The 72,089-nt window shown below is 47.9% G+C and overlaps 1 long non-coding RNA gene across 1 annotated transcript; it reads left to right on the forward strand.

Annotated features, from left to right (window-relative positions):
• The first annotated feature begins 17,401 nt into the window (after positions 1-17,401).
• LOC142777070 (uncharacterized) lies at positions 17,402-57,512 on the forward strand. Its single transcript, XR_012887912.1, has 4 exons — positions 17,402-17,563; positions 19,210-19,245; positions 55,335-55,429; positions 57,451-57,512. It is a non-coding gene; the product is annotated as an uncharacterized LOC142777070 (long non-coding RNA).
• Positions 57,513-72,089: the final 14,577 nt, after the last annotated feature.

Raw genomic sequence — 72,089 nt, forward strand, 5'->3', positions numbered from 1 at the left:
TAACCCTATTGAGATCCCTGCTGAACCATTCTACCGCGTAGAACTCGACCTTCTCGGGCCATTTCCCACTTCTGCATCCGGGAACAAATGGGTTGCCGTGGCGACCGACTACGCGACACGTTATGCGATCACCCGCGCTCTTCCAACCAGCTGCGCTACCGATGTCGCCGACTTTCTGCTACATGACATCATATTGCATCACGGCGCTCCTCGACAGCTCGTTACTGACCAAGGCCGATACTTTTTATCTCGCGTCGTCCAGGATATCGTACGTTCCTGTTCCACGAACCACAAGTTCACAACGGCATACCATCCACAAACTAATGGACTTACAGAGCGCCTGAATCGCACTATCACGGACATGTTGTCAATGTATGTTTCTCCAGACCACCGTGACTGAGACGCAACGTTACCCTACGTCACCTTCGCTTACAACTCCTCCAGACATGACACCGCAGGCTATTCCCCGTTCTACCTTCTTTATGGACGGGAACCCTCTCTGCCTCTTGATACACTCCTTCCCGCTGGTTCAAGCTCCCCTGTCACATACGTCCGCGATGCCATAGAGCGAGCCGACGCAGCACGACAGATTGCCCGAGAACGACTCATGCTTTCTCAAGCCTCTCAGAAAGATCGATACGATCGTCACCACCGTGAAGTTTCGTATGCACCAGGTTCTCTCGTACTCTTGTGGACCCCTTGTCGTCACATCGGTCTCTCCGAAAAACTTTTATTTCGCTATGACGAACCATACAAAGTACTTCGCAAGATCACCAACCTCCCCTACGAGATACAGCGAGTCGTCGACGAAGCGCACTCAATGCCACCACCATCCACTGTTGTGCACGTCGTAAGACTGAAGCATTATGTGTCACCCAACACTCCCCTTTCGTGACAAGCGCCGGGTCGGCGCTTTAACGCCGCGGGGTAGTGCCACAAGGCAGTAGTGGGATTGGGGCATAAAGTGGTAGAGGGTCCCTGGCTAAAAGAAAAGACTACGAAGTGGATAGAGACTGGTTCCAGCCCGCCAGAGCGCCAGGCATTGTCATCGCGTGTAATCGTTGTAAATATCTGTAAATATACGTTTTCTTGTAAGAATATATATATATATATATATATATATATATATATATATATATATATATATATATATATATATATATATATATATATATATATATATATAAGGGAAAGAAGTGTGTACATAAGGGCTCGTTTTTCCGTGTTTTGACACAATATATATATTGCTACGGTGCATCATCGACAGGAGCAAGCGTGGCACTTAGCGAAGATGAAGAAGATGCCTGTGCGTTAGGCGCTTGCACGAGAGGCAACTCAGACATCTTGTTCGGCTGCCGACTCTCGGTAGACACTGTCTTGTAAGCCAAGACCTCGCTCCGTCACATTTGGTGGAAGTGCTGGGCAACCGCCTCGCAACGGAACTTCGCAGCGGCCGACGTTTGAAGGGTCATTCCACAACGATGACGTAGAGTACGGTGACTGCATCTGCTCCTGGTGTTCCTGCGGCCGGAGATGATGCGGTAACTACATCTCCTTCTGCGACCACAAGCTTTGTGCTCGAACCCCCGCGGGATCCTGGCACGTTCAGCGGTTCCGGCGATCCAGATGAAGTTGACGTTGAAGATTGGCTGGCAGAGTACGAACGTGTGAGTACTCGATACCGATGGGGCCCGACTCTTATGCTGGCAAACCTGTTATTCTATCTTAGGGGAACCACCAAATCGTGGTATGAGAACCATGAAACAGAACTTGTGAGTTGGGCAGTGTGCAGGGAGAAAATACTAGACCTGTTCGGAAAGCCGATTGGAAGAAAAATGGCCGCGAACAAAATGCTCGCGTCTCGGGCGCAGACCTCGACCGAGTCTTACGTCTCCTATATAGAAGATGTGTTGTCGTTGTGTCGCAAAGCCAATGCCGATATGCCGGAGGCTGACAAGGTCGGGCATATTCTTAAGGGGATTGCGGATGACGCATTCAACCTCCTCATCTGCAAAAATTTTTCTACAGTGGACGCCATTATAAAAGAATGTCAGCGCTTTGAGCAAGCGAAGAGCCGGCGGATTAACAGCGTGTTCACCCGCCTTCCGAATACGGCTGCAACATCATCTTGCGAAGACCGTGCAAGAACACAGCCACCACCTCTAGATTCATCGGATCAGGTGACCCGAATTGTACGGCGCGAACTTGAAGCCATTGCCTCTGCTCCGGCTCACACCGCTGCAAGTGATACCACCCCACTCACTGCTAACATGGTTCAAGCCATCGTCCGCCAAGAACTCGCCAGCATAGGTATTCCCTCGGTGTGCGCTTTGCCCAGCCCGCAGCGAGCTTCATGGCGTCCACCCTCGTCCTATCGCGAGCAGCAGTTCACGGCCCGATCTCGCGACCCTGCGGCGGGGAGAACCGTCGACAATCGACCAATTTGTTTTCATTGCCACCGTATTGGTCATGTCGTCCGTTACTGCAATTACCGCTGGTCCTCGCCACTTCGGACTTCATCTCAACCTCACTACCGACAGGACAGCACCCGCTTCGCGTCTGCCGTGCAGCCTTCTCCGCAAAACAACTACAGAAGGTTCAACAGCCGATCTCCGTCACCGCATGGTCATCAGTCGCGTTCGCCTCCAGGACGTCGCCAGTCGTCTCGCTCACCGCAGACTCGCAGGCCGTCATCTCCATTGAACCCCGCTCCTGCCTACCCGGAAAACTAAACGGTGCAGCGCCCGGAGGTGACGCTGCATCTTCGACTCCCTCCACAAATCCTCTCTTGACGCTTCCGACGAGACAAAATTTGTTAGACGTTGCCGTTGACGGTGTGCCTATTTCTGCCTTTATAGATACTGGAGCGCACAATTCTGTAATGAGTGCGAACCTTCGCCGACGCCTACATAAAGTGCTCACGCCTGCCGCTTCCCACAAACTTCGTGTCGCTGATGGGAGGACCCCTGATGTTCAAGGGATGTGCACGGCCCATGTGTCCATTGCTGGTCATCCTACATTAGTTCAGTTTGCCGTCATTGAAATGTGTCCTCATGACCTACTACTTGGTTTGGACTTCCTGTCACGTCATTCTGCGCTCATTGATTGTGCCACTGGTGCTCTTCAGCTTGAACTGCCGCAGTTTGCCGATTTTCCAGCAGACTATTCTCCCCGTTTACGCTCTCGTCACCACGTTCGCTTGCCTCCGCAAGCTGCTACATATGTCACTTTGTCGTGCTCACGTCATGTGCCCGACGGTGACTACCTCGTCACTCCTATAGTCGACGTACTGATGGCCCGAGACGTCGCCCTTGCTCACACTGTTGTCGCCGTCGCTAATAATACAGTGGTTATACCACTACTCAACGTGAGTCTCTTGACTCAAGTTATTCCGCAAGACATGTATTTGGCCACCCTATCTCCACTTGGCAGCTGCAACGTTACTGGTTGGGACACCGATACTACATCCCCCTGTCTTGGCCGCAATTACACTCTGCCTGCAGATGACATTAACAAGATGATTGCTCCCAACCTGACTGCAGTGCAAGCTGCCAGCCTCCGTAGTCTGCTAACATCATATTGTCACGGGGTCGTGACGTGGCCGAAGACAGGAGACTTCGTGTTAGGATTTAACTGTTTATTTGGGCGAACCTGTGCCCGGTAAACTGAAAGTCCAATTACAGCAGCAGTCTCGCACAGATAGCAGTCTCAGACTGATAGCGGCGAACGGAGCGTCGGCCTTCGATCAACAACTGACAAGCGGCGAAGCGCGTCGGCATTTATACTCTTGCCGTCGAATGTTCTAGCGTTATCGCTGGCGGTGGCGTAGCTTCCAGAACAATCCGTACCGTTCGCACAGTGGGCGTGATCTTATCGAAATGATCTAATACAGTCCGCAACCTTCTAGAAAACTGCAGGCGCGGTTTCCGCTGAGAATCGTGCGGTGTTTTCGGACGATAACAAAAACATGGGAAATGGAACGTGGCATTGCCCCCCTCTGAAAAAAGGCATCGTCCCGATGCTTTGACTAAAGATGAAAGTACAATAATAATGCAAGAAAGTACAATGAATAAATTACGATACAACAATAATACAAAAAAACACTAGTTCAGTTTGTTAACGCGCATGAAACGGCTTGAGGCGCGCGACATGGACGACTTCAGGTCGCGATCGGCGTCGTTGAGAGTTCGTGATGCCGTCGGGGACAACCTCGTAATCAAGTGGGCCGAGCCGTCGAACCACCCTGTACGGTCCGAAGTACCGTCGCAGAAGCTTTTCACTTAGTCCACGTCGGCGTATCGGCGTCCACACCCAAACACGTTCACCAGGCTGGTATTCCACGAAGCGTCGTCGAAGGTTGTAATGGTGGCTGTCGGTCGTCTGTTGATTCTTGATACGGAGACGCGCAAGTTGTCGGGCTTCTTCGGCGCGTTGAAGGTACTCGCTCACATCGAGGTTTTTTTCGTCGGTGACGTTGGGTAACATGGCATCGAGCGTCGTTGCCGGGCTCCTTCCGTAGACCAATTTGTATGGCGATATCTGCGTCGTCTCCTGCACCGCCGTGTTGTATGCGAAGGTCACATACGGAAGAATGGCGTCCCACGTCTTGTGTTCGACATCGACGTACATTGACAGCATGTCGGCGATCGTCTTGTTAAGCCGCTCGGTGAGGCCGTTGGTCTGTGGGTGGTACGCTGTCGTCCGGCGGTGGTTTGTTTGGCTGTATGCCAAGATTGCTTGAGTTAAGTCGGCAGTGAATGCCGTTCCTCTGTCGGTGATAAGGACCTCTGGGGCGCCATGACGTAGGACGATATTTTCGACGAAGAATTTAGCTACTTCGGATGCACTGCCTTTTGGCAGGGCTTTTGTCTCGGCGTAGCGGGTGAGGTAGTCGGTAGCTACCACGATCCACTTGTTTCCGAAAGCCGACGTCGGGAACGGCCCCAGTAGGTCCATACCAATCTGCTGGAAAGGTCGGCTAGGTGGATCAATTGGCTGCAGAAGTCCCGCTGGCCTTGTCGGCGGTGTCTTGCGTCGCTGACAGTCCCGGCATGTTCTCACATAACGAGTGACGTCGGTGGTAAGACGTGGCCAGTAGTACCTTTCTTGTATCCTCGCGAGCGTGCGAGAAACACCGAGGTGCCCTGCCGTCGGATCGTCGTGAAGGGCCTGCAGGAGTTCTGGTCGCAGAGCTGAAGGCACCACAAGAAGGTACTTAGCTCGAAGCGGTGAAAAGTTTTTCTTTTGTAGGAGACCGTTTCGTAGAAAGAACGACGCAAGTGCGCGCTTGAATATCTTCGGGACTTCGGTGGTCCTGCCTTCGAGGTATTCTATTAGGGCCTTAAGTTCCGGGTCGGCCCGCTGTCGTTCAGCGAAGTCGTCGGTAGTTATCGTTCCTAAGAAGTAGTCGTCATCCGGGTCGTCGGGTAGCGGTTGGTCGACAGGCGCACGAGAGAGACAGTCGGCGTCGGAGTGTTTTTTGCCGGACTTGTAAATGACAGTAATGTCATATTCTTGAAGTCTCAGGCTCCATCGTGCGAGGCGACCTGAGGGGTCCTTCAAGGTGGCTAGCCAACACAATGCGTGGTGGTCGCTCACAACTTTGAAGGGCCTGCCGTAGAGGTAGGGGCGAAATTTCGACGTAGCCCAGATGATGGCGAGGCACTCCTTTTGTGTTGTGGAATAATTTGCTTCTGCTTTGGATAGCGATCGGCTGGCGTAACTAATAACCCTTTCAAGTCCGTCAGCCCTCTGCACAAGAACGGCGCCAAGACCTACGCTGCTTGCGTCAGTATGTATTTCTGTCTCGGCGAATTCGTCGAAATGGGCAAGTAACGGAGGCGTCTGGAGGCGATGTTTAAGCTCCTGGAAAGCGTGTTCCTGCGGCGTTTCCCACTTAAACTCCACGTCGGCCTTGGTAAGGTTAGTGAGAGGATCGGCGATGCGGGCGAAGTTTTTCACGAACCGCCTATAATAGGCACACAGGCCCAGAAATCGGCGCACGGCTTTCTTGTCAGTGGGCGGCGGGAAGTCGGCGATGGCGGCTGTTTTCCGTGGATCGGGACGAACTCCAGACTTGCTGATAACGTGCCCCAGAAACAAGAGCTCCTCATACGCAAATCTGCACTTTTCTGGCTTCAGTGTGAGTCCGGAAGTCTTGATGGCTTGAAGTACAGCTTCAAGGTGCCGAAGATGCTCGTCGAAACTCGAGGAAAACACGACGACGTCGTCCAAGTACACAAGGCAAGTCTGCCACTTCAATCCTGCCAGTACTGTATCCATAACGCGTTGAAACGTTGCAGGCGCTGAGCAAAGGCCGAAGGGCATCACCTTAAACTCGAAGAGGCCGTCCGGTGTTATGAACGCCGTCTTCTCTCGGTCTCTTTCGTCGACTTCGATTTGCCAATAGCCAGTCTTAAGGTCCATTGACTAAAAGTACTTGGCGTTATGGAGCCGATCAAGTGCGTCGTCTATTCGTGGGAGGGGATACACGTCCTTTCTTGTGATTTTGTTCAGGCGGCGATAATCGACGCAGAAACGTAGAGTCCCATCCTTTTTCTTCACTAACACCACGGGGGATGCCCATGGACTCTTGGACGGCTGGATAATGTCATCCCGCAGCATTTCATCAACTTGTGTCTTCATGGCCTCACGTTCTCGCGTCGAAACCCTGTACGGACTCTGACGGAGTGGTCTGGCATTTTCTTCGGTAATGATGCGATGTTTCGTGATTGGGGTCTGCCGAATTTTCGATGACGACGAAAAGCAATCTTCGTATTGCAGGAGCAGGGCCTTGATCTGTTCTTGCTTGTCGTTCGGAAGTCTGGGATTGACGTCGAAAGCTATGGGAGGGGCTTGGTTCCTCTGAGCAGGTTCCGCAGAATCGGCGAGGGCGAAAGCACTGGTGGCTTCGACAATTTCTTCGATGTATGCGACCGTTGTTCCTTTGTTCACATGTTTGTACTCATTGCTGAAATTCGTGAGCAAAACCGTTGCTTTGCCTCCCCGCAGCTCTGCGATTCCTCTCGCGACGCAAATATTTCGGGTGACCAACAGATGCTGACTGCCTTCAACGACGCCTTCCAAGTCAGGTGATTTAGGAGCGCCGACTGAAATAATGACGCTTGAGCGAGGCGGAATGGTGACTTGTTCTTCCAGCACATTCAAGGCATGGTGTCCTGACGGCGTGCGCGGCGGTAGTGCTTCTTCTGTGGATAACGTTATCGACTTTGTTTTTAGGTTGATGACAGCACCATGGAGGCATAAGAAGTCCATGCCAAGGATGACATCTCTCGAGCAACGCTGTAGGACTACGAAGTCTGCAGGATAAATACGGCCGTTAATGGTGACTCTCGCTGTGCAGATTCCTGCAGGCGTTACGAGATGACCTCCGGCTGTGCGGATTTCAGGGCCTTTCCAAGCTGTCCTAACTTTCTTTAACTTCGCGGCGAACGACCCACTGATGACAGAATAGTCGGCTTCAGTATCGACGAGAGCAGTGACACTGTGGCCGTCGATAAGAACGTCGAGGTCGCTAGTTCGTCGTCTCGCATTACAGTTAGGGCGTGGCGTCGGGTCACGGCTGCGTCGGCTTGTTCCGCTGCTTCCATGCTGCGTCGTCAGGCCACCTTCGGTAAATGAGCTTTCGCCGTCAGGGCTTTGCCTGGCTGGCGTTGTGTTCGGAAAGCTCCGTCGCGGCGTCGTCGTCGTCGGAGGATCTTCGGTAGTTCGTCGCACAGCAACCGCACCTCCACCGGTTGCTGCCCTTAGTTTCCCGGATACGGGCTAGGAGACCGGCCCCGCGTTGGGCCAGAGTACTGCCGGTGGTGCGGTGACGTGCGGCGGCTGGGCGACGGCGAACGCGAAGGGCTTCGTGGGGTCCACCGAGTTCCTGTCAGGTAGTCGGCGATGTCACGTGGTCGTTCTCCTGGCTGTGGACGCGGTGCATTGACGGCGAAGCCACGCAGTCCCATCTGTCGGTACTGGCAACGGCGGTATGTGTGTCCGGCCTCGCCGCAGTGGTAGCAGAGCGGGCGATGGTCAGGGGTGCGCCAGACGTCAGTCTTCCTCGGTGTACTGCGCTGGGCCGCTGGCGAACGGTATGAAGTCGGTGGGGGTGGTGGCGGCGGTGGCGTCTGTCGACCGAAGTGCGATGGGGCGGCGTTTTGGCGTGGACGGGAAGGAGCGTTGTGGCGCAGTGCAGCGGCGTAGCTCATAGCTTCCGGCTCGGGCAGCGGTGCGTGGGGAATTTGAAGCGATTGCCGAACTTCTTCTCGCACAATGTCGGCAATTGAATCCACTTGAGGCTGGGTCGAAGGCAACAGCTTGCGCAGCTCTTCCCGCACGATCGCTCGGATCGTTTCACGCAGGTCTCCGGAGTTACTGGCTTGAGCAGCAGCGCAGTCTGCAGTCAGGCGACGATTATACTGTCTGGTGCGCATGTCCAGGGTCTTTTCGATAGTGGTCGCTTCTGCTACAAATTCTTAAACGGTTATCGGTGGGTTTCTCATCAGTCCCGCGAAGAGCTCCTGTTTGACCCCTCGCATGAGGAAACGAACTTTTTTCTCCTCAGGCATGTCTGGATCAGCGTGACGGAATAGTCGGATCATTTCTTCTGTGAAAATGGCGACATTTTCATTTGGTAGCTGAACCCGAGTCTCTAATAAAGCAGCGGCCCTCTCTTTGCGAGCGACGCTCGCGAACGTTTGAAGGAATGCGCCGCAGAAAACATCCCACGTTCGGAGCGTGGACTCCCGATTTTCAAGCCAAGTCCTTGCGGTGTCTTCCAAATAGAAGAACACACGACGCAGCTTTTCGTCATGGTCCCAGTGGTTGAGGGCGGCCACACGGTCGTATGTCTCCAGCCAGGACTCCGGGTCTTCGAACGATGACCCATGGAAAATTGGTGGTTCCCTGGGTTGATGCATGACCATCGTGGGCTGGGACGCTGCGGTTGTCGCTGCAGTCGCGGTCATGGCCTTCGTCTTCCGCGCCTTGTCTGGTAGAAGCCCGTACTCCGGTGGTAGCCCTTGCTGTCGGCGGTTTGTTCACTGCTCCTGGTTGGTGTCGGTGTCTTCTCCGCGACGTGGGCTGGGTTCACGGCTTGACGGGGGCGTCCGGTACATGAACGAAGCAGCACCTCCACCAGATGTCACGGGGTCGTGACGTGGCCGAAGACAGGAGACTTCGTGTTAGGATTTAACTGTTTATTTGGGCGAACCTGTGCCCGGTAAACTGAAAGTCCAATTACAGCAGCAGTCTCGCACAGATAGCAGTCTCGGACTGATAGCGGCGAACGGAGCGTCGGCCTTCGATCAACAACTGACAAGCGGCGAAGCGCGTCGGCATTTATACTCTTGCCGTCGAATGTTCTAGCGTTATCGCTGGCGGTGGCGTAGCTTCCAGAACAATCTGTACCGTTCGCACAGTGGGCGTGATCTTATCGAAATGATCTAATACAGTCCGCAACCTTCTAGAAAACTGCAGGCGCGGTTTGCGCTGAGAATCGTGCGGTGTTTTCGGACGATAACAAAAACATGGGAAATGAAACGTGGCAATATAGAGACGTTTTCGACTTTGACCACCGCCCTCTCAGCCAAACAACTGCAGTGACTCACCGGATCAACACTGGTAATGCCAGTCCTATACGGCGGCGTCCATATCGCGTATCTCACAAGGAACGCCAAGTAATTCAAAATGAAGTGGATAAAATGATTACTAAAGACGTAATAGAACCCTCATCCAGCCCCTGGGCCTCCCCAGTCGTGCTCGTTCAGAAGAAAGATGGCAGCTGGAGCTTTTGCGTGGACTATCGCCATTTAAACAAAGTGACCCACAAAGATGTCTACCCTTTGCCTCGGATTGATGACGCCCTCGATTGCCTCCATGGTGCCCAATACTTTTCGTCTATCGATCTTCGATCCGGCTATTGGCAAATTTCCGTCGACCCCATGGATCGTGAAAAAACCGCTTTCGTTACGCCCGACGGCCTCTACCAGTTCAAAGTCATGCCGTTTGGACTGTGTAATGCGCCGGCAACTTTCGAGCGCATGATGGACTCCCTTCTCCGAGGATATAAGTGGTCCATCTGCTTATGTTATTTAGACGATGTCATCGTCTTTTCGCCCACCTTTGACAGCCATATAACACGTCTGTCAGCTGTTCTGGATGTTTTTCGAAGAGCTGCTCTCCAGCTCAATTCTGCAAAATGCCATTTCGGACGTCGCCAAATCACCATACTCGGCCACCTTGTCAGTGCCGATGGTGTTCAACCAGATCCCAAAAAGGTGCGAGCAGTACAACAATTTACTGAACCACGCTCAACCAAGGACGTCCGAAGTTTTGTAGGGCTATGTTCCTATTTTCGTGGATTTGTCCGCAACTTCGCCGACATCGCTCGACCGCTTACTGATCTCTTAAAGAAGGACGTTCCCTTCGCATGGGGTATAGAGCAAGTGGACGCCTTTTCGGCTCTTATCCATCTGCTGACTACGCCACCAGTACTGGCCCATTTCGACCAAGCATCACCTACAGAGCTTCGGACCGATGCCAGTGGCCATGGAATTGGAGCGGTCCTTGGCCAACGACAGCACGGGAAGGACCGCGTGATTGCTTACGCCAGTCGTCTTCTTTCACCTGCCGAACGGAAGTTCTCCATCACTGAGCGTGAATGCCTAGCTTTAGTGTGGGCCGTGGCGAAATTCAGGCTTTACCTGTATGGCCGAACTTTTTCCGTTGTTACGGACCATCACGCTCTTTGCTGGCTGTCATCGCTAAAGGACCCATCTAGACGTCTTGGTCGCTGGGCGCTCCGTCTGCAAGAATACTCATTCGTGGTCCACTACAAGTCGGGACGCCTCCACACAGACGCAGACTGTTTGTCACGTTATCCGGTTGAAACGCCCGACTTGACAGACCTTGATTCAGACCCCTGCGTTCTCTCCATCCACGCTTTGGGTGATATCTCCACCGAACAACGACGTGACCCGTCGTTACTCTCCATTATCGAGCGTCTGACCTCTGCTCCGACAGACCCTTCCGTTCCTCTGTTCGAACTGCACGACAACATTCTGTACCGTCGCAGCTTCAACGCTGATGGCCCGGAATTACTACTCGTGCTTCCCCATCACCTGCGTACCAGCGTTCTCGAACAACTACATGACGTACCACCAGCCGGTCACCTAGGCGTCTCTCGTACCTACGATCGTGTGCGACGTCGCTTTTTCTGGCCCGGACTGTATCGTTCTGTAGTTCGCTACGTCACTGCTTGCGACCGCTGCCAACGCCGCAAGCGCCCCTCTGTGCTACCGTCTGGCCTCCTACAGCCCATTGACATACCAACGGAACCATTCTTCCGTGTTGGCCTTGACCTGTTGGGCCCGTTTCCTACGTCCACCTCCGGAAATAAATGGGTTGCAGTCGCCACAGACTACGCCACACGCTTTGCCATCACTAAAGCACTGCCGACAAGCTGTCCCACTGACATCGCTGACTTTCTCTTGTATGAAGTCATTCTTCATCACGGCGCTCCGCGGCAGCTGCTTACTGATCGAGGAAGGTACTTTCTTTCACGTGTTGTGGATGATATTCTCCGCGCCTGCTCCACTGAGCACAAGCTTACCACCGCTTATCATCCACAGACAAATGGATTGACCGAGCGTCTGAACCGAATGCTGACGCAGATGCTGTCAATGTACGTTTCGCCAGATCACCGTGACTGGGACAAAGCACTCCCCTTTGTCACGTTCGCGTACAATTCTTCACGGCACGACACAGCTAGTTATTCGCCGTTTTATTTGCTATTTGGCCGACATCCAGCATTACCATTTGACACGCTCCTTCCTTCGGCTGCCCCCTTGTCTACTGAGTACGCCAGCGATGTCGTTTCTCGAGCCCATGCAGCCCGTCAGCTTGCCCGTGATTGGCTGCACTTGTCGCAAGCGCAGCAAAAAGACCGCTATGACAGTCGACACCAAAGCGTGCACTTCTCGCCGGGGTCTCTGGTACTTCTCTGGACACCAAACCGCCAAGTCGGCTTATCAGAGAAGCTAGTATCACACTACCATGGCCCCTACAAAGTGTTACAACAGCTTAGTGACGTGAGCTACGAGATCGCACCCCTAAACAATGCCTTTTCGACCACCTCACTCCAGACAGACGTTGTACACGTTTCCAGACTGAAACCGTATCACCCTCCTCGTTCGTCGCCGCCGTACTAAGCGCCGTGACGGCGCTTCCGCCGCAGGGGAGTGATGTTACGGTGCATCATCGACAGAAGCAAGCGTGGCACTTAGCGAAGATGAAGAAGACGCCTGTGCGTTAGGCGCTTGCACGAGAGGCAACTCAGACATCTTGTTCGGCTGCTGACTCTCGGTGGACGCTGTCCTGTAAGCCAAGACCTCGCTCCGTCACAATATATATATATATATATATATATATATATATATATATATATATATATATATATATATATATATATATATATATATATATATATATATATATATATATATACACTAGCCCAGCACCAGTGGTCTAGTGGCTAAGGTAATTTGGGTGCACGTTAAAGAACCCAGGTGGTCTAAATTTGCGGAGCCTTCCACAATGGCGTTTCTTATTATCATATGGTGCTTTTGGGACGTTAAACCCCACATATCAATCAATATATATACTATAACACATGTTACCGACCCTTTAAGTCACATTTCCATGTCAATTAAAACCTACCCAACCACTCCTGAATTTCACTGCTAAATTTGGAAATTGACTCAATGAACTCGTGTGCGAAACCAGTTTAACCTACTCCCTATATTGACTTGACACGTATATCTTCAAAAAATAATTCCCTTCAATTCGAGCATATGTCAAGTGATCGAGTCATGTGGCATAGTCACGTGACAAAGTAATAATCTTATGTTGTAAGGTCACATGACCAAATGATGAAGTCGTATGACGTTGTCACGTGACATTGAGCATCAATATCCACCAGGCTTGACACTTCGTGGTCTCACCGGTCGCGTAAGTCTGCTCCATGCATCTGTCTGAATTTTCTGGGTCACTTTGTATTTGATGCCCTTGAGACTTCACGGAGACTGGCAATTGATTAGTCACCAAGTTTTGCATTATGGCGCGTTCTTTGTATCTCCAAAAAGGTGAACGCAGTAAGAATCTTGAAAACTGACATGTGTAAACAAGAGTCACTCAACTTCAACTGGCAATTTTATAGTAAAAGCAGACGACACAAACAGGTGTACATCGTTTTGCATTTCACTCACTAATCGAGTTTACATGCCTGATAAAAACGCGATACACACCTTGTCACAGTAACCTTCCGCACATTGTGGCTTTGCCATTGCAAGCCACCGCTGTACGTTCTTCCCGCGCCGTTATCGATTCCACGCGCCGAAGTATTTTTTGGGGTTGGTTTTATTTTTTGCATTTTCATGTATATATTAGAGGTATACAATTACAGTGAGTTACCCCAACGCCGGCGGCAAAGTCCAGCCGAGAGTGTCCATATAATTGCTATTGCAATAAAATGATCATAAAACGTGGACTAACAGGAAAAGAAACATCACATGGCGCTAAGACCTACACCAAATCCCACCAATCAGAGATTGATTATTTTGATCTGCACACACGCACCCACCCAAAAATTTAGCATATTGTCAGACGAATTTTTACATTATTAAAATACATAGCGTCATAAATACCTTAGGGTTCTCTCTCTTTCTCATTGCCAACAAGAGAAACTTCCCTTAATTGTACTTCTAATGCGCCAAGAAGTGCTCGATTGAAACTAAGGCAAATGAAATCGAAAAATACGTTAAGTGCGATACAAACAACAAATAAGGTTTATTCCCGAAATACGTAACCAAACCTTAATTTATTTTAAATTATCCCATACTTGGCCTATACCCGAGTTGTGGGTGAAAGCCAAGAGTTCACAATATTTACGTCAACATTTGGATGAAGAAGAAGATTATTGCACTCTGGCTTCACGAATTATGGAAGGTAAGACTCTTGACTGGTTGTTCTGTGCTAGTGTCAGAAAGTTTTTAAGTGTACGATTCTTGTGACTTCGTACTAACTCTCAAAGCATCTCTGCGTGATTATGTTTATCTAACAGCTGGCTAATCACAGCTGCGTATGCACCTGATAGCCGGCTTAATTCTAATAGTTTTTGCGCCTACTCATACACAACTCTCAAACGGAGGGCAGTGGGTCCAGGCTGAAATAGGTGTAGCAGCAGTATACGGAATAACTCGCTAGTACAACGAAAATATACAAGAAATACTCATGATAGAAACGGAAATTTAAGACGTTGGAACCAGTTAAAGCGGAGTGCAGGTTGGGCGATTGTTGACGGCACTAACTTAGACTGGCAGTGTGGACGCATATGTCGTACACATGAAAATAACCGGTGAGAAACACGGCGCTCTGGCAAAACTGTAAAATATCATGTACTATATTGATGTAATGCGCGTATGCGTGTTTGTTTTTATCCTTATCAACACAAAGTTATGCATTGCTTGTACTTATGCATTATGGTTTTCACTGTAATAATGTCACTAAAAGGGCACTCCGACTCTTTGTCAGCATGGTCTGAAAATACTGCCAATCGGTAGTTAAAGCTCCCGGGAACAGGCTAGCAAAATATTATAGTGCAGCATGCTGCCTGGAATTTACAACAAATTATCAACGTCAGCTAATATCTCATTCTCTTCTTTCGACAAATTGTGCTATATACTGAAAAGTCACTGCGTTTGAGGTCGAGGTATCACGCCATTGAATGATTTCAGCGTGGCGTCCTTGAGAATTACTAGGGCCGCCATAAGAGCCCGAATGTGCACGCACAATCACACTGAAAAGCGGCGCATTTTAAGAAAGTACTCAAGGTCACAAAGCGCACATGACGTACCTCCTTCTGCCTTGCCATCCCTACTTGCATAGCTTTCTGGCTAACAACGTCTTCATCAAGACAGAGTAAAGAATGCGCGAAATCTCATTAAATCCGCTCGTACAGGACGGATTCCAAAATATTTTGCGGTGGTCATTACTTGAGGCAATGAGCTCCTGTAGGGAATTCATTTATTGGCTAGTTGAGTAAGTATTGCAGGGCCTCTTTAATAACATTCAATACTTACGCATAGCTCATGGTGTCCAAGATACGTTGATTTACATTTTGCGACGTCACTACAATATGAGGCCCGGTGCGTGTCATGGGGACAATAGTCATTGATAGCGGGGTACAGAAAGTAGTAGGCCAGATCTCTGAATATATTTAGGGCCTGTGTATTAATAGTGTGACTATGTCTTAAGAACGCGGTGTAACCGTTCTGGACAAAAAGTTGCAAAGTCATAGAATCTTCAGAATATGATACAGTGCTTCAGTAACCGAGCTATGCGTTTCAAAATACAGGGTGTTTCAAGAAGTGTACTCGAGAATTTTTAAAAATGGCTAATGCTCATTGTTTTCATAATTACTTTCACTCTAGCGGCAGTTATTTTGAGATCGCTAGCTATGCCATTTACGGAAATTCATAAAGAAATACATTTTCTTAACTTTTTAGTTACAAGAGAAGCTGTAAGGACGTATGGTAGAATTGAGGTCGTTTATGCGAACAGTTAAGTGCCGTTCTTAGACTTTGAAGAAACAGCCCTCAATATTTATTGTGGAGTTTTGAAATGTAAAAACAGTATCCAGCAAGACCAAAACCGATACGCTCATTCCAAGTGTTTGGGGCATCTGGACGTGGCGTCATCTCTCAGAAGCAGCAACGACGTCTGACCATAAGTGAACAGTGGGCGAAAAGATCGTATCTGGCGAAAAAAGGTAGCTATAAAAAAATCACAGTTTCCCCCAAAGGGCGAAGCAATAAATGCGATAGCAATCTATTCGATTATTTGACGAAGCAAGGCTAGCATTTTTAGAAGCAATAATAATTGTAGTAAATATGCGCTTCCTAAGTAACCAAGTTTCCTGCGGTGCGGCCACAGTAGGTGACCACAGCAACGTTTGTAGTGACGGCGTTGATATGCGATGTGAAGCTGGAAGTCAACTCACTTAGATCAGTTTTCACGTAAGTCTACGAAACACTGGTGTAAGAGAACACGGCTGCTCCAGGTAGACTTCTCGCACCGTTTTCTTTTTTGTGTGTGTTGAGAGCGCAGCCTGCAGATGTTCCCACCTTCTGTGGGGGCATAAGGCCCACGCTCATTGTTGCGTGATCGTGCCGCAATCACAAGCATCCCCCCTATCTTTTTTGCTCATGAGATGCGCGCGCGCGTGGACGACCCTGGCGGGAAAGGCGATGTTCGCTCCGCAGAAAGACGACGCTAGTGCATCCTTCGCCATATACATATATATATATATATATATATATATATATATATATATATATATATATATATATATATATATATATATATATATATATAAAAGTAGGTTTGTGTGTGTGACGGTGGCTCTGGCGGTAGGACGGCGTTGGCAAAAACCAGCCGAGACTGTTTATATAATTGTTACCGCAATAATTTCCGGTTATATGCGGCCGTGTCCCACTGGAGCACTCTGGTATAAAAGCAGTATCGCACTACAAAGTGTATGGCTTGCCACGACAATTGAACGCCGTTATTTAGTAGCATATGGGGCCCCAATGGAAAGTATTGAGTACTCTGGAAAGCCTCGTGGTTTGTAGTGTGACACTGTAATTATATCAGAATGTTGCAGCGGGTGTGCTGTATTTAACTGGGAGTCATATTTAGAAACTAGCTTTTTTTCTATCAATCAATCAAATAATCAATCAATCAATCAATCAGCTTTTCTTTCTCCTTGAGAAATATGAAGGTAGCGGAAAAAAGGCGCAGTACTGCGGCTTGACAAAGCTCCGACTTTCTACAACGTCGAGCAGCAAATAGTCAAGTAAAAAAAACTAAGCTGGAAATATAACGTTTGAATTGAGTGCTTTAATAAAGGTAGGGGCAACATATAGCAAAAACTAGATTAAACAACAAAATATTTTATTCTTTAAGAAACATCATACGTAATGAGACATAGTCATGCGATTAAGAAGAATAAAGGAGTGTAAAAGGAAAGAAAATGCAGAATCGTAATTGAAAATATTGTATTCTATACAACATAAGTTCATAATTTATGCCAACAGAATACTATGAAGGCAATGAAAGCACAACAGGAAGAAAATAAAAAAAGAAAACAATGAAGGCAATGGAAAGGCCACGTGCCGAACAGATACGCATACGCGGCTGATTATCACAACGAAATGCTAGTAGAAAAACAGCCTTTTACCATCAGCCGATAAAAATGAGCGAAGGGTGCGTATTGAAGCTGTCGTAGCAGATGTACGATGTTTAGAGATTCTATTTAAAAGTGCAGCCAGTTGGATTGATGCCGACTGATTCCCATAGTTTGTTCGGCATAATGCAGGAGCCAGAGGTCCTGACTTCTTGTGTTATATGCATAGTGACGTCTTGTTAGGCGAACGAAGTGAAGTCTTTGTTGTATAGTCCTTGTGGCGAGACAATATGCACAGGAAAGACGAAATACGTAAGTCAATTTACCATAAGTATATTGAATGCTTCAAAATAAGGGGCAGTGTTAGTAGCATACAGAACGTTGGCTACAGCATGAATTGCTCACTTTTGGCATACACTGAGTTTTTTTTTTTCAAATTGTCAGAGGATGTGTTATCTCATACAAGTTGACAATAATTTGACGATGATAAAAATAACCAATTGTGCCACAAACATTTCATTTTTAGATGTAGTATTTGTCTGTTTTCGTTAATTAAAAGAGTGAAGGAATCTACTTGTTGGAAACATAATGTAAATGCTTATTTAATGACAGTGTTTCTGTAAAAATAACACCTAAAGCTTTATTGCCGTTTACAATACTAATTATGTCATTATCAAGATATAAGTTTTTTGTAGTATCATTGACTGTATGTCGAGTGCGAAAAAAATGTAGCTTGTGTTTTTTTTGTTATTTCACAAAGCATCTCTTTTTGGCCACGCTAATACTTCAGCAAGTGCATCATTGGCTAAGGATACCAACCCATCTGGTTGTATTCCTCTGAAAAAAAAAGGCTGTATAATTAGCGTAACCTAACCACATACAATTTGTAGCAGATGAGAAAATGCCGTTAATGTAGACGATGAATAGAAGCGGTCCGAGTATACTCCCTTAGAGGACCCCTGTCTTGAGGCGTTTTGTGTCTGAATGAAAGGTTTCATTCGTGACAAACTGACTTCTATGCTGGAGGTATGAACGAAGATCATTGTATCTGCCACACAGCACGCCATAGTGCTCTAGCTTATATATAATATGTTGCACACAAGAGAAATAATTTAGATTTTAGATATATCTTTTTTCGCCTATTTCACAATAATTTACAGCAGGCCCCGTTGTCGCCAACGAGAGGTGGCGATCCGTGCCCATATTCCTGAATTCTGGTCGTTTGGGTGCATGGGAGGCACACCATGCACAAGTATCACTTCACCAAGTTCCGCCAAGGCTGCGACGGCGTCTCTATTTTCTTTATTTCGTCTCCCATACACGCACTTTCTGAGCTCTTTTCATAAATCATAATACTCTTCTCAGCAAGCCTAACAGCTTCTCGAACAAGACCCCATGGATATGGTGGCACACCAGAGATGACCGTAACCTAAAATCTTGTCATGGTTTGTGGGGGGGGGGGGGGGTGCCATTGCTTATAAGTTTAAGAAATTCGATGAAAAAGATCAAACACCGATATCAGAACGTATATAGGTAATTATAAATTAAGCCTAGAAAATACCACGCACCCTACACGACGATCTACACGTGAGCAACTTTTACCGTGGGTCGTCTGTTTGGTAGCATTGGAGAGGCTGCATTGAGGAGCTATAATGTTTTAGAGCCTAATTATTCAGAGTGTCTTGCGCACTTGCGTGTCCGACTTCGTTCTAATTGAGAAACTGTATGAAATGTTAGTTTGTTAGTTGTTTCTACAGTATCTTTTGTTTATGCATGAAGCGGCCGTCGAAGTGTTTTTGCATATACGTGCCTGCTTTTAGTGCTCTTCGATGTGGCGTTTTTTTTCTTTGTCGCATAAAACCTTCAGCGCCGACTTCCTTCTATCTACATGCTGTTTTTTTTTTCGTGAAGTTCCCGCTTTATTCCACACCACCAATGTTATTGTATTACCTCTGAAGGTGACTTGAGCTACTTGACTGAAGACGCGACCTCATGTAAGTATAATTAGGTTACTTTTTAAAATAATTTATTGGGTTTGACAATTGAAAAATGTCTAAGAGTAGGGCTACGTGGTTAAATATAGTGTGTGATTGTAAACACCACGGGGCTTGAAAATTACCGGTATATGAACAGCAGCAATGTTTTATAGAGTCTGTGACATGTAAAAAAAAAGCACTTGTCTTACACGCACACGCTGAAGAGGCCCATTAGGTTGCCAAAAAAATTATTGTTTTTATGAATCTCGGTACCAAAATGAAAGCACCTATAAACAGTTTGTGAATAATATTAACCGATACAACTGACAAATGAACCAAAATCTGGCATGTGAAATGCGCGGTATTGATTGATTGATATTTGGGATGTAAGTTCTCAAAACCACCATAAGATTATGAGAGACGCCGTAGTGAAGGGCTCCCGAAATTTCGACTACCTGGGGTTCTTTAACGTGCACACAAATCTTAGCCCACGGGCCTGCAGCGATTTCGCCTCTATCGAAAAGCCAGCTGCCGCAGCCGGGATTCAAACCCACAATTTGCGGTCAGCAGCCTAGAACCTTAGTCACTATTGGCCTGGCGTGCGACTGGTGGCGGCGCTGCGAACCACGCTTATACGGCGTCACTTAGAGGATTCGCACGCTCTCGAGGTGCAGCGCCTTATAAAAACCACTGTCGTCGTAAAACTTGGCGAACACGCAGTTCAGATGGTTATCTTGTGTGTGGTGGCTACCTACGCTGTTCTAACAACCATGAGTATTCACTTTTAACGCGCATTTAAAACACAGCGCTCTGTTTCCTAAAACTGCGGCCGCTTGTCTCTGCGGCGAGGGCTGCCTAATGGAGGAGTACTGATCTGTACCTCTATATGATCACCCACAGGAGAAAAGGGAGTTATCTTTCACAACTATCCCAAGGACCCGAAGCTGAACAATAAGTGTCAAACTCAGAGAGGGAAAGCGCCCGACGCCTTCACCGACCATGTACAGCAAGCACTTCTATCACACTGACTTTTGCTATACCCACCCTATACGCTCCATTTTTCGTTAAGCTTGCAACCGTGTTTAAGTGCCTTGCCCTGCAGTACTTCAGCTATTCCTTACACGCAGGCTACAGGAGTAGGCGACTCGCGCCAGGTGATGTGCCGTCTCAAAACCTACCGCGAAGGCCCCTGAGCCGATGACGCGGCCTCCGAATAGCCTCGCGTAAGCAAGCCTCGTGAGCGTAGCTGAGTGGTGCAGGACATCTGAAAGTATAGCTTTAATTGGTTGGTGTACGCACATATGTACGTAGTTTACTGACAAGATAAACGCGCGCCTAGCGCACTGCATGTGCTTACCATAAATTCATAAGTGAAACCTTCTTGACTGCTTAGTGTGCATTCAATAAATAAAGGTTGTCATACAATATTTGTGGCCCTATGCGGGGTATATACATTCAGCGATAGCTATTTGTTGTATTCTAATACCCGAGCGATGGCCCTGTCGCGGTAATAATATGCACTTTTCAATATTCCACTCTCATTGAACAAACATTATGGAGACAAACTGCAGTCTATTGAATCGGCCAGGGGGTGGATTAAGACGGAACTTGGAACTTGCCCCCTTCCCGAGTCACAGCAGCCCTATACTTCTCAAGACTTCTCTTACTGCGATACAACACGGGCTTCCGCGCTGCCGATGCCCACAAGAGCAATTCAAGCATGCTTATCTCAAATGTGGTAATTTCATGCTGCTCTGCGTTTCTAGTAGATGCCATGAACGGTCGATTGACTGCTGAAGCAGCAATTTAAACAGCTGCTCTGCAGTAATTATCTCATGCATTGTTTATATATGTCAGAGTGGCAGAAATAAACGATTCTCATGCATATCTTCGGGTTGACTGTCACTACCGTTGCACGACAGAAAAAAAAGGTCGATTTCACGTACTGTGGCAATCGATGACATGCGAAGCACGAATGAGGAAAGTTGAATTGTCCCATTAAAGTCAGCACAACTTTACGAGATGGACGTAAACATGCCGTACATGACTTTCATTTTTTGATTATCATGTGTCAACTGGCACTTGTCCTCGTCGTCTGTTCACGTCACAAAATATCAAATTTGGTATATGTGAAGCTAGCGAAACGGCCGTGAGTGCGCTATGAACGTAGCATGCAGTCATCTTTTACGTGAAACGCATATCATGCTTATCATGTTAGGACGTGTCAATTATCTTTGTCATCTATTCACGTTACGTAATTTCCATTCGGTATATGTGAAACTAGCAAAACCGCCGTGAGCGCAGTAAGAGTGAAGCATGTGGTCATGTTTTACATGAACAGCATGCATGACTATCATGTGTGGACGTTTCATTTATCTTCGTTTTCCGTTCGCGTCAGGTAATACAAACTGTATTATGTGTGAAGCTAGTGAAAAAGCCATGAGCGCAACATGAACATGGCATTTAGTCGTATTTTTACCTAACACGCATCACGTGATTATCATATTTGCACCAGCCATTCATTCATTCACGTACGTAATACCGAATTTGGCGCATATGAAGCTATCGAAAAGTCCGCAAGCATATAACCAGCATGGCATGTAGTCATGTTCTTGCATGACACGCATGTCATGTATATCATGTTTGCACCAGTCATATACCTTCGTCATCAATTCACATCACACCATAAAGAATTTGGTATATGTGAAGCTATCGAAACCGCAGCGAGCGCATCATGAGCGTGACATGTAGTCATGTTCTTACATGACACGCGTGTCACAATTATCATCTGTTCACTAGTCATATGCCTTCGTCATGCATACACATCCTGTGATACGAACTATGGTATATATGAAGCTAGCAAAACGACCACGAGCGCATAATGAGCGTGGCATTTAGTCATGTTCTTACGTGACAGGCATGTCACGACTGTCATCTTTTCACCAATCATATGCCTTCGTCATGCATTCACATCCTGTGATACCAAATATGGTATATATGAAGCTAGTGAAACGACCACAAGCGCATCATGGGAGTGGCATGTGGTCAGGTTCTTACATAACACGCATATGATGACTCTCAGGTTTGCACGAGCCATGTAACTTCTTCATCTATTCACCACCCCGCCGCAGTGGTGTAGTGGCTAACGTACTCGGCTGCTGACCCACAGGCCGCAGGATCGAATCCCGGGTGCGGCACCTGCATTTTCGATGGAGGCCAAAATGTTGTAGGCCCGTGTATTCAGAATTGGGTGCACGTTAAAGAACCCCAGGTGGTAAAAATTTCTGGAGGTCTCCACTACGGCGTCTCTCATAATCATATAGTAGTTTGAGACGTTAAACCGTACATATCTATCAATTATTCACTCACACGTAATATTCACGTAATACCAAATTTGGTGTCAGATCCAGCTTTTCGGAATGCGAGCGGTTTAGTTCGCCTGAACGACAGTGCTATTAAGTAAAATCCGTAAGCAGTTGAAAGTGGTTACTAGCGGACTTGTTTATTTTGTTTTGAAGTTTTGCTTCACTGTTTCAAATGGTTTTGATTTTGGAAAGTGTTTTGTAAGTATTTTGGCTACGAGCTAGCGTTTAGGTAACAAGTTCTAGGTTTTGTTTATTTCTTAAGCAGTGCATGTTTTGCTTTTAAAAGTAAGCACTGTGCGGTTGCATAATTACACTCCTAGGAGCGTTTGTCGAGTAAGAGCAACGTTAGAAACAAATTTTGAGTGAGCGAGACGCACGGATATTCCTTGCAAGTTTTTGCAGGATTCATGCGAAAGTTTTTTTTCTTTTATTCGCATGTGTGCGGTGTGGACGTAAATAAAGTGAGTTTGTTGGTTCGGAAGTCATTGTGGAGCTTTCATGAAGACGGTAACCGCCAGGCATAATGAGTAGTTAATCCGCGCAAGAGCACTGTAACGTACGTTTGCGGAAGTGCATTGTGGATGTTCCTGATGCAGGTGCAGCCCGCCACTTATGTTTTCGTCAAAGTAAATAGACGACTAGCTTTGGCGGCACAAGTTTTGTGGACACAAAAGACAGCGCGAAGCATGAGGCTTTCTTTTAGGAGTATGAGGCCTGCTGGGTTACAGCGGATCTCTAACGCTGGTACACAAGTATACCACGGAGAGCGCATCGATTGGGTGTTTATTTTCTTAAAAGCAGTTTAGCGGAAGGTTAATCTCGTGTTGGAATTGTGACCTTGAGGAAAATCTCAGAGAAACGCTTCAATTGCTGCTTTGTGTTTGATTGTAATACTTAAAGAAGGTTGGTTTTAGAATATTTTCAGACTCTGACGTGTCTCAAGTGCAGGCAGGGTGCTCTTCCATGTCTGCGGTTGTGTGTATGTTTGTGTAATTCCACGGAGGAAATGCCCATGGACGATTTAAGATAGCCGTATTGCGTCATCGGCAGTGGCCCGGATGACGCCACCAAACAATGAGGCTTTGGGCAACCTGTACGGCTGGTCACCTTCAGGTCAATTTTCCCGCTGGTGAACGAGCTGTTGCGTTTGGCGGGCCACCCTTTCACCGCAGCCACCAGAACAGAAGAAAGGCAGCCACATCATTTTGTGGAGATAAGGAGCAGCGCCAAGACATCCTGCTGTTTCCGTGTACTGGACGCTGAGTGGCTGAAATTGCTTTACAGAGCACCGCTGTCTTTCGGGTCCCCGCAGCGATGCGACACGTGGAGCTTTCGTGCCCCGGTAAAAGCCACAATGCCGAGCTTCCGTCGGACCACTAGGTGCGTCTCTGATTGATAAGCTGTGGACGCTCAAATTAGCACCAGATGTCCTTGTATGGCCCCTCGGAAGCGCCTAGACCCCAATCGCTGTTCGGCAAAGCTTGGGTGGTCGGCGCAAGCGGCAAGATGACTAACACATCTCACCCCGCACGCTGGAAAAAGATTCGCCAGAGGAGGCAGCATCGCCAGGAGGAACTTGCTCACTAGATTCCGCGCCGATTGGTTGTGCCCTCGCGATCTCCGACGTCCGAGTAGCTCTGGCCGACTGGGTTGGCCCTACGTCATCTCCTGACACCGACCTCCGACGACAGCGTAGCTCTGACCTACTGGACTTGCCCTACGCCATCTCCTGCCGCCGACAAGAGCTCTCGCAAGTGGTGCCCCATTCTCGCACTCCTGTGACGGTGTTTCCATCTTTCCTATCTTTCCTATCCCCTCGATATGTCCTTGCTCGCTGGCGCAGCGCATCTCTCTCTATATGTATACTGTTACGGGGAGAAGGCGTCTGAACAATGCCTTTACTTCTGGTAAACAGGCAGGCATACAATTTGGAGCCCGGTCTGCACGAGCTCGCCCTAAACATCGTCCGCTTTTCTACAATGTTCATTTGTGGCACCCCGTAGCATCACCCCCGGCGGCGAAGGAACCGTCTCGGTGCTTGGTTGGTCTGAGTAATATCGTTTCAGCCGAGTGAAGTGTACAACGCCAGAACACGATCGCGCGCTGATGGCGTTAAGAGGTTCTATTTCATATGTCACGTCGGTGACTTGGCGCACCACATGGTACGAACCAGAGTAGGGTGAAGTCAGCTTTTTGCACAGGCCAACTCGCCGCGACGGCGTCCAGAGAAGGACTGTGTCACCTTGACTGAAGTGAACATCACGATGGCACGCGTTGTAGACCTGTCGTTGTCGTTCCTGCGAATCACTCAGACGCCGGCGAGCAATCTCACGTGCCTCTATAGCTCTAGAAATCACATCGTGGGCATATTCTGACGTGTGGCTAACAGGAGGAAGGAGCGTGTCCAAAGGCAACGTAGGTTCTCGTTCGTACAGGAAGAAAAATGGCAAGAAACCTGCAGTGTCATGCCGAGACGTATGATAGGCAAATGTTACAAATGGAAGGACGGAGGCCCAGTCCCGATGGTCGGAAGAAATGTACATGGCAAGCATGTCCGTGATGGTTCTATTTAGCCGCTACGTGAGCCCGTTGGTTTGAGGATGATACGCCGTTGTGAACTTGTGCTTTGTAGCGCAAGAGTGTAATATGTCTTGGATAACTTGTGATAAAAAGTAGCGACTCCGATCGGTAAGCAGTTGCCGAGGAGCTCCGTGGGGTAATATGACGTCTTCTAGAAGAAAGTCAGCGACGTCGGTCGCACAACTGGTAGGAAGGGCCTGTGTGATGGCATACCGAGTGGTGTAATCCGTGGCGACTGCTATCCACTTGTTTCCGCTGACCAATAAAGGGAACGGTCCTAGTAAGTCAACACCTACTCTATAAAATGGTTCGGATGGGATCTGAATGGGCTGAAGGCGTCCCGCTGGAAGGGTTGCTGGTTTTTTGTGGTGTTGACAGTATTTGCATGAGGCGACGTAACGGCAGACGGATCGGTAAATACCGGGCCAAAAGAAGCGACGTCGAACGCGGTCATAAGTTCTTGAAACTCCCAGGTGACCAGCTGTCGGAATATCATGCAACTGTGCAAGGACAGTCTGACGCATATGTTGTAGTATGACCAACAGCAGCTCAGGTCCGTCAGGATGCATGCTGTAGCGATATAAGACGCCATCTTGGAGCAGGAACATACGGAGAGACGGAGGAGTTGTGGGACCACTAAGCCGAAGGATTATATCTCTGAGGTGAGGATCACGGCGTTGCTGATCTCCGATGTTGCTAAACGCGGAAAGTGCCAAAACGCAAGTAGACTCATCGCTCTCAGAAAGGTCTGCTGGGTCTACTGGATGACGCGACAAGCAATCAGCATCCTCATGGTGGCGACCTGATTTATAGACAACCGTGTAGGAATATTCCTGTAGCCGCAGAGCCAACCGGCCGAGACGTCTACTATGATCTTTTAAGAACGATAACCAGCATAAGGCGTGGTGATCAGTGACGACCGTGAACGGGCGTCCATACAAATACGGCCGAAATTTAGCCACTGCCCAGACGAGTGCGAGGCATTCGCGTTCTGTGATGGAGTAATTTCGCTCTGCTGGCGATAAAAGACGGCTAGCGTATGCAATAACGCGCTCGCAGCCATGCTGTCGTTGTGCCAAAACGGCTCCGATTCCGTGGCCGCTGGCGTCGATACGCACTTCCGTTGGAGCGCATATATCAAAGTGGCCGAGAATCGGTGGCGTCGTAAGTCTACTCGTCAGTTCAACGAATGCTCTGGTTTGTTCAGGTCCCCCCACAAAAGTCACAATTTTTTTAGTAGTTCCGTGAGCGGGCGTGCGACGTCAGCAAAATTCCGCACAAATCTACGAAAGTAAGAACAAAGGCCCACAAAGCTTCGAACATCGTTCGCAGAGGTTGGCACAGGGAAATCTTTGACGGCGCGGATTTTCTCAGGATCGGGACGAACACCAGAAGAATCGACAAGGTGTCTAAAGACAGTGAGCTGCCGGCGGCCGAAGTGACATTTCGACGAGTTCAGTTGGATCCCTGCTTTGCGGAAAACCGAAAGAATTGTTGAGAGACGCTCGAGGTGAGTTTCGAAAGTTGGCGAAAAAACAATGACGTCATCAAGGTAGCATAAGCAGATTGACCACTTGAAACCGTGAAGAAGAGCGTCCATCATTCGTTCGAATGTAGCCGGGGCATTGCATAACCCGAACGGCATTACTTTAAACTGATAGAGCCCGTCGGGAGTTATAAATGCCGTCTTTTCACGGTCCAGATCATCAAATGATATCTGCCAGTACCCGGAACGAAGGTCGATGGAAGAGAAATAATTTGCTCCACTAAGGCAGTCGAGAGCGTCGTCTATCCGCGGCAGAGGATACACGTATTTTTTTGTAACTTTGTTAAGATTTCTTTAGTCGACACAGAAGCGCCAGCTGTTATCCTTCTTTCTCACAAGCACAACAGGCGAAGCCCAAGGACTTGAAGAAGGTTCAATGATGTCTCGAGCAAGCATCTTGTCGACTTATTGCTGGATCACGTGGCACTCGGTAGAGGAAACCCGATAGGGTCGCCGGTGTACTGGATTTGCATCACCGGTGTTGATCCGATGCTTTACGACGGTCGTTTGACCTAGGGGTCGGTCGCAGAGATCAAATACGTCTTGATACGACGCAAGAAAGTCACGAAGCGCAGACACATGCTCGGCCGGGAGATCAGAGGCAATCATTCCAGTTATGTAGTCTAGTGTACTGCACGACTGAATACTTGCAGATGACGGTGTATCCTCTGTTGAGGCCGATATGTGGTAGTCGCCGGCCGGGGCAAGGGTTGCAAGGGATATTCCTCGTGGCAGCACTTCAGAGCAAAGTCCAAAGTTCACAATAGGGATACATGTCACGTTGTTCTTCATTGTGATGATGATGTGGGGGAACGCAACATTGAGCGAACAGAGTACTGTAGGATTAGGTGAGATGACATAATCGCCGTCAGCCACAGGTGGATCAGATGAGACGTCGATATACGTCACATCTCGACAAGATAAGCGAAAAAAGTCGGCGGAGCATAGCTTTGGCGGTGCAGGATCAGGAGGGTCAACGGCGTGTGGTAGGACGAGCTGAACAACACCAGTAGAACAGTCAATTAGGGTGGAGTGCTCCGACAGAAAATCGAGTCCCAAAATGATGTCATGTGGGCAGTGGTCCAGTACGTAAAACAGAACAGTGGTATGACGTCCAGCAACAGTGACACGGGCGGCACACATCCCGGTGACCACTGGTGTTGCACCATCAGCTACTCGGACAAGAGTGATCAGAGCAGGAGTGAGCATTTTCTTGAGTCGAGCACAAAGGCTGGAGTTCATGACTGATATGTGAGCACTGGTGTCAATGAGTGCTGCCACAGAAGTACCGTCAACATTTCCTTTAATCAAGTTGTTGTGTCCGGGTATCGTGTGTAGGGGAATTTCGGGTCGGGTCGTCGAAGCAGGCTCACCTCTAGGAGCTGCGCCCGTCAGTTTTCCGAGGACTGGTGGTAGGAGGGTGAGGGCGAGCGGCGTCGGTTAGTTTGGCGGGACATGCGTCCAGAGGGCGACGGGGAGCGGCTTGGTTGGGCGGGCCTGGATGGCGAAGCATCATCTTGTGCCGTGTAGATCGGCATCCGAGAGCCAGCAGGTGGGCGTCGGGTGTTGGCATAATGCGACCATAGCTGCCAATCCCAGGAAGTGCGGCAATGACGTGAAATATGGCCGACTCTTCCACAGTTGAAGCAGATCGGCCTGTCATCGGAAGTTTGCCATTCTGCCGGGTTCCGGTAACGTGGGCGGTTGTTCGGTCCGCGGGACATATTAGGTGTACTGGGCAGTCGGCAGTCAGGTCGGTTTACGGGGCATAGCGTCTGAAGTCCGGCGTTGGCCAGTTCCTGGCGTACGACACTCTTGATCAAAGAAATCGTGGCGCGAGAGTCGTCAGGGGCCTGGACTTGGTCAGACAGGGGAGATGCTGCCTCGATTTTGTGGCGCACGATGCGCACGATATTGCCGGAAGCAGCAGGGGCTGGTGCCAAACGGGCGTCCTCGCAGGTTGATGTTGCAGCCGTGTTGGGAAGACGCGAAAAGTGTGGAGTGATACGGCGACTTTTCGCGTCTTCGAAGCGTCGGCATTCATTATTAACGTCGTCTACGGTCGATGAGTTTCGAAATACGATGAGATTGAAGGCGTCATCGGCGATTCCTTTGAGGATGTGCGCGACCTTTTCAGATTCCGGCATCTTGTCATCAACCTTCCGGCAGAAGGCGAGCACATGTTGTATGTATGTGACGTACGACTCAGTGCCGGACTGGAGTCGGGACGCTAGTTCTTTCTGCGCAGCACGACGACGCCCGATGGGCTTGCCGAAGAGATCGATGAGTTTCTGCTTACAGATGTCCCAACTCGTGATATCTTCCTCGTGGTTGGAAAACCAAACTTTAGCTGTACCATCAAGGTAGAAAATAATATTGGCCAACATGAGCGTCGGATCCCAGTTGTAAAGAGCGCTCACCCTTTCGTACAGCTGAAGCCATTTCCACGTCAGTACTGTCATTGCCCGAAAATGTGCCTGGGTCACGCGGTTGAGTCAGGACGACGGTGCGGTTAGTAGCAGCTGGATGCGGTGCTGTTGGTTGCTGCGTAGTTGGACGAAGCGCGGTTGGGGTAGTCTCCGAAGAATCCTCGTGTTCGTCTTGATCAGGCATCGCACAGGCAGCCAAGGAACGTCCGCTGCGTAGAATCGTCGTGGTGTTGACTGTGGGAAGACCCGCACTCTCCACCAAAAAGTTATGGAGAGAAGGCGTCTGAAAAATGCCTTTACTTCTGGTAAACAGGCAGGCATACAATATGGAGCCCGGTCTGCACGAGCTCGCCCTAAACATCGTCCTCTTTTCTACAATGTTCATTTGTGGCACCCCGTAGCAATACCTTTATTTCTATCCTTTTAATCCCTCCTCACTCCCATCCCCTGTGAGGTACTGTTGAGGTGTCGCACCCTAATGCAGACAGTTACGGGGCTCACTTTTCTCTTGTTTTACATTTTATAACCACATCAGCATCGCCGGGACCATACACGTGTTTGGTTTGTGTATGTGTGTTTGTTGGGGGTGGTGCCGGCATCATGACACTCGTGTGTGCTGCGGGACATGTTATTGGACAGTGCCGCATGGACCAATTCTCCGATCTAGAATCTGGGGAAATGAGACTGTATTTAATCAGCCCTCGTGGGTTGCCTAGATTGGTTCACGGAGCTTGTTCAATAGACAGCCTTTTTTAATGTAGATCTTTCAATGTAGATCTTCGGGCCAGAGAGCCCGTGCCATGTAAATAATGTAAATAAACCCTCTCTACAAAGTTCAACCTCCACGTGCCTCGAAATCTTGATCCCGGATCTCCAGTGCCGCAAACTCTGGTCGCAACAGAAGTTTCTTGTCGCTGTCGGTATGGCTGCAACTAAAACTCATTCATAATTGCATTCGAAAACATTCGTTGTGGGCGTTAGTTGAACCTCGCATGGCTGTCGAAGTTTCCGCCTAAGGCAGATGATCCATGCAGGACCAGTGGCTGCAGCAGCGCAGTTCATAGCAGTGTTGCGGAGCTGCCACTCCGGAATCGGGATGATTGCATAATCATTCCACATTTTCGCGACCCCGAAATGAAATGGAGACAATTTTTGGAGGAATAAAATGGGAATGGAATTAAGCCCCTTTTGCCCGAAATGAAATAGGAATAGAATTACGCAATTTACCTAGAATAGAGCCCATGTTCGTCTAAGTGCTGTTTTGCAATCTTCAAATATTAGTAAATCAGAGCCTCGAATTTCATAAAGCTGATTTTTTTCATAGCTTGGCTGATTATAAGCAACATAAATTTATAAGCAACGCGCCTAAAACAAGCTGTCCTTTATTGACTGGGGTCCTCTGAAGTTCGGTCCTATTTTTTGCGTAACCTCGGTCGAGCGGAACTACGGCGGCAGCATACCACCCCCCCCCCCCCCCGCCACTTCCCGCCGTGTCATTTTTTTTGCCCTCAGTGGCACCCCGCTACAGTCCGCAGCCGTCTCCTGTCTCCACATCCTTCATGTCTTTCTGCTAGCTTCTGTCACCATCAGCTGATTCGGACGCATGTTCTCAAAAACGCTTCTATAAGTTTTGATGTGTATTAACGCTGGCGAGAGGCTTTCGTTCACTATACGCTCACCTCGAACTCCCCCCCCCCTCCCTCCCACCATCCCTGTCAAAAAACATGAGCACCTTCGCCCGAAAAAAAGGGGGGGAAGCCAGGGTGGCGGCGTTGCGCGCGTGCTCGCGGCTAGAGAAGCACTACCATAACGCACTACCACACAGCCTCCAAGGTCCAGCAGTTCAAGCTTGACCAGCTCCTGTTTGTGAAGCACAACACACACACACACATACATATATATATATATATATATATATATATATATATATATATATATATATATATATATATATATATATATTGTGGGCATTTGTTACTTACATCGTCCTCATCCCTGCATGATCACAATCACCATCATCCGCTTGTCTCATTGTCACTCTGGGTCATCATCATCGTCATCGTCTGTGTACTGCCTCTGCCCATTCGTTTTGCGAGGTCTTTCCTCAATTAAACGCTTTCGCAACCAAGACTACCAAGACTTCATACGTGGTGGAGGTGGATTTTCGGTCCTCTTACCTCCCGCAGCCCGCTCTACCCGCTGGAGCTTCGTTCAGGCCGCCGATTGCGTCCACTGTCAGGCAGCATGTCCCAGACCAAGCCTACCGGAGCTGATGTCATCAACCACGCACCAACGCAAGCTGCCCCTCCTATTTACATACACGGACATCAGCGGGAACCCCCGCTCTTCACTGGTCTTCGTGGAGAAGACGTAGAAGACTGGCTCGACGACTACGACCACGTAAGTGTCGCTAATCGGTAGGACGAGGCCACCAAACTGCGTTGCGTCTCTTTTTATCTGACCGGAGTCGCAAAGACATGGTATTTTAACCACGTAATTGACCTACCCGACTGGGCTACCTTCCAGCAGCAGCTGCGACACGTTTTTGGGACCCCGGACATTCGATCCGCCGTCGCGAAGAGGACACTTGATACTCGCTGGCAACATCCCGGTGAATCGAACACTTCATACATCGAGGATGTCTTCGCACTGTGCCGGCGTGTCAATCAATCCATGCCGGAATCGGACAAAGTGCGCCACATATTGAAAGGCATTGAGCCTGTTGCCTTTAATGCACTTGCTGTGCAAAACCCAGCTACCATCGCTGATGTCGTGACGACATGCCAGCGCCTTGATACGCTGGACTCTGTTCGCCTCCAACCGGACATTGACGACCACCACTCCACGTCTCATGGCCACCTGCGTGACCTCATCCGGGACATTATACGTGAAGAATTGCAGTTTATGGGCTTCACACCTCCTACACCGCGTCCTACACAGTCTTCGGGAGTGCCCTTGCGTGACATCGTCAGGGAGGAACTTACATCACTGACCGGCGTTGCGCCCGTACAGCCACCTGCTTCATGCCCCATACCCACGTACCCTGAAGCTGCTGCCGTGCCTCCCAGTGACGCCCACGCGACATTGCTGCGTCCATCCTAAGCATCAGTTGCTGCCGCTTCCCCGGTAAACTACCATTCCGTGCTCCCTGACCCTCCGGCCCACCTGACCACACTATCTTCAGGTGCCCCGAATGCCTTCTATTCCCCACAGTGGCGCTCGTCTCGCCCTGTATGCTACTACTGCGGCTATCGTGGCTACATATCTTATTTCTGCCGAAAGCGCCCGCAAGATGAGCGTCGGAACGACGTGCGCGAACGGGATTCGTACACTGGGGCGTCTTATCAAGGTCGGCGTAATTCGTCTCCCCCGCACCGGTCTCCAGCTCCTCCGGCATCGACTGCACCACGAAACAGCCGAAACACGAGACGCCGCTCGCCTTCGCCCTTTCGCCTATCCACTTCTCCATTTCGGCCCGCCTCATTCTCATCTGATATTGATTCGGAAAGCTAAGTGATGCAGTTTGTGGAGGAAAAACTGCATTCGGAATTAGAACTGAAATTCCTCCATCAGGCCCGTGTAACACGCTTTCTGTGGAAGTGGAAGGAGTGCGAGTCGATGCTTTGGTGGACACAGGTGCGACATTGTCTGTGATACGTGCTGATTTGTGTGAACATTTAAGGAAAGTAATGACGCCTTACGATGGCTCCACGTTAGTTGCTGCCCAGGGGAACGTCATTCGCCCTTCCGCGTTTTGTACTGTGCGTGTTTTCATCGACGGCATCCGCCATCATGTCCAGTTTGCTGTCCTGTCCCGCTGCTCTCACCAACTAATTTAAGGTGGGATTTTCTATCATCTGCTTCCGCGGCGATTTGTTGTGGACAACGCGTCGTTCACCTCGGTGACACCGACTACATGCTTGACGACGACAATCACAAGCCACTTCATCTGGTCGCTGCGAAAGACATCGAACTGCCTCCACTACAAGAGCAAATTGTCAGCATTACGTCCAATGACATCTATCACGGTGATGTAGTGGTCTCACCGTCACCACTTTGCGTTCGTAAAGGTGTAGTTCTTCCGTCCGGTGTCGTTCGTTTTTCAATGGCTCTGCACTTGTCACCGCTGTCAACTCTACACCGGAGAAGATCTTACTGCCACAGGGCACTACTGTGGCCCGTGTTGCCGACTTCGAACCTGTATTTGTCACGCCACTTCAGGCCACCGCATCCAAAGAACCTTCCCTCGGTGAGCATGTTTCTTCCTCCGCCTTTACCACCACTATCAGCAGCGAATTGATATATTCACAGAGGCAGCAGCTGCACGCATTGTTACAGAAACATGCAAATTCTTTCGATTTTTGCTCGTCTAAACTGGGCCGCACTAATACTACAGCACATCGAATTCAAACTGTTGGGACATCTATCGTACACCGCCGACCCTACCACGTGGCTCTAGCTGAAAGAAAAATTATAGAAGAAAACGTTGCGGACATGCTTAACGGGAAATCATCCGTCCCTCATCTAGCCCTTGGTCGTTTCCTATTGTTTTGGTCCACAAAAAGGATGGCTCTGTGCGTTTTTGCGTGGACTACCGGGCGCTCAATAAGATCACACGCAAGGACGTGTACCCTATGCCACGCATTGACGACGCCCTTGATTCCCTACAAAGCGCGGAATTTTTTTCAAGCATCGACTTGCGTTCTGGATACTGGCAGATCCCCATGCATGAAGACGATAAGGAGAAAACGGCGTTTGCAACCCCCGACGGGCTATAAGAATTCAACGTGATGCCTTTCGGGCTCTGCAACGCACCCGCGACTTTTGAGCGCATGATAGATACCGTGCTGCGCGGCCTGAAATGAAAAAGTGTCCTTTGCTACCTGGACGACATTATTATCTTTTCGTCAACGTTTCCTGAGCACCTAGAACGACTGGATCAAGTTCTGACGTGCCTTGCGGTGCCGGGCTTCAAATAAACACTAAGAAATGCTCTTTCGCTAGCAAATCTATCAAGGTCTTTGGACATGTCGTTAGCAAAGATGGCATCCGGCCCGACCCTGACAAGATATCTGCAGTCCTTCACTTTCCGCGTCCCGAAAAACCAAAGGAGCTTCGTAGTTTTCTTGGCCTCGCCTCCTATTTTCGCCGGTTTATCCAGAACTTCGCTTCTATTGCTGCTCCATTACACCAACTACTCGCTTCGAACGTCCCCTTTCTGTGGTCTCAAGAATGTCAAACGGCATTCGAGCTGTTGAAGCGGGCACTCACGTCTGAACCTCTGCTCTGCCACTTTGACGAAGCCGCACCGACTATCCTTCATACCGACGCTAGCGGCCTTGGTATAGGAGCCGTTCTTTACAACGCGACAAGTCTTCATTAGAGAAAGTTGTTGCATATGCCAGTGCCAGTACAACATGAAATATATATATATATATATATATATATATATATATATATATATTGCCGCGCGCTTGATCTGCCAGCGCAAAAGAGGCAGACGAAGTGGAGCTCCCCTCGTGCCATTGTTCTGTTTTTTGGCTGTGCTGAGCCGACCGCTCTTCGGACTTTTGTGAGGACGCCTTAAAAACGTCTCCTGTCTCTTTAACGTGACATTTTAATGGTGGAGGTGCGGGGTAACCTCACCTATGCAACAGACTCCTTCTAGCAGCCGGAACGTGACCCAAAACCCAGAGCTTACGCCGGTACACCGTTTCAGTCGGAGGATTCGAGGACTGTCCCCCGAGTTTGTGCCTCACAGTACAAGTACGTCGACTGGTATGGAGAATACTGTTGCTGTCACCGCTTCCCCTACCGCTGGAGCCGCCGCTGCTCCAACCGCTGCACCCGCAGCTGCACCCACTCATTACACGCTACAAAAACCACGTGTTCCGAGTCCCTTTCGTGGTGGCCTCTATGAAGATGTGGAAGATTGGCTGGCTGAGTACGAGTACGTAGCGGATTTCAACGGGTGGGACGAAGTAGCGAAGCTCAAGAATGTGTACTTTAGTCTTCTGGATGGTGCTCGCACATGGTTCCAGAACCGCAAGGGCCTCCTAACGTCGTGGCATGAGTTCTGTCACAGGCTCCGCGAAACGTACTCGAGTCTCGATCGTCGAGAGCGCGCTGAAAGGGCCCTCCAGTCCCGCATGCAGATGCCTAATGAAGGTGTGGCTACATACGTGGAGGATATGGTTCATCTGTTCACTCGCGCCGATCCAACCATGCCGGAAGACAAGAAGCTGCGACACTTGATGCGAGGTGTGAAAGAGCAGCTCTTCGCTGGACTCATTCGTAGTCCGCCTAGAACGGTCGCGGAGTTCCTCACTGAAGCCGTCGCCATGGAAAAGGCGCTGCAGCAGCGGAACCAGTACGATCGGCAAGTGAATGCTACCTATACCACCGGGCTAGGCTCGTTCCCGACCGACGTGGGAGCGCTTCGCGAGCTGATACGTTCGGTTGTTCGCGACGAGCTACAACAGCTGCAACAGCTGAACCAGGCGCAGCAGCAGCCTTCCACGAATTGCATCGCCACCATCATACGTGACGAAGTTCAGCATGCGCTCGGCACACCTCGCCGCGAGACACCAACGCAGGTTGCTGCACCACTTCAGGCGTTCGCAACTTCAAGTGAACCTCTAGGGGTGACCTACGCAGACGTATTGAGACGCACCGTTCCGTCGTCCACGACACCATCCCCAGTGAGTGGTTTCCAGCGCACCACTTATACCGACACGTTCGAACACAACGCACCTGCACCAGTCCCACTACCAGCCGCAACCCCGTACGCCACACTGCAGTCCGCACAGGTGGTCCCTTATTTTGCAGACACTCGACCCGTCATGCGTAAATCCGACATATGGCGCATGCCCGACCGACGACCGCTTTGCTACCACTGCGGTGAAGCGGGTCACCTCTACCGAGACTGCCAGTACCGCCGACTTGGGCTGCAGGGTTTTCCTGCCAATTCACCCCGCCCCCGGTTTGGACAGAGACCACCAGAAATTGAAGATTTTATCGCTCGGCAGAACGTCCCACTCAGGCGTCAGTCGCGCTCACCGTCACCGCGGTCGTCATCTTATTCAGGCAACGGAAATCGAAGGCCGCAAGGACGGTCTCCGAGCCCTCGCCTGGAAAACTAACGCCAGCGACCTTTCGAGGCGAGGCCGCTGATTCTCGACGTGATGAAGACCTCGCCCTCCAATCGACGCGACATCGGACCAACGGAAATTCGACTACGCCGGCGCCTGTATCCCAGCTGAGCGACTTTTCAATGGACATACCTGTGCTGCTCGACGGTCGCAATTTAACTGCCTTAATAGACACTGGTGCTGACTACTCGATTATTAGCGGACAATTGGCACGTACCTTGAAGAAAGTGATAATGCCTTGGACAGGATCGCATGTACGTACAGCTGGCGGACATGTTGTAACGCCGGTTGGTTTGTGCACGTCCAGGCTACAAATACGAGGCTGCACGTTTTTGGTCAGCTCCATCGTGCTACGTGACTGCTCCCGCGAATTAATTCTCGGCCTCGATTTTCTTCGGGAATATGGCGCCGTAATCGACCTACGGCGACGCTGCATTTCCTTTTCGACAGTCAACGCTACGTCAAGGGACTCCAACCGCCGTACAACCGCCCTCCGTGTTTCCGACGACAGTGTCACAATACCACCTCGTGCAAGTATCCTAATTCAGGTGACTTCCGAAGGAACCAGTGACGGTGAAACAGTGGCAGAGTGCAACGTCTCCCTGCTGCTGGCGCTTGGAATTTCTGTGGCACGAGGCATCATTGACATTCGGAACGGTACAGCCGAGGTCATGATTACAAATTTCACCAATGAGCATCGTCACCTTTTCCGGGGCACTGCGGTCGCCTACGCTGAAGCCTTGGAGGACGTCATTGAGTGTTTTGCCTGTGAAGACAGTAGCCGCAATGGACAAACCGTAATAGATGTTGACATGAACAGTGCACTGCCAGAAGAGAACCAGAGGGCCTTGCGAGAGCTATTGTTTGAATTCAGGGCGTGCTTTGCTCAGTCGTCTAAAGTGAGTCAGACGCCAATTACACAGCACAGGATAATCACTTACGACGACGCAAGACCTATTCACCAACAGCCATACCGCGTCTCGCCGACAGAACGCGCAGCTATCAAGCAGCAAGTGAAAGAAATGATCGACGACGGCGTTATCCAGCCTTCGAACAGTCCCTGGTCCTCACCGGTCGTTCTGGTTAAGAAGAAGGACGGTACGCTTCGCTTCTGTGTAGATTACAGAAAGCTCAACAACGTCACAAAAAAAGATGTTTATCCGCTGCCGCGTATTGATGACTCGCTTGACCGACTACGACGAGCGAAGTATTTTTCTTCCCTGGATTTAAAGAGTGGCTACTGGCAAATTGAGGTTGATGAGCGCGACCGCGAAAAAACCGCCTTTGTCACGCCGGATGGCCTCTACGAATTTCGGGTGCTACCGTTCGGACTCTGCTCTGCGCCAGCTACCTTCCAACGCATGATGGACACTGTGTTGACTGACTTAAAATGGCAAAGCTGCCTTGTGTACTTGGATGATGTGGTCGTGTTTTCAACCAGCTTCTCCGAACATCTGAAGCGACTACGACAAGTACTTGAGGCGATTCGGACGGCTAACCTTACGTTAAAGCCGCAAAAATGCCATTTCGGTTACGAAGAACTAAAGTTCCTTGGACATGTCGTAAGCGCAGAAGGCGTCCGTCCTGACCCTGAGAAAACCGCCGCTGTCGCAGCCTTCCCGACTCCTGCCGATAAGAAAAGTGTGCGGCGGTTTCTTGGTCTATGCGCGTACTACCGGCGCTTTATAGGCAATTTTTCGAAAATTGCCGAACCATTAACTAGACTCACTAGAGACGATACGCCGTTCGTTTGGAGTGCTGAACAAGAATCAGCATTCACAGAGCTTCGGCTTCGCCTGGCATCACCACCTGTTCTTGGACATTTCGACGAGGAAGCCGAAACAGAAATTCATACCGACGCCAGTAACGTCGGTCTGGGCGCGGTACTCGTCCAACGGCAGGAGGGAATTGAAAAGGTTATCCCTACGCAAGCCGAACCCTAACACGCCCGGAGTCAAACTACAGTACCACGGAGAAGGAGTGCCTTGCTGTCGTGTGGGCAATTGCTAAGTTTCGACCTTACCTTTACGGCCGTCCATTCAGAGTAGTGACGGATCATCACTCGCTGTGCTGGCTTGCGAACCTCAGAGACCCCTCCGGACGACTGGCAAGGTGGAGCCTACGTCTGCAGGAGTACGACGTCACTATCGTGTACAAGTCCGGTCGTGCACACGAAGATGCGGACACGTTGTCACGCGCGCCAGTTGAGCCTGCCGCTCAGAGCTTCGAAGAGGACTGCCCTTTCCTTGGCTCCGTAAGCGTAACAGACTTGGCTTTACGGCAGCGAGCAGATGCTCAATTGCGACCTATCATTGAACATCTAGAGGGCCGCAACGTATCACTGCCCCAGCATATAACTCGCGGATTGTCATCCTTCTGCTTACGACAGGGCGTGTTGTACAAGAAGAACGCAGCCGCCAGCAATAAAACTTACCTGTTGGTCGTCCCCGCAGAGCTGCGTGAGGAAATTCTATTTGCCTGCCACAACGAGCCTCCATCGGGCCATCTGGGCATCACCCGAACCATCGCTAGGGTACGAAAGTCTTACTACTGGCCGAAACTTGCCGCTTGCGTTAAACAGTACGTTCAAGCCTGCCGCGAATGCCAGCGCCGAAAATCCCCATCTGTTAAGCCTGCGGGATTACTTCACCCTATCGAGCCACCCAGAACACCCTTCGATCAAGTCGGCATGGACCTCCTGGGTCCGTTTCCCTTGTCATCTTCCGGCAACAAGTGGATAATCGTCGCTACAGATTATCTAACCCGCTATGCTGAAACTAAGGCGCTTCCTAAAAGCACGGCTTGTGAAGTTGCTCAGTTTTTCATCGAGAGAATTGTATTACGCCACGGTGCTCCATCCTGTGTCATCACAGACCGAGGAACAGCGTTTACAGCAAGGCTCCTTGAACAAGTTTTTCAGTTAAGTTACTCCACGCATCGCAAGACAACAGCGTATCACCCTCAGACAAATGGACTGACCGAGCGGCTTAACAAAACGATGACTGATATGCTGTCTATGTACATAGACGTACAGCACAAGACGTGGGATGAAATACTGCCTTACGTAACATTCGCGTATAATACCGCTACGCAAGAGACCACACGATTCACTCCGTTTCGTCTTCTATACGGTCGGGACGTTCAGACGATGTTGGACGCAATGCTCCCATGCGACATTGACAACATCGAGAATCTCGACGAAGATGCTGAGTGTTTCGTGCAACGAGCCGAGGAAGCACGTCAACTAGCCCGCGTAAACATCAAGAAACAACAAGGCGTCGATGCACAGCGCTACAACCGCTGCCACAGACAAGTCGATTATAAACCAGGTGACCAGGTGTTGGTTTGGACCCCTGTGCGCTGCAAAGGTCTCTCTGAGAAGCTTCTCAGTCGGTATTTTGGCCCGTACAAAGTGCTACGACAAGTGAGCGACGTCAATTACGAAGTCCTTCCGGACGGAAGCCAACCACCCCGACGCCGACAGCTACGACCCGAGATTGTGCACGTGGTGCGGTTAAAACCGTACCACACACTGTGACAATGTTTTTTTTTTTACGATACACGCTTCGTTTAGCATCGAGGCGATGCTCTTCAGGGAGGAGGGGCAGTGCCGCGCGCTTGATCTGCCAGCGCAAAAGAGGCAGACGAAGTGGAGCTCCCCTCGTGCCATTGTTCTGTTTTTTGGCTGTGCTGAGCCGACCGCTCTTCGGACTTTTGTGAGGACGCCTTAAAAACGTCTCCTGTCTCTTTAACGTGACAATATATATATATATATATATATATATATATATATATATATATATATATAGACGTAGCGAAGAAGGAAAGCGCACTATCTCCGTAGTAAAACGGAAGCGAGAAAGCACGACGTACGAGGAAACACTTTTATTAATCACATACGTTTCGGCTGGCGGGCCAGCCTTCGTGAGTGTAATATATATATATATATATATATATATATATATATATATATATATATATATATATATATATATATATATATATATATATATATATATATATATTGCATTTTGCGGTGACCTGCGTTTCGTGTTCACGGACTTGTTTGAGGCTACATGTTACTGAATTTAGATAATTCAGCGAAATAATTTCGTTGGGTTACAATGTTACGTCGCTGCTGATCACACCGTCTTACTGCCCCACATCAAACAATTCATTCGTGAAGAAGTTGCGCATCAGCTTTCTCTTGTGGCCGAAGCATCCGAGCCAGTGACCTCGTTAGACCCACGTCTACGCCAGCTCATTGAGAACCAGGTCACGCAGGCACTGCCTCCATCGCCATCTGTCCCTACGCCGCTTACCTACGCTGCCGTCTTTGCTATACCCCCAGCCCCACCTGTCTCTGGCGCATACCGGGGCACCGGGTGCTCCTACCCTACGACGCTGCCTACATACACGGCACCCCATCCTGTTTCGCCCCCTGCACCTTCTGTCGTTAACCCATCGCGCACCTCGGATAATCGACCCATCTGTTTTGCATGCGGTTTTGTGGGACATATAGCACGCTACTGTCGCCGTCGCAACTTCCAGCCTCCAGATCATGGGAGTTCTGCAAATTTCCAGGCTGCCCAGAATCCCCAGCGACCATCTTCTTCCATCACCGACTCATAGTCCCCACGACGCCCTGTCACTTCTCGCCGGTCATTACCACCCCGTCGCCGATCTGTCTCCCCGATGCTTCGGCGCACAAGCCCCGCTCGAGAGGAAAACTGACAGCCGCAGTTCCGCAGGCAAGAACTGCGTCGTTGTCGAACTCTCCAAGACCTCCTTTTTGTCCCCTTAACGAACTTTATGTGCTACTAGAAGGTGTTGCTGTACGTGCACTTGTCGACACAGGTGCCGTCGTTTTTGTAATTAGTGAAAAACTGTGTCGCGATTTGAGAAAAGTTACAACGCCGCTTACGAATCTTACTCTGCGTACAGCCACCTCCCATTTCATCGCGCCCGACGGCTCAGTGCACAGCACGCGTTCTCATTCAAGATGTTTGGTACGCCGTCAAATTTGTTGTTCTCCCATGTTCATCTTACGACGTTATACTAGGATGGGATTTCCTTTCTACCCATCAGGCCTTCATCGACTGCGCTCGTGCTGAACTCATGTTGACGAATTCGTGCCTTGATATCGACCACCACAGTGCCTGAAAGTGTTTGCCGCAGCTGACAACCGCATTGTGCCGTTGTCCGCCGTCATAGTGCCTTTGTTTTCCCCTGCTGCCACTAACTCGACGCTCCTGTTCTAACAAACTATAGCTAGTGTGCACCACCCAACTATCGTCCTCCCGTTTGCCGTCATCAACTTTTCTAATGGTTTGGCGGTACTTTATGCGTGCAACGTTTCTGCTTGTCCACACATCCTGCTACGCGGCGAGTGTCTGGGAAGCCTCGAGACCTTAAATTGTATTTTCGAAGACCCGATCTCTCCAGACAAGCCATTTTTACCGACTTGTGCCATTACACCCGCAACTGACGCTAATGAACCTTTGGATGTATTCCGCAAGTCCATTGATTGCAACCTCACGCCTGGGCAGCAGGAACAGCTGATCAAGCTCCTACAGCGTTTTCGAGCCTCGTTTGACCACAATCAGCCGTCCTTAGGTCGAGCGTCATCTGTTGTTCACCGTATAGACACCGGTCAAGAGACGCCATTACGGCAGCGTCCATATCGTGTGTCAACTACCGAACGCCGTGCCATCAATGAACAGGTTGACGACATGCTGACACGTGGCATAATCGAACCGTCAAGCAGTCCCTGGGCCTCTCCAGTAGTGTTGGTGAAGAAGAAGGACGGATCCATCAGGTTTTGAGTGGACTATCGACGTCTCAACCGAATCACGCGCAATGATGTCTATCCGCTGCCACGCATTGACGATGCCTTGGACTACCTACAGGAAGCCGAATTTTTCTTTTCTTTAGATCTGCGCTCTGGATACTGGCAGGTACCTATGGCAGAGGCTGATCGCGAAAAAACAGCTTTCATCACGCCCGACGGGCTTTACGAATTCACAGTCATGCCCTTCAGCCTCTGCAGCGCGCCAGCTACTTTAGAGCGAATGATGGACTCTATCCATCGATGCCTCAAATGGAACGTTTGCCTTTGTTATTTAGATGACATTGTCGTCTTTTCAACTAATTTCGCAACCCATGTAACCCGCCTCGAGAAAATCCTCGCGTGTATTTCTGCCGCGGGGCTGCAACTGAATCTGAAGAAGTGCCATTTCGCCGCTCGAAAGCTTACGATCCTTGGCCACATGGTTTCAAAAGACGGCATTCTTCCTGACCATGCCAAACTTACAGCCGTTTCAGCGTTTCCCAAACCATCATGAAAAGGCTCCGAAGCTTCATAGGCCTTTGCTCTTACTTCCGGCGCTTCGTCCGCAATTTCACGACGATCATCGCTCCGTTGACGAAGCTCCTCGCCGGCTCTAGACACCTTTCAGCCTGGTCTTTCACCTGTGACGATTCTTTCAATGAACTGCGCTGCCTCCTCACGTCGCCGCCTATTCTGCGACACTACGACCCATCGGCACCCACAGAGATCCACACTGACGCTAGTGGTGTCGGGCTAGGCGCTATTCTTGCACAGCAGAAAGACGGCTTCCAAGAGTACGTGGTTGCCTACGCAAGCCGAACTCTTAGCAAAGCCGAAATCAACTATTCCGTCACTGAAAACGAATGCCTCGCCATTATTTGGGCGATAGAGAAATTTCGACCTTACGTGTACGGGCGCCCTTTTGACGTCGTGACTGACCACCACGCCCTCTGCTGGTTGTCGTCACTGAAGGATCCAAGCGGTCACCTCGCCCGATGGGCATTACGCCTCCAAGAATATAATATTCGCGTGGTCTATCGCTCCGGCCGGAAACATTCGGACGCAGACGCCCTATCCCGTTCGCCCCTACCCCCTGACCCGGACTGCTGCGAAAGTCTAACCTGTGATGCCACTGCCGTCACCATCGCTGACATGCCATCTGAGCAATGCAAGGACCCTTGGGTTGCTTCGATTCTAGACATCCTGGCTGGGCGGACGGCTTCCCCCCCTTCTCGCACGTTGCGTCGGCAAGTCAAGCACTTCACCACTCGTGACGACGTGCTGTACCGACGCAACTACGCACCTGGTGGACGTCAGTGGCTACTCGTGATTCCACGTCATCTGCGATCCGAAATTTGTTCCCCGTTTCATGACGACCCCCAATGTGGCCACGCAGGTTTCCCGAAGACTTCTTCTCGCATACGTCTCCGATATTACTGGCGTGGCATGTACCGTTTTATACGACAATACGTTAGAGCCTGCTCGACGTGCCAGAGACAAAAAACGCCCCCTTATCACGCCAGCGGTACTCTTACCATGCCCATCCCGACCATTCGACCACGTCGGCATCGATATCTATGGTCCCCTTCCCAACACTGCTGACGGTAACCGCTGGATCATAGTTTCCGTCGACCATCTCACGTGGTATGCCGAAACTTCATCCCTTCCCTCGTCTACAGCAAAAGACGTAGCGACTTTCGTTCTTCACAACATCGTATTACGTCATGGAGCACCTCGAGAGTTACTGAGCGACCGTGGTCGCGTATTCTTGTCGGACGTCATCGCAGCATCGCTGCGTGAGTGCCACGTCGTTCACCGCACTACAAGGGCCTATCATCCCCACACCAATGGAATGACAGAGCGCTTCAACCACACCCTTGGTGACATGCTGTCTATGTATATCTCGTCAGACCACTCCAATTGGCATCGAGTGCTCCCGTTTATCATGTTCGCCTATAATACCGCCATTCAAAGCACTACTGGGCTCTCTCCTTTTTTCCTCCTTTACGGACGCGAACCTTCTTGCACTATAAACACCATTCTTTCGTACAAACCTGACTCCTCAGAGTCCACGACTTTGTCTCAAGCCGCTACATACGCTGAAGAATGCCGCCAACTGGCAGGATCATTCACAACCCAAGACCAAGGACGCCAAAAGCACCACCATGACGCATCAAATAACACTACTTCCTACGATGCAACGCACCCGCGACTTTTGAGCGCATGATAGATACCGTGCTGCGCGGCCTGAAATGAAAAAGTGTCCTTTGCTACCTGGACGACATTATTATCTTTTCGTCAACGTTTCCTGAGCACCTAGAACGACTGGATCAAGTTCTGACATGCCTTGCCGGTGCCGGGCTTCAAATAAACACTAAGAAATGCTCTTTCGCTAGCGAATCTATCAAGGTCTTTGGACATGTCGTTAGCAAAGATGGCATCCGGCCCGACCCTGACAAGATTTCTGCTGTCCTTCACTTTCCGCGTCCCGAAAAACCAAAGGAGCTTCGTAGTTTTCTTGGCCTCGCCTCCTATTTTCGCCGGTTTATCCAGAACTTCGCTTCTATTGCTGCTCCATTACACTAACTACCAGACGAGGTTCACTCGTCTGGCTGCATGTCCCTTCTGCTACAGCTGGCCTTTCTACCAAGTCGGTCCCCAAGAATCACGGCTCATATCATGTGCTACAAACAACGTCACCGGTGAATTACCTCATCGAGCCACTGGAACCATCTTCTGACCAACGTCGTCGTGGCCAGGAAATTGTCCACGTCTCGAGACTTAAGCCCTGCTACGACCCTCCCGTGTTTACTTGTCTATAGGTCGCCAGGATGGCTTCTTATTTCGCGGGGGTTAATTGTAATGAATCTGAATAACGAACGCTCTGCTGGTAATGAAGAAGACGATGATCGGTGGTTGCAGTAGTAGCTTGCGCACGCCACTCGCCATTAGCCAGACCTGCCTCTCGATGTACAACACCTCTATTTTAATATATATATATATATATATATATATATATATATATATATATATATGGAACTCTGATTCTCAGGACATGTGGTGAGCCATGAAGGTGTTCGTCCGAACTCCGACAAGATCAGTGCCGTCCGAAATTTCCGGTGCCAACGAATATGAAGGCCGTGAGACGTTTTCTTGGGCGTTGCGCCTACTACCGCAAGTTTATCACCAATTTCTCGCACATAGCGTCGCCCTTAATACGCATAACGAGAGACGATGCTTCATTTTTATGGGGCGAAGAGGAGCAAGCAGCATTTGACGATCTACGACAGCGCCTGCAGAAACCACCTGTGCTTGCTCACTTTGACGAGGACGCTCCTACCATGATCCACACCGATGCCAGCAACGTAGGTTTAGGCGCTGCACTCGTCCAGTGGCAAGACTCAGCCGAGCGAGTGATTGCATATGCAAGTACGACGCTTTCCCGTGCCGAGTCTCATTATTCCACAACGGAAAAGGAATGTCTTGCTGTAGTATGGGCAGTTATGAAGTTTCGCCCATACCTCTACAGCCGTTCCTTCCACGTAGTCAGCGACGACCACTCCCTTTGCTGGCTGACCAACTTGAAGGACCCATCTGGTCGGCTAGCGTGCTGGAGCTTACGCCTACAAGAATTCGATATGACGGTCGTCTATAAGTCGGGACGGCAGCACTCTGATCTTGATTGCTTATCCAGGTCACCTATAAAGCAAGACGATGTCTCTGAAGAGGGTGACATGGCGTTTTTAGGAGTGGTCACACGGTCACCATTTCGTCTAAGCAGAAAAAAGAAAACAACGAGTTGCTTCCTCTATTTATTTTCTTAACGACCAGTCTACAAACGTTCCCAAGATATTTGCAAGGAGCCTGCCATAATACAGCTTGCGCAGTGGTGTCCTACACAAGAAGAACTTTTTCTCCAGCGGAAATGCCCACTTGTCGTCCCGAAATCCATTCGCGATGAGATCCTGAGTGCTTCCCATGATGAGCCAACCTCCGGCCACCTCGGATACACGCGCACATTGGCCAGAATCTAACATAGGTACTACTGCCCGAAGCTTCTAGACACTGAAAAGCATTACGTTCGCACATGCCTTGATTGTCAACGACGAAAATTGCCACCTTTAAAACCAACCGGATTATTGCAACCAGTTCAAGTGCCCACCATGTCCTTTGCACAAATTGGAATGGACCTTCTTGGACCATTTCCGACTTCGCACACTGGACACAAGCGGGTAATTGTAACTGCCGACTATTTTACTCGCAACACAGAAGCAAAAACTTTATCAATCGGAGCCGCAGTAGAAGCGGCACAATTTTTCATTGAAAATGTCATTCTAAGGCATGGTGCTCCTAGAAATACAATAACGGACAGAGGTACAGCTTTCATGGCCATGTTCCTTAAGTCAGTGCTTGAGCTTAGTGGAACAGTGCATCGAAAAACTACCTCCTACCAACCACAAACCGACAGCTTAATAGAACACCTCAACAAGACAATAGCCGATATGCTGAGTACGTACATCAACGTGGATCATAAAAATTTGGACGACATTCTACCATACGTGATGTTTGCCTATAACACGGCGCAGCAGGAAACTACCCGAAACACGCCATTTAGTCTTCTTTATGGCCGTGAAGTGACGACAATGCTTGATGCCATGTTGCTGCATGACTGCGACGATACACGGATGTTCAAGCCTTTACCCAACGAGCTGAAGAGGCGCGGCAGCTAGCACGCGTGCGGATCGCCCGACAGCAGAGTTACGACGCACAACGTTATAACCTGCGACACCGATACGTCACTTATCAACCAGGCGAAAAAGTGTGGGTCTGAACCCCATTTTCGCCGGCGTGGCCTTTCTGAAAAGTTACTGGAGAAGTACTTTGGTCCCTACAATGTTGTACGGCGCCTGAGTGACGTGAATTATGAGGTCATCCCTGACACTTCGTCGCAAAATCACCAGCAAAAAATCAGAAATCGTACACGTTGTGCGGACGAAGCCATATTGCAGTGAGCCAGTTGCATATTACGTCAACTACATACACCGCGTATTTTGTAGTAAAGCATCAGGACAATGCTCTTTATGAAGCGAGGCCAATGCCGCATTCAACCTGCAGAGAAGAGCTCGCGACACAAGAAAGAAAACGAAGTTCTTGCCAGGTCCTCTTTACGAGCACCTTTCATTTTAATTAAAGTGAGCTCTTCTATATCGGACTTCCGCTGTGTCTGCATCGTGACAATATATATATATATATATATATATATATATATATATATATATATATATATATATATATATATATATATATATATATATATATATATATATATATATATATATATATATATATATATATATATATATATATATATATATATATATATATTTATATATATATATTTATATATATATATATATATATATATATATATATATATATATATATATATATATATATATATATATATATATATCCCAAGGCTAAAGCCATCGGTGTTTCCGGAGTAAACTTTTCATTTCACTCTTATAGAGTGGAAAACTTCATTTGGGCTCACAGAAGCTCACGATGATTCAAATGTACAATACTGCGACATTTTTCGATAAAAAACACAATACTAGTGCGTTCTTCGGCGTCGTTCATCGTTGCATGGGCGTAATGGCAACTATTAGACTTAAATAGCGATTGGTACTTAGCGAAAGGCATACAATTATGGACTGTTAGCAATCCAAAGTACTTCTATGAGGGAAAGGAAGAGAAAAGTGAGCCTTGTAACTGTCTGCATCACGGTGCGATACCTCAGCAGTAGCTCACAAGGGATGGGGGTGAGGAGGGATTAAAAGAATTGAATTAAAGGTATCTAGAGAGAGAAAGATGCGCTAAGCCAGCGAGCGAGGCCATATCGAGGAAATATGATAGATAGGAAAGATGTAAACACGGTCACAAGAGTCCAAGGACGGTGCACCACTTGTCGGCGTCAGGAGAATGCGTGGGGCAAGTCCAGTAGGTCAGAGCTACGCTGTCGTCGGATGTCGGTGTCAGGAGATGACGTAAGGCCAGCCCAGTCGGCCAGAGTTACGCTGACGTCGGAGATTGCGAGGGCACAACCGGTCGGCACGGAATCTTGCTTTTTGCTTTTGGTACCTATTCAAGGCCTTCAAAATGTTCCAGCTGCTTTTGTTCGTCTGAGCTTGTTGATATGTCGTACTATTTTGGATCACCTCATGTTATCAATTCGCGATATCTTCATTTTGTATGACTTTTTTGATATACTATCTTGAATCGAAAGAATGACATTATACTGTTGCGCTAAACTCGGAAAGAAACACTATAAGAGAGCAAAAATAAGTTGTAAAGCCGGCTTCGTATTCTTTAAATTCAAGTTTTGCTCTACAACGTCATGTCTTTCCCAAAGTGCGAACTTAACCTAAATATTTGGGTGAGTTTGGTGAGTTCGATGGTATCTGCATGTTACACCGCCAATGTCATCGAAAGACGATAGTCCTGCGTTTGGAGAGAGCGAACAAAACGTTAATTTGATGTTCTGCGCAAGAAAATTGGTGAATGGTATTTTGGAGGCGCTGCATTAGAGTGCCTCGAGCGTGGAGCGGAGGCGAACGAGCACATCATCACGTCACACGTGAGAGATGAGCGCTACCTGGCAGTTATCTCTGATGTGATAAGGTGTAGAACGCAAGGCGGCGGGTAGGGGCCACCACCGTGTCGTCTTAGCAAAGCGTTGGAAACACTTGCCGTTTCGTGCAAGCGTTGCATGACCAGCGCAGCATTATCAAGGCTACGATCCTTAATGTTACTTATGTATGCCTTTTCCAGTAAAAAATACACATATATAATGTTGACGTGTTATGGTGCCTCAGATATGCACAATCATTCCAATTGACAATCGCACAAGTATGAACGCTAAACCTTGTGCAATATTGGTGGGCGCTGTGGATGGGGGTCGGCCGTTTGGAGTATCTGTCGGTCACTTTGGTTCCGTTCAGAGTATTGTTAAGGGTGGACAAACAGATAAATGTACAGACAGACAGACAGACAGACAGACAGACAGACAGACAGACAGACAGACAGACCAAAATTTTTTCGTCGAAGGTTCCTAAGAAAAACTATCATCTTTAAAAACTAATTGTAAAACGAAGACACAATAAAAAGTGAACTTGGACACAAATGAAACAGGTTAGATGAGACCATGTTGGTTGTTTTTGTCACGACTGTTGACACAGTGCTGGTTTAATGAAAGTAGATCACTTTGATTGAAAGAGATGCAGGATTTGGCTCCTTTTAATTATAAAGTGCTTTTATTTCAATAGCAAATATATGAACAGTCTCAGCTGGTATTCGCCATAGCCGCCATCGTCATTCACGTGTATGTATATAAATGTAGATATAACGGTGAATGATACGCTAGTCTACTTTTTCTGCGGGGTGAACATCGCTTCTCCAGCCGTGGTAATTTTCGCGAGCACTTACCTTGTGAGCTAACAAAGGGAGGGGGGCGCTTATGGTTGCCGCGCCTTTTGACCTTACAGAAGGCGGGAGCTTCTACGGGCTGCGTTCTCCACACGAAAAAAAAAAAAAAAACGGTGACAAAAGTGTACCTGGCGTAGCCATGTTCTCTTAAGGCGCGTTTACACTAGAGAGACAGGACAACAATTTTGGTCAGCCAACTGTCTTTGAGGGTGTCTTTTGTCGCTATATTTGCACTAAAACGACACAAACAGTCCACCGATGGTCTCTGGAAGACTCCGTACGTGCTTTGTCGTGCTCACAGCTTTTCGCTGGCCAATTCTGTAGTCACACTGTAGGCACACGCAGTGACACCGACAAAACTTGTACACCTGCACTGCATTTCAGCCATGCCCACTGCTCTGCCATTCTCCCTCTCCGGCTACGCGGTGCAGCCCCCGCCATAATCCACAGCGTCGAGTCAACGGGGTGGAGATACACAAAAGTGAAGCGAAGAAAAGACTTCCGTGTGGCGTGCAACATGCCTATTCAAACGCCGTGGAAGCCTGAGAGGGGACAATGTTATGTCTCCCCAGGACGTTCCCCTTCATGGTCATTTGAAGCAAAAGCATGAGCAAATTTTCGCTCAGCTGAAGATCTCCCGACGACCCGCCGACGACAGGTCTGCCGTTGTGTTTAGTTGGTGTTTTCGTTCTGCCATTATGTTACACTACGACGACATGCTATCTTTTGAGGAGTCGTCGTCATCGCCGGCCTAGTGGGACCATGGGGTCTGGCGACTTTGTCAGTGGGTGACTCGTCTGCCTGTGGTCTGCGTCTGCCTCATGTCTTCGTCGGGGTCGTGTCAGTGTCATGTTGCTCTAGTGTAAACGGGCCTTTACAGCAGAGTTGTGTACAGTTACGTGAGATCGGATGCAAGCCTTGCTTTGTAAAACATTCGAATGTGTTTCGATCGCATTCATTGCTTCGGCCCTTTTAGTGAAACTGTGACTTTTTCTTTAGTTCACATTACCATGAGGAATTGAACCATATGACTCCAGCTACTTCAGAAGTTAAATATGCGTAGGCTTTATACTCCCGTGAAATTCAGCTCACTTCTACTTCCTGCATTTAGTTCTTTTTTAAAAAAAAAAACTTCACATATATTCTATCCGCATGCCGGTTCCTCAATGCCAAGGAACGCTTAAAGAGGAAGGAAGAAAAGTTTTATAGTTTTATCCGCAGCTTTAGAAAAATAGTGGTAAGCAAAATGCTTGAGAAATCAATATTACTCGAAGTTAATGACTTTTAAAAGCAGTGACATTAGCCATAATTTCTTTTCTTGGAGCAGGGAGGCAGTAGGTCCAATTTTTGCATGCACGCGCGTGCGTTTGTATGTGCGCGCGTATATAGTATATACAGGTACAAAATGTAAAAACTTTGGAGTGGAGGGAGGTGGGGTCTTCCAAACAATCTCCCTAGTTACGCCCCTGAGTGGAATGGTTTCAGCTGGCTAGGAAAGCAGATTTTCACATTTTTTTCTGAACTCGAGATGCGCGTATCGCACACCGAGTAATGTTATACCCCTTTCAGCAAGGGTACATGCGAACTCCATTTACCCGCCTCATCGTTACGTCAACGGAGGATGTCACATGTTCTTACTTACGTCGTGGAGGTTAAACGGAGTGTTTCGCGAAGGGAGTTCAGTGATCTCAATTAGTGGCGGAATATAGTACTCTTGTCCACAGTATTCTGCAAACACAAAACAGCCTCAGTCAACAAAACAATGAGTTTTATCAATATCAAAAATTTTTTCAATACGTATTCTGTTTATAACATGCTCTTTTCCTCGTGAAAAACCATTGTGGCGCCATTTTGAAAAAAAGATGTCTATGAGTCCATGTGCACTGCTGCGATAGCTGTGCTCATCCGATATTAGAAAAGACAACATGATCTAGGCGGTAGCGCAACTTCATATGTTTTAAAATCAGTGCACGTAGAGAAAACACGTACTAAAACTATAGTTACAGGTACGCTAACATAAAGAAAATGTACAGTGTTGCAAGCACACCTGTCAACGTTACTGCCAACATGCTTTCAGGTACACGTTTAGTTGTGAAAGCGAAAACATTTCTGTTTGATGTGAAAAAAATTATAATTTTATATTCACACTGACAATTGAAAATGTTATCAGCGTGACTATACACCAAATTTTTCATGCAGACGCAAGTGCAACAGCACCTAGTGGACCCCTTACGGCTTCTGTTAAAGGTCGCAAAATTGTCTTGTGACATGCGTACAACTTCATCTCTACGAAACTTTGTCGTTTTACACTGATGTAAATTAACGGAGTTATGTGATGACCCTCTGACAAGGGTATAAAATTGCATCACTCTCCAAACAATCACGAAAAGCAGACGTCAGAACATGTTTTTGAGCTTGGCTGAAATTGCGTTGCATGACGTCAACTATTCGCGATTTCTCCCTCCCATAACCTTCACTTCAGCTGTTATGCGTATCATGAATTTAACATGAATCATTGTATCAATAATAATGACTGCTGGGGCCAAAACCACAGTACAATTATGTAACACGCCACATTGGCTTCCTCTGGATGAATACGACTACAGATTCTTTAACGTGCACCAAAGTATAATTATACGAGTGATGTAGAAATTCACTCCTATGGGAATGCGTCAGCCAGGGCCGAGAGTCAAACTGACGTCCTCGAGCTTAGCAGCGCAACACAAGGCTTTCTGATTTTATTGACTAGCAGTTTTTGCCTTGACTCACTTGTTTTTCTAGCTGACTTGAGTGAAACTGAGTAAGTATAGTCTGCACACATTACCTTCAAATACACGGTCCCATAAATGAGTTTCCATGGCGGTATATCAGCGCAATTGAAGCTTCACTATTGCAGTGGATTAAACCACCGAACTTTTAGCCCGGAAAACGAGCCTCGTGCATTTTTTTTGTTTTCTCAGCCTTAATTGGCAACAGTTTATTTTCATGCCTCTTCCGCATTCACTGAAGGCAAATTGCACGCAACTTTTCTGCGCGGTACTTCTGAATGACAATCCATATATTGCGAATTATTATTATTATTATTTTATATTATTGTTATAATTATTGTTATTATTATTGTTATTGTTGTTGTTGTTGTTGTTGTTGTTGTTGTCGTTGTTGTTGTTGTTGTTGTTGTTGTTGTTGTTGTTGTTGTTGTTGTTGTTGTTGTTGTTGTTGTTGTTGTAGAAGCAGCATAGGAACTCCTGCTCTGTTACCGCTGCCTCCATAACACCATTACACAGTTCATTGATTGATTGATGATACATTTGTGGGGTTTAACGTCCCCAAAACCACTATTTGATTATGAGAGACGCCGTAGTGGAGGGCTCCGGAAGTTTTGACCACCTGGGGTTCTTTAACATGCACCCAAATCTGAGTACACGGGCTTACAACATTTCTGCCTCCATCGGACATTACACAGTTCATGTATTCAAATAAATAAATATATAGGCGATAGGAAACACCGTCAAGAACAGTGACATAGCAGTGAGTTGATGCGGAAACCCTAAAGTAGCGTCGTCAAAGCTTCTTTTTCTTTGTTTTCCTTGTAGTTTTGACCATGCTAACTCTCGCAGCACAAGCGATGTACCTTGTTTTTAAGGGGCGAAGCACATTAAGGGTCTAGGCTTGTCCATTGTTGTGCGCTGTCTGTGCTGACGGTGAAGGCGACGATAACGCTGATGACGATGAAGAATAAGGTCCTTTCAGACCACACATTCTGTTTCTGTCATGGATAAAAACAAACGTGACCACGCTCTTGCCCGCGGAAGGAAACGCCGACAACAAGCTACCCCGGAGGCAAGTGTTTGAGAAGCAGTGGCAAAGCGGCAACGTCGACAAGTTGCTATCCTGGAGTTGAGGGCGCGGGAAGCGAAGACTCCAAGGCAAAAACACTTTACATATATGCTGTACACACGCATTGCCGCTCATTTACATGCGCGAGTGGGCAAGAACTTCCCCCGGTGCTTCGCCCGCTCTTCATGATTCACATAGTAAAGATGCCTCCCGCCCCCTTTTTTTTTCATATTGCGGAAAGGCACTTTTGCACTAGTTTCCGACGACTTGAGCTTTCAATTTTATAACGAAGGTGGTAATCGACAGCAAGCGTCCTACGTTCCAAAATCTACTTATTTAAGTGCTCGATGTACTTGAAAAACTCCTAGGATTCTGGAAGGAGACAGAGTGTCTGCGACGTGCTCATATATTACCAGCTCGTGATGAAGCTGCTTGTAAATAGGTGCCTCGCGTTGATGGCAGAAACAAGCAAACAAACCGTGTGCTGCAGTGTTGGCTTACTTACGAAAGCTTTGCTGAATACCTGGTTCTGTGCAGTGCTTTGTAAAGAACTTGAGTGTGCTAATCCCGCATTACCGACAACTCTAATACTATGGTGTTTTTTATCAGCTTCTTAACCTCTATCATACATCACGCATTTATAATAGCATTCATAATGTGTCCAAATAGCCCCGTCAGCACCGATTCAAGGCAACAGCGAGAATAAACTATATATTGTCGAACAACGACTCAAATATATGTAGTCATGAGGCAAAAATGACACCACATTTTATTGATGCTGTTCGCCTATCAAATTTTGTGTCGTGGAGACGTCAAAACCGGTGTCTATGTCTCTTTTTTTCTCCCTATAACACACGCACACACGAACGAACGCACGCGTTTAAACTGTTTATGAAAACGCATATTTACAGTTTCATGTTTTAATGTTTATTGCGAGAGCAATAGTCTATGGAAACTCTCGGAAGGTTCTTGCCGCCCCCGTTGGCGTCGCCACTGCCATCATTTTTTATATAAAGTCCGAATCGATAACATCCCCCCACGCATCGTAGGTTCAAAGCGTGAGTAAAAGCTCGTGGGCACTGGAGATGAACGCGGCTGAAGTAGAGATGAAAATAGCCGGCCAAAGTTCGTTCCATTAAGGGCGCGTGCGGCGTCGTCCCGCGTGCGAGGCGTGACGTTCATTGCTGATCAAGCAGGAAGGAAACGGCCCACCCGTCTTTCATAAGAGGGGGGAAGACATTATTGAAATCAAAAAGGGTGAAGGGTGGAGTTAAGTGACACAGTAACTATCTGCATGAAAGGACGCTGTGGAGGAGAGGAGAGGAGGTACGTCGCTCGAAGGGCGTGGTCGCTGGCGCGCACTATCTCGCCAGGCATCAGGTGACGTCTCGTAAACTTGCTGTGCTTTCAACGCTTACTTAAAGTGTGCAGAAATGACAGTCCAAAATCGCTTCGGTTCTTGGTGTGGGCGTAATACCTCAAACCAGTTTGTGGATTTATGCGAGATTGGATCTAAATGTTTTAGCTCTTGGCCTTATAATGATGACGATATGTGGGACTTTATGTCCCAAAATCACCGTATGATTATGAGGGACCCCCGTATTGCAGGGCTCCAGAAATTTGGACAACCTTAGTTTTTTTTAACGTGCAGTCCAATCTAAGCCCACAGGCCTACAGCATCTTCGCCTTCATAGAGAATGCAGCTGCCGCAGCCAGGGTTCGATCCCGTGACCTTCGGGTCCGCAGCCGAGTACCTTAGCCACTAGACCACCACGGCGGGGCTCTTAGCCTTATATACTTACTACAACATTAGACTTTGTTGTTATTGCATTCATTGCTTCGCCCGAAAGGGAAACTGATTTTTCGTGTATTTATTTTTATCAGAGCCAAGTACAGGAGAAGCGTGTGCTTCAGCGCTGGACTCTCTATTATCCTCATTGCATCTATTATCGTCACGGCACATTTCTTACCAATTTACGGTAAGAATTTGAAAGTCCTTGATGAACAGACGGAATCTGGTGCAGTCCAGCCCACAATGCGCGAGAATATACAGTGGACACTTAGAAGGCTTAGACGGCTAACACATATATTCTAGAGATATTTTTGTCATCTTCATGCTTGTGGCCGCGTAAACCTGACGCCTTTTTCGGGCTCTTACAGTATGCAACCACGTTAGACATGGTGGTTCGCTCAATCAAGTTCACTATTCGTGGCTGTTATCAAAGTAATACCCTTGTTTGTAACAAGAGTGCATTTCTGTCAGTTCTGACCATTGTGTTTGCCAGTGGTTTCTACATAGATGCACACTGGCATAGACGTGGTAGTATCACGATACTGGTGGCATGTGTTACTTTCTTCATTGTCACCCCCTTGAAAGTGTAACAGCTTACCAGTACCTGGACGTCCACAAAACTAGCACTTTGCCCTGGAAATCACATACGGGTCATATAACATCTGAGGCTAGCAAGAGTCTGGGTTACCTGCGAAGGAAATTCTTTCTTGCTCCATTGTCACTAAAATTATTACTATACATTACGTACATCCTGCTTTAAACGGAATATGCTTAATCTGTTTGGGACTCTGATCAGGTAACATTATCTCACATGTTAGAATCTGTTCAGAACCATGCAGCTTGTTTCGGTCTGCCTAATTACCATCGATCAACTAGTGTCACCCTAATGAAGGTATCTCTAACCCTGATCTCCTAGCTATCCTCCGAAAGTGCAGTTAGAGTTGTCGTTTTTTTATAATTTTTATCACAATCTGATTCTTCGTGGCAGAATAAAAAATAAATGGCCATGGGCCGGGCATGTAGCAATTAGACAGGATAACCGCTGGTCATTAAGAGTAACTAACTGGATTCCCAGAGAAGGCACGTGGGTTAGGGGGAGACAGAAAGTAAGTGGGCAGATGAGAATAATAAGTTTGCGGGTGTGAATTGGCAGCAGCAAGCACAGGACCCGGTTAACTGGCAGAACATGGGAGAGGCCTTTGTCCTGCAGTGGACGTAGTCAGGCTTATGATGATGATGATGAAGATCCTTCGTGCCCTATTAATCGAACCTGCTCTCTTCATTTCTCGCCGTCGGAATCACCAACAAAGGTTACAGAGCCTCCTTGCCAGACAGTAGCATATGCCCAATCACGTCTCCGAAGAACTTCTAATGATTGGAATTTTCTGCCTGCATTGGTTACAAGCATCACCGACTCCACTAACTTTAAGCATATCCTTAAAACAATCATTGCCTAATTATCACCTTTTATGTTTTTCTTAACAATTACTGTATTTTGCGTATTGCCTTCACCATATAATAAAAGTAAAAGTATTCTTAATTTGTTCTTTCTAATTAATTATGTTAAGTTTTATGAAGTTGTTAGATGTACTCATTTTGTACCTTAATCAGTTGCTATATCAGTGTGACTTGTGCTGTGCATTCCTTGCTTTTTATTGATGTACACTCTGATGCCCGTTCTTTTCTGAATTGTACTTTTTACCATGAGAGTAAAATAAATAAATCAGTATTCTTAATACGAAGATCACAATACCATGGCCTTATCTACGCTGATAAGACAGGGTGGCTTTTATTTCAACACAATTATTTGATGTTTTATTTATTTTAGTATCATATAAATTGCACGTTAATTGAAACGCGCAGCTTGGTTCAAAGCTCTATTGAACTTCATATGCGCAAAAAGTATTAGCATGTTTGGAATAAAAGCAATATGGGATAACAACATGAATAAGCGTGCCATCGAAAAGCCTGAAAGCATACGTTCATCTGCAATAAGCCAATCAAAAATTATCTAAACTACGAAAAAACTCATTTGAGAAGTTTCTTCAAATTCCTGTATTTTTAAAACAAGTACACAACAAAATACTACACATTTGAGTGTCTGAAACGTGGTTTGTGCATCTGCCTTAAAGTGCCATCACAGATGTCAGACCATCGAAGTCTTTCTTGGTATTTTAACTGTTATATTTGTTTTGTTGTGTTTTTCAGAAGAAAATGGTGAAATTTCTGAATGTAAGTGAAACATTGCATTTTAAGAACAAGAAAGAAACAATAACTCCCTGCTGGGAAATCTTATTGTGCGTAATCATTGTGTACAATTACTTACGAGACCCAAGCTTTGCTTCTTAAGACTGGCTAGAAACTTCAGTGTTTTTTTGTATGCCTCTGCATTTTTTCTTTCTTTACAATAATTGTTCCTTTTGGCTTTGATATCTTTAATTCTTCCTATTTTTGGCTGCGCACGCATGACGCTATTTCCGTAATATTTTTGTGCCAGGGTTTGGAAACGTTTATGGAGGGTGTGTACAGTAATGCTTTGTTTTTGTACAAACTGAATGGTACAACTACTTTATGCCTCAACTGTTGTGGCTTGCTTTCTTTCTGCGGTTACTTTAAAGTATCGCTACTTGTTCCGGCAATTCTACTATGCTGCTTTCTTTTTTTTAACCGATTGTTTCTAGTTGCGCTGCACGCTATTAAAAACCCACGCATGCTTTCCCAGGAGACAACGCCAAGGAATGTTCTATTTTTAAAATTTCCAGGCAAGAACTCCCTGTATACTGGCAGGTTGTCTTATACATAGTGTACAGCATTCGAGAGAGTAGCTCATGATGTGCGTATTATTTTGCTTTGAATGAACAATGCAAACACCTCCACGGGACCTTATAGCGTTAACGAGACACCTACTTCCATGACACGTATGCTATGACGATGCCTCAGTGAGTCATATTTCTTTAGAATCGTCTGTTTGGTAACGCGCAAGGCACTACTAGAGCTCTGTCTTGTTTTATAACTTTTCTCAAAAGGTAATTTAACCGCTACGCAGTCGATTTCGTTCTGTCTGTGCATCCGTACACAGACTGTCAAAATGAGAATTCGGGAGTCGGATATGCGTAACAAAAAGAAATATATGCGTGTAACTGGAAACAAATACTACAAGAGGGAATCAGAGATACCGTGTGCCGTCATACTAGAATTTGAAAAAAAAACTATTCCTTGATACAGTCCACACTCTTGTGCAGTCAATATGCTGGCGAAAGTTCGTATATAGAGCTCATTGGTGTATTGTATGTAATGTGGGTTCTCGATGTAGAAAGTGCCACGCTTTTGTAGTAAATGAACACAGTAGACACGGTCAGACCAAACCAAAAATACATTTATTTTTAACTACTTTGAAAGGACGATATCACCCGCCAAATTATTATATCAATTGTGATCAACAAGCTAAAATTACCTTACAAAATATTCTATAACACTCAGGAACCTAACAAACACAAGGTGACGTCGCCGATGCTTGAATCACCACGAAGGCCCACGGCAAACGACCCACGGTGCCGTACACCGTGGATCCACCGCAAGAACCAACCATTAGTGCCAACCGCCAAGCGCCAAAGAGGACCGCTCATCTCTCATGTGCTGCCACCCAGGCTTACCGCCAGGCGTCACTGCCAGCGCCACCGCAATAACCTTGAAAATGATAGTGGTAGTAAGCCCACGCGTGCACGACGCCACCTACCGCTTGATAGTTGTGACACGAAATGCGGCCTATGCTCGAAACACGTATGTCACGTGACGCAAACGACCTTACACCCCCCAACCGTAATTCAAATCATATCCCGAAATAAAAAACATAGAAAAAACAGCTGCACTAGCTCTAATAAAAGAAAACATGTCCCTAAATAATGTCCTTGCACCACGATGCCACCGCCAGTTGGCACTGCTGCACTGTCCGGCTCAACGACTTGACCTCAGAGCCAGTCCCGCAACGACAACGTTGCCGTCAGTGCAAGGAACCGTCACTCGCGCTGACATGTCTTTTGGATGCGACCTGCACTGACGAGGGCTCCGGACTGTAGGCAGTTGCGCAGGTGCCAGGCATGTCCACCATCTGATTTCACGGCCGCATTCCTGGCCAACGGCGAAGACGATGTTGTTCTGATCAGCCCCCGTGTCTTGGTCCAGCTTCGACGCGTAAAAGGATTTCGACTTTGCCGCGCTTACAGAGGTATGCAGAAAACGACAGCACAGAAACCTTTTTAGAACTGTCAGCTCGTCTCAAGCCCTTTATGCTCGCACGGCCGACGGAAGAACGCACAGACCGGTCCCCTGTGTGTTCTTGGAGTGGTTGGAATGAACCTGACAATGAACCGAGTGCCGAAGGAACCATAGTGTCTTTCGACGTGTTCTTTCCCTGCGCTCCACGGAGTGCCCGGTGGCAAGGCCTCCTCGATGAGTCTCCTTGAACCTTGTCAAACCAGAGGAATCTACTCTGCGCGTGAGCTCAAAATCAACATGCCATGCCAGCTGTGCCTTGCTTTTCATGCGTGCTCTCCCTCCCTGTAAGACGATCGGTGCGTGCCTTTACCCTTTCCAAGGAGGGGTTTGGAACTTCGCCCCCTTTGTGAACGCAGTAGTTCGTGAGCACAGGGAAAGACGACGATCATATTGGAGGATGCTGGACTTCATTGTCTTCCCTCGGGTAATCTTGGGAAGACGCAGTGTATAAAACGTGAGCGCAGAGCCGCTTGGGGGGCTTTTTCTTGTTGTCATTTATCATGCTACCTAACCGTTTAAATACAGTAAATAAACGTTGCAATTTCGAGCTCTGCCTCCTCGGTTCGTCTTCGCCCTGGCTCTTGAATGGCTCCGAGTCCTGTCGGAGTCCCCCAGTCACAACAATGTCCAGAAGACAGCCAGCCGCGGGTTACATCACTCCCGCAGCGCACACTCATAAGACTCGATAGAACAATAGAGTAGGGCATTGGAAATAGAGCTTCGGGCTCCTCGCCCACGTGGTACAATGGTACGCAATGCTAGCAAATACAACCGCGGTGGCCAAGACGGCCAGCAAAAAATATAATAACGGTCACTTTTTCTAGCTCGTGCATCGCAACACAAACAAGTGAGGGAACTTAGCTTCTATTAGCGCGGCACATATGAAAAGGAAAGATGAAAGAATACAGAGACGTCAAGACAGGTAGGCGCTAAACTTCCAACTGTTTATTTCATGCCCTTGACACCCATCTTATACATGCGTAGAAACACGACTCATCTTGCACGTGGTGTCATCCCAAGAAACGTCATTTCCTTATCTGTCAAAGCAATCGAAGGTGAGCTCACACACAAGTTTCCCATTTTTTCTATTGCCTCGGCTTCTTTGATCTCACGTGTCAGCTGATTGCGAGACCTGCTGATAACGGTGCAGCTATACAGATCAGGGGAGCATCCACACCCCTTGCAGTGCGCCGCCAAGAACCCTCCCGCTGAAAGTTTATTTCTCGCGTTGTAAGCATGTTCCCGTAGTCTATCATTAAGACACCGCTTAGTCTGTCCTATGTAATATTTTCCACACGATAACAAGAACATGTACACAACGCAACACACACAATCTACATATCTAAACTGATGTTTCTTATCACATACTAAGCGAATAGAACTAAATGGGCAGGTCAACTTGCAAAGCTCCCCTAGTTTTTTGGGGGCTGAAAACACCACACGTACGTGAGCCCGCTGGGCTACCTTCTTCAAGTTATGAGAGACAGTGTGCATATACGGGATTACGCCTATTCTGCTGCCCGAACACTCCAATACTTGTTGCCTATCTTTCTGTGAAGCTTTGAGGATACGTTCAGCTACAGAGACCTGCAGCAGAACAGGGTACCCTGCTTCGGTGAGACGCTTACACTGAGTCTCGAAACTGTGTGCCATTTTGTGATGACACGATTTTGCTAGGGCGTTTTTAAAACACAAATTTGCGATTCCTCTCTTAATAAGCTTTGAGTGCGCCGAGACAAAAGAAAGCAGAGGCTTATTTGCCCGTGGCTCATACGACCAGCAAGTGTGATTTTCCAGAAAAAACAACCGGATATCCAAAAACCGCAGAGAGGCACCTTGGGGAAGCTCGCAAGTAATTTCAAGGGGTGCGAGACATTCCTTAATCGCTGGTAACACTTCTTTAACCTTCGCTTCTAGGTCAACTGGTGAACAGTCCATCAAAAACAGGAAATCATCGACAAAACGAAAAGATTTGCACACTGGAGTGTCGTTTAACATTGAGGACAAGGAAGTGCTAAGGCTGGATAAAAACAGATCACTAAGAATGGGTGCTATGCACGAGCCGATGCATACACCGTTTTTTTGCAAATACAACGCGTTGTCCCATGAGATAAAAGTAGAGGAAAGGTAAAAAGATAAAAGTTCTAAAAAATGACTCATGGATAATGAAGCTTCATTTTGAAAGCGCGTGACACCGTAATCATCTATGGCATGTTCAATAGCAGACAACAGAGCACCATGAGGTATCGAGTAATACAAGTCTTTTATGTCCACCGAGAAGGCTTGGTACCTGTCATGTGTGTGGTTATTCAAGAAATCAATTACCTGATCAGAGTTCCTAATCAAGAAAGGATCATTAACGGGTAAACAAGCAAGCTTGGCTTGAAGAAACAAAGCGACTGACTTTTGCCATGTGTCATTTTCAGAAATAATTACCCTCAAAGGGACGTCTGGTTTGTGGGTCTTAGCGCTGAAGAGAACTTCAAGGTGACCTCGTCTGCTGTCATTGACGCTTTTCTTTAGCTTATCAAGATTCAGCCTACTACACAGTTTCTTGGCCTGCGCCTTAACCATTGTCGGAACGACCTGATCATGCACTTTGAAAACACTGGAGATGGCTTCCTTCGCCTTAGCACAAAACGTGGCTGCAGGCAAAACAGCAAAACCACCTTCCTTGTCGGCAGGCAACACACACAAGGAATTGCTTGTCAGATACTCCGAAACACGTTTTACAGAGTGTTTTGGACGCGGCATACGATTACGTGAAATAACATCTACACCTTCAGATACAACGCGGGACGCTTCTTCCTCAGGGACGAGTTTAGCAAGCTGTCTCACCATGGACAACAGTTCTTCCGGTGGCCTCCTCTTTTCGACCGCGAACTTCGGACCCAGTGAGAGCGCATCGTGGACGAATCCTGGAAGGTTCAGCTGCGAAGCCCCATGAACAGGGCTTCTCTGAGTCGGTCTCTTTCCCGGTAGACGGCTCCGGAGCTGCTTCAGATGACGCTGCCACAGCCACTCCGTTCTCTGGTCGACAAACCGTGAGAACGCACGAATCCTTCCAAGTGCACCCACAGGATCACTGGTGCAACGCAAGCTTGTGGTCAGAGCCTGTCGGTAGAGCCGCACTTGGCGGTACAGCTCCGAACGTAGGATCTTGCAGATCCTAGACGAGTGTCCTGGTGACGGAACGAAGCCTCCTGAGAGGTGAACTATTTCTTGCGGTATTATTTTGCGACGAGTACAGAACGCAAGAGAGCGTGCTTTACACACCGTTTCTGCTATTAGCGAAACGATTGCATGAGGGTCACGAAGTGCGTAGAAGAACGGGCCCGTTGAACAAGAAATAAAGTTCAAAAGTGAGATCAAAGAAGCCGAGGCAATAGAAAAAATGGGAAACTTGTGTGTGAGCTCACCTTCGATTGCTTTGACAGATAAGGAAATGACGTTTCTTGGGATGACACCACGTGCAAGATGAGTCGTGTTTCTACGCATGTATAAGATGGGTGTCAAGGGCATGAAATAAACAGTTGGAAGTTTAGCGCCTACCTGTCTTGACGTCTCTGTATTCTTTCATCTTTCCTTTTCATATGTGCCGCGCTAATAGAAGCTAAGTTCATGGATCACCAACTCGCCCGAGCCACAACACTTTTGAAGTGAGGGAAGCAGAATGCAACGATTGAACGCCACGATCCACCTTGTTGTTCCACGTGTGACAGGCGGATAAGCCAACACCACCTAAAACTAGAGAAGGCCCGCGCATGTCCCCCTCTCCACACCAGCTACTTCACCACACTGAGATCTGAAAGCCCGATGACACGGGTAAAGTGAGCTAGAATAGGGTTGTGGGCTCACTCGCCGGCCGGCGCCATGCATTGCGGTGACGCCGCCAATGTCACACAAACGTGCTTCGGCACGCCTCCGCGGCGCGGCGCCACCGCCGCATTAAATATAGCAAACGTTGGCGCTGGAGCACTTGCTGCCTGCTTGGAGGGGTGGTCGGTGTGTGCGAGTTTTGTTACTTTGAGAACTCGTCGCGCTTTGCATCCTCAATACCCTAGGTTCTTCGGCGAACAGTGATGTGGCCTGACAAGCAGTGACCCTCAAACGAGGTTAAAATGCTTCCGCGGCGGCAAAACCACTGTTTTGCGCCAGGCTGTCGTACAGGTTACGTCCACGTGAAGGGCAGCAAGAAGCCGTCTTTGTTCGGCGTTCCGAAGGATGCAGCCCCGAAGAAGCAATGGGAAAGAAATTTGCATCGAGCGGACAAAGCCCTGGACGACACATCTGCCGTGTGTGACCTTCATTTTCAACCGAAGTGTGTGCTACGTGACTACGTGCATAGAATCTACGTGACTGGACTGCGTGTGACTATAACTAGTGTGCTAGAAATGCTTTCTTATTTGACAGGGAAAGTAGCATATAAATACATAATGACACCAAAGACCAGCCAAGACCCATTAGAAAATTTATTTGGTATTATACGTCAGTCATCCGGCCGCAACGACCACCCCACGCCAACTCTGTTTTTGCTAACCATTACTGGTCTGTCATTCTATGGTCTCGTGAAAACAGTTAGCCAGGCGAACTGTGACCAAGGCGAGCTAGCTTCTTCGCTGGAGATCAATGCTGCTACTGACACACTGCCACAAGACGATTCAGTTGGCAGTGCAAGCACTGTGAATGAGCCTGGTTTTGTGCCAGCACCTATTGACCACAACCAGCATATTGCTAGAAGTGATTCCAGGCTGATCTTTTATGTTGCTGGCTATATTGCGCGAAAGTGTGTCATTAAAAGAAACTGCGAAGTTTGCATAACACTACTCACAATGCCAGTTCAATGAGAAGATTTTCAGCTCGCTCGTCTAACCACAATTCGTGACAAAGGTGGACTGTTGTATCCATCTAGCCACCTGTACAGCTTTGTGAGCAAGCTAGAAAACATGTTTACACAGTGCCTTTCTTGCCACAAGTTGCATTCTGACAGCATTTTGGATGTATTGACAATCGTGAAAGGAAAGTTCTCCCAAGAAGTTGGGTGCGCACAACATGTCCCTGGCCTCTCAAAAGACGTAATCAGCTTTTATATTGTTACGCGGTTTTGTGAAAGGCATTAATTCTGATAAAACCGAGAAGCGGGAAAAGGCAAAGCATCTAAAGTTGAGCCGCTGCTCCTGAAGAAGAAATATCCAGTAAGCAACTGTGCCCAATATATATCTGATGAATACGTTTTCATGTACTTGTGCCCAGTACTTTGGGAGAGTGGCTTCCTGTTTTTCTTATCTGTGGATTTTTACAGTCTTTGTATAGGAATATTCAGTGGAGATATAGCCAAATTACAGAGCCAAAATGGTGGAGGTCTGCAGAAAGAATGAGCAGCTGAAAATTTTTAAATGCTGTGAAATGTATAACATTAAGAGCTCGTGGTAAACTCCCGAGTGTGTGCCAAGGTCAGCGTCGGTAATAATTTCACACGCTCGTAAAAGGCGTGCGTGACGAAAGTAAGGTCCGAGAAATGCAAATAATCCAGTTTACAATTGATAGCCGCGCAGCGTAAGCTTTGAAAAGCTCGCCATCGCTGCTTATCATTTGTAAGAGAATTTAAATGAGTCATGTTTGCACAGCATCCCTTGCAAGCATCGAGTTCTGCATGCAGTTTAATCGCGCGAGTTACGCCGACAGAGTTTATGAAAAAAATGTTTTCTACAGCTTTATTCGCACGAGTACTGACGGCATTCGGTGTGTTTCATTTAACATGAAATAACGAGCTAACAGTATAGCTGCATACACCATGCTACAGTTTTCTAGATGGTTACATACGCGCACATGTAGGCCAACGACCTACGCACCTAGCTCCACACTAGTTTTCCTTCTTTATTTTTATTTTCTTAGCGACATTAGCATCACCGTTTACACTGCCGAAATTTGCGCACATTTCCGTCCAGTGCATGGGATAACAGCGCACAAAAAGCATGATTTCAGTTGCGCACCAATGCCTCCGTCAGGCAGTGCCCTACATCGAAGTCGCTGGTAGCGCCACCACACGTGTGACATACCCGGCGTCAAGCAGGGGACCCCAGCAAGCCCACTACCCTATTCTATCTCACTTTAACGCGGGCAAAGAAAGCACACGGCCCGCATGAGGGCTGGCGCACCTCGGCTTGGCTTTCGGCTGTGGCTAGTACGGAATCCATCTGCAAAGATGTGCTTTGGGGGCGGAAACTGTTTATTAAATGTGGCAGCCGAAACGTGTTCTTAGGCACAAAATAAGGAAAATTTATATATGTTTTCATTTACATCATCGTCTATTCATGAGGTGCTGTACTGATTATAAAAATTGCGATATACTGCTGGCTTGAATACATCAGAGTATCAGAGCTAGTGGTGTTAGCCTAAGCATCTGGCAACGTTTACACTATTTCCGCAAAAACATTTGCTCCCACGGAGGAAGGAAAAGGTAAGGAGAGGCCCTGACGTCACTCGTTGTGAAGCCGCGATGAAGCCGGAAGTCGGCCATATTGAGTAGGCAAATTCTCCTCTCTTGTTTACATATGAATGCGAAGCAGAAGGCGCGACTCCCTCTCCGGCTCGGAAAGCACGTGGGCTGCGCAGCGCGTGTGTCGTGACGATCCGAAACTAATGGAACTGGGCTCATCACTCAGAGCCAGCGGGACACCTTCAGCGAAATCGCTTCATCCGAGTAATAACAAAGAGTAACAGCTCGCTGACAACGAAGCAACTACGAAAGAACGCGCGCTAGATGCACTGACAACGGCGAGTGCTTTCACGTCATTAATTCAGCAACTGTACAGACAACACGATCGGTCGTGCGCCTTCTACGGTTGCATTCCGCCACGCGACTGACGCAGCGTCCTGCCACTGTGTCCTTGTTCCGCGTGAAACTCACCTGCGTCAGCATTCTGCGACCGTGGTGACTTTGAGCACGGTGCTAGTGACAGTTGAACGTGGTTGCTGTTACGTTGAGATTACATGCAATGCTGGTGGAGAGTGTACCAAGCGGAACAGAAAAGGTGTTTTAATACGCACATGCAAGTTGTTACTGTACACACACAACACGAAACTACGTATGTGCACATGGTCCTCACGGCGTCTTGCTGGGCTCAACAGCGTCGTCCGTTGTCACAAGCAGGAGCACTGCTCAACCGTCACTGACCTGCAAAGCGTTCGTCGTCATTCAGCTTCGTCATGGTGCCCAACGCCATTTCGCTGAACACTAACTGCTTCATCCGCGTCATCCGCCGCACGACACATGAATATGCACTTGTTCTACGCACTGTTGAAACCCCGTGATGGACAAAGAGATTTGTAAACGTTGCTAAGAGTAATGTAACAGCCAGACGAACACTGCGTAACCAATAACGCGGCGCAGAGCACAGATATTGTCCGCCACGGCTCAGCACGAGACCTGGGGAGGCACACATTCCGCCGCCAGCCGCGGCCGCTCACTGCTAGACCAGCTTCACTGCGCAACACGTAACCATAACAACGTCGCCATTGTGCCTACTGAATATGGCCGCCATGATGTCATTTCCGCCACACTTTTTACGCCCTGCGCCGGCTGGGCATGCCCTCTCCTTACCTTTTTCCTTCCTCCTTGTTTGCTCCAGTGCTGCAGCTTGGCGTGCATTTTCTGTGTACTCAGTTGCTTTATACTAAGTGCTGCATGAACTTTTGCTGGTGTGCTGTCGAAAATGCCTGGGTGCTGCTGTGAACCGAACTGTCGGTCGAACTACGCTAATGGACCGCGAGCACGCGTGTACAGGTTTTCGTTAGACCGCGCCTAAAATGCAGCGTGGACGAAGGCTGTGCGACGGGAAAACTTCGCACCTACGAAGTACACTGTGGTAAGCACATGTTACCGTTGGTTTTCCGGCAGTCGTGTTTCTCGTGAAAACATGGTCTAGTTAATTGCGTGACCCATGCAACCGTTACGACGCACTATGCATCTTAAGGAATGACAACTGAGCAGATAGTGCGTTTCAGTGAAATATTGTTCATGTTTGTGCCATAAAGTGTGTAGTGCCATGTTTACGCTTGAGGTTGCTCATGAGGTTGCTCATGTGCGGTTCTGTCTAATCAGAAATTAAATTAGCGCAATGTATTCGCGAGTAAAACTGCTTGCGTCGAACATACGATGTCGACGGCGTAATTACTTTTTATGTGGGTGGTCCGCCACTCCTTGAGTGCCAAACAAACGATGGCTTGTGGTTTAACAATTCAAAGCGAGGTTCGCTAAGTGAGACAGCATTCTTATTGACTGCGTGGTCGTGGCTGCCGTACTGAAGCAGATAAATGAAGCGAAAGAATTCGTCTGAATCTTTACAAACGGCGCACTGGGATCATATTATTCTGTAAAACTGTTGTGTATAATTCTGTCGCTTTCGTCTTATACCTCGTTGTTTGTGCTTATGTTCCAGGTCTGTGAGCACCACTTTCTTGAAAGTGACTTCATTGACTCCACCAGCTACACTGCAGCATGACTGGGAAAGTCATTGAAGTACCCCTCAAGCTGAGGCGCTTGAATCCTTCTGCAATCCCAACTGTTTTCCCTAATTGCCCTGCTTACTTGTCCCGCCAAGAAACTTCTGCACGCGAGAGCCCAAAAGAAAAGCACGCTCGTTTGGATGCAGAGGCGTTGCAAGAAGAAATACGATTATCAGAGCAGTCTCACGAAGAGGAAGAAAAGAAGAATGTCATCGACACTATCTAAAGCTTATTGACAACAGTTGATGGCCTCTCTTTTACTAACTTCTGGACCAAAGTGGGCACCCAGAAACAAGTACTTTTCCATAACTTCAGCGACCAAGGTGCCCGAGTTGTGCATCGTGCAGTGACAGTGGCATCCGACCTTTCTTTGGCAGTGTATGTTGGTGAAATGAGGTACATAACCTAGGTTTCTCTGTGTTTCCTACGACAATTTTATACCTGAAAGTGCTTTGTGTGATGTGGAAGACGTCATGAAGGATTCTACAAATAACGAACTCCAACAAAAGATTCTGCTCAAGCGTGTCGTGGCACTCCTGGGGCAACTGCCATCTTCAGCTCTCCCGCATGAGTGGCAAGTGCAAGTCGTCAAATTTGTGACACAGCAACTTCAAGTTCTCCTCACTAAGGCGTCAACTTACCCAGCTGACTCTCTGGTGTTCTGCAGCCTTGTGTACACAATATCGCCACACGCATACAGATTCATCAGGAGTACAGCAATATTAAAGCTCCCACATCCACAGACAATAAGACGCATTTGTGCCTCTTACCATGTTAGCCCATCCAGATAGCAACAAGAGGATTCATTCTTTTCTTACGCAAGGAGGCTGGCATTAACACTAAAGGATCATGAGCGCTTTGTAACGCTTATAATGGACGAGACCCACCTGCAGGCATCCTTTCAGTAGAAGAGTGGTTATGTCACTGGTGCAGCGACAAACAATCAAAACGCGGCAAAGACCGCATATGTCTTCATGATACAAAGCTTGTTATCATCAAACAAGGATGTTGTGCATATACTTTTAGTAGCACAAATAGAAGCGAAACAGCTACATGAATTTCATGATCTGCTGATCAGGCACCTAGAAGATATTGGAATACGAGTAGTTGCTGTGGTGTCTGACAACAACTCGGTCAACCGAAATGCTATGTCTTTTTTGCTGATCCTCCCAAAATGAGAATTGTATACAGGCACCCGTCAGACTCATCAAGACCCTTGTTTTTTATTCTGGATTCAGTGCATATATTAAAGTGCATCCGAAATAACTGGCTGTATCAGCGTAATTGTAGAAGGTGCATCTTCTTTCCCAACTTCAGTGCCGTTTCAGAAAAACCATCTGTCCTAACAGCTTCGTTTAATACACTGTGCAAGTTGCATGAAGGAGGAAAAAATGAGCTTTTGCGACTAGCTCCAACTTTGTCCTTCAAGTCGTTGAATCTATCCAATCTAGAGTGACATAATGTGAATCTCGCACTGAGAGTCTTCAACAGTTCAACTGCTGCAGCATTAAGAAGCACCAAGTAGCACTTGAGCATAAAGCTGGTACATTGAAACTCATTACCATGGTTTTGACATAATAGAATGTAGTCAATGTCAAGACGCCATTCAAAGGTCAGCGTCTCCGAGACCCATTTCAAGAACCGATAAGTGCGCTGCAATGTCACTAAATTGAATTTCTAAACAAGATTGTGGATTGGTTGGACCACTGGCAGAGCTTGAAGCATGATGCTGGCCAGTTAACTGGCGAAACACACATGGCACTGCGACATACCTCACATGCCCTTGTTGAGGTGTCAACGTATTGCATTGAAGAACTTCGGTTCAGTTATGTTTCGCTAGGAAAATTTCAAACCGACAGTTTGGAAGACAGATTTGGCAGGTACGGGCAGGTACAGGTCTTGTGCCAAATATCACGTTTCGATACGTCAGATTTATGAATCCGAGCAGAAGCTCACACTCCGGAAGCTACTTGATCTTTCCAACTTGGATACTATTGCACCTTGCATTCCTACCACTGATGTGAAATCCCTTGTTAAGCAGTTTGATGTTGCAGTGATGGATGATAATGCGAAGGAGAAGGAGAAAATGCTACCAGCTATTACATATGTAGCAGGATATTGTGCACATGCTGCAGTGAAGAAACTTGCCTGCTCTTCCTGCCAAGAAAACTTGACTGTTGTGAATCAGACCATTGAACTGGAAGATGATGTGCTGAAAACCAATGCAACGCGTGGTGGACTGAAATTTCCGCAAGCGGTAGTTGTGAGTGCAGTGCTCACAATGGAAATTGTCTTTCATAAGCTGAGATGTCCGAAATATGCATCACAATTTTTTTCTTGTGCAAAACAAAAAGTTCTTGTAAGCATCATGACTTTCCTTGTTGAATGCCATGAAGACTTGGATTTCTGCGATGGTGGCCACTCACTGAACTTGTGTTAAAGTATGTTCTCAGTGCTGCTGCCAACACGCTGCTGAATAATTTGTGCAAAATTCCAAATAACAAGCTGAATGAAAGCAAGGCTGCAAAGCGGAACAAACTTGAAAATAAAGGAACTGAAAGCAAGGCTGCGAAGCGGAAGCTGTGTACTCTTCAAGCATAATCTTTTTTTTTTTCTAATGAATTGTTTTGCCTGTTTGGATTATAATTTATTATGAATAAATACGTCTCACAACGAGAACTTAAGCCTCTTTTAAACTGCACGATATGTCTGTGCTTGCTGTTAAAACGTTCACGAGTGCCTGACGAATTATTTCAAGCCAGCGTTTAGTTAAAACATACTGAAAATATTCTGTAACACAAATATTCCGTGCATTCCAAAACTGCGAAAATAATAATAATAATAGTAATAACAACAACAACAACAACAACAATAATAATAATAATAATAACAATAACAATAATGCAGGAAAAATACCTTTTTGAAAAGAAAAAAAACGGACCATTGGGTGAAGCCGACTTTTAGGCTGATCTCACTGTGGTGACGTCACGCAGCCTTGCACAGGCCTTCTCTAGTTCTAGATGGTGTTGGCTAAGCAAAGTCTTAGGTTAATGAGTTGCTCGACAACATCCGCCATCCACCTAGCACCCAGCCTAGGCCCAGAAAAGGCAGCTGCAAGAAGACATTAGCTCCAGAAGGTTGCCCTACTCAATCACCGCACACAGCAGCTTTCCGAGTGATCGGCACCCACCATCCCGGACGGTGTCACGGCGCCCCGGCTTCGAGCCGCAAGACATGACAGCAGCGACGCCCGACTCCTGGAGTCCAATAAGATAGAAGAAGCTATTTACAGAACATCGGACCACGCACGAGGCTTCCGTACTCACTTGCTTCGGGCTTGGCCCACAATCCACGTGATCTAAGCTTTGCTCACCTCAGGATGTCAATCGCATGTATCTCGCCCCAACTGAACAACGTTCTTTAAAACCAACCAAAAAAAACCGCTTGCGAACAGAAAATAAAATTCAACGTGCCGACAAGTTTAAACACGTTACAACAACCGATCTCCTCGCTTTCAACAAAGCCCGCCGCCGACAATAGCAATGAAAGCTTCTAGGCATGCTCTTCCCCAGCTAAAGAAATGGCTGTTCCAAACCGCGAAAACTGACATTCGGTCCTCAAAAAACTCATGTTGGGCGCTAATATGGGGTCTCAATGTGGAGAGCGCCACGCTCTTGGAGTAAACGGACACAGTATACACGGTCGGACTTAACCAAACAACACACATTTATTTAACTACTTCAAAACGACAATATCGCCAGCCGAATTATATGAATTATGATCAACAAGCTACAACGACCTTACACATTATTTCACAGCACTTAACAACATAACAAACACAAAGCGGCGTTGCCAACGCTCGACTCACCACGAGGGCCCAGGGCAGACGACCCGCGGTGCCATACACTCTGGACCCACCGCAAGAGTCAACCGTTCGTGCCAACCGCCACGTGCCAAAGAAGACCGCTCACATCTCATGTGCCGCCACCCAAGCTTTCCGCCAGGCGTCACTGCCAGCGCCACCGCATTAACCATGATGGTGATGGTGGTAGTAAACGCTCTCG

The sequence above is a fragment of the Rhipicephalus microplus genome, chromosome X (genome assembly GCF_043290135.1).
Source record: "Rhipicephalus microplus isolate Deutch F79 chromosome X, USDA_Rmic, whole genome shotgun sequence".
Taxonomy (NCBI): Eukaryota; Metazoa; Arthropoda; class Arachnida; order Ixodida; family Ixodidae; genus Rhipicephalus; species Rhipicephalus microplus.